Here is a 71358-nt window from a genome sequence, read left to right as displayed (position 1 = left end):
TGTGTCAGAAGGCTCAAATTCATCATGAATAGACACCCCCTGCAAATAGAATGGCATGTCAAGGCTGGACATAGCCACATTTTGGCTGGACGTGGGAGATTATCTTGCACTCAGATGTTCACTTCTGCAGCAGCATGGTCCATCTATGCTGAAAATGCTCATGCTCTGACATTGCATTGAATCTAGTTTCAAATTTAGGAGCACGCCATCAATGCAGGAATCCCAAGGCTTCTGGTAACTGACATTTATAGTGACTATTGACTTAGGGCCGCTTAAAATACTCTTTCAAAGGCACAGAGAATGTAGCTTCATTGGTGATCTGGAAAAAGGTTGTCAAAATAGTAAGGCTAAGTTATGCGTCATTTGTATGGCTTCTAGGAGAGCTTTGGAGAGTATTTCATACAGCTTGCCATGTTGTCTTTGAAACTGATATTTTGCAAGCTACAGAAGTTGGAATTATGGCACAAATTCCTCTGTCCCAACCCGGGAAGGCATGCTTATATAGCCTCCTTCTTCCTCTGTCCTTCATACCTCAGTGAGGTATGATAGAGAAGAACCAAATATACTTAAAGCAGTAAACAGAAGAAAATTCAAACCAGAGTTTTCTAAAATAACCCTTCGCTGGAAGCTTTCATGAATTTCATACATTTTATAAAATGCATCCTGCAGACCAGTTCTAGTTCTTAGAGATTAACAAGGTTCAGCCTAAATGAAATACAGTGCCTTTGAATATTTATGTTCTTTTATGTGTGTATGCATATAAAGGCACCTGGGCATCTAGATAGAGACTGGGATGATTGATTCATTAAAAGTATGTAATTACATAGATACATACTCCCACATCCCATGTCTATATATAGACATGTATTTATATTAAAGATGTACACATCTATATTTGAGATGAGTCTAAACTAAGCTCACAAAATGCCATTCAAAATCCTCAGCTCCAAATATATTTTGCATTTGGGACACATCTGTGATTTATCCTGTGGCCCTTCCTACGGGAAATTGATTGTAGGTCTTCATTTTGCCAACAAGTCCATGTGAGGAGACCCTGGAGAATCCCTTCAGAGACAGAGGGGCTCTGGGGGTAGAGAGTTTGCTTGTGTAGAAACAGTTGTGGAATTGGCACCCTAATGATCAAAACAGATTGAGGACTTACAAGACAGGACAGTGTGTAGAAGGGGAGGTGCAGGCAGATAGTCAGATGGAGTGAACTGCTTGAAGCTCTGGTGAAGCAAGGTCATCTGATGATTTGGCCCATGATATGTAAACAGCTCACTATGAAATGTTGTTATCTGAGGTAATTAATATTATTTAGTAAATAATCTATGATTGATTATATGATTACCTACAGCCATTCTGTGTCTTCCAAATACTTCCTTTGCACTCCAGCTTGTATTTTTCTCTGTTCAGCACCAAAGGAGGCACACAGCCATATAAAATTTGTACAGAGTAGAAGAGAAGCAGCATCATATTACGTATGCTATGTGATGAATCTAGTACAAATATTCTTATCCAAATATACACATACATATATAGATTTTTTTTCAATGAACAGTATAAATACTTTACCTGGGAGATTATTCCCATGTGCAAAATGAAACAGTTTTTCCTGGGTTTTAATCTTCTGCTTTGCTCGTGTTCATATTCTCGGTAAAAAGTGGGTCACTGTCATAGCAGGAGAAACCTTGTTTCCTCTCTTCACTCTCCCATGTTTGCTGAGTGCTATGTAAGCCCCACGGTAAGCATTTGATTCATATGCATTGTAGTTATTGGGCAGCAATATTTCTTTGAATTTGCACTCATCTTGGAAAACAGCCTAAAGAATGGGGGTGGGGGTGGGGAGAACAAAGCAGGTAAAATAAATATTTCACGAAGACTCAAGTCATTTTTCTTACTAGTGCTTTTACAGAAGAACGTGTTGCAGTGTGCAACAGGTGGTGCCGCAGTGACTGCATCCAACAATAAATCTCCTTCCTCAGTGCTAATTTGGTGTCAGATGAACTCAGATGCCACCTGTCCAGATAATGGACTGTGTACTTCCTGTGACAGATCAAGTTAATTCATCATAAATCATGGATTTCTTCATTTTATTTACACGCAATAATTTCTGTCAGTGTCATGCTCTTTCGCCCAAATGACATAGCTTTATTTCACACCTGCCCTCTGCAAGAGGTCCTGTAATTTAGAAAAGAATGATATGCTGGCTGTCAAAACCTTCAGTTCTCTTACAAACAGCAATGTCTAGGGAGAACTATTTGCTTGAATAAGGCATTTGAATAAAACCTCAGATTAGCACTAAATCTTTTCTTTTGTTAAATCATTAGTGATACTATATTTAACTGCTAGTAAGATATGCAGCAGGTTCTAAGCCGGGAAAACAGTTTCATTTTTCTTCATGTCACATAAAGTAAATCCAAGGAGAGGGAGTTATCTGGGGAGGAGGTGCAAGGACAAGCAGGAGACAAACGCAGAGCACTGAGGAAATTAGAAGAGAAAGCAGAATAATTCCCTGACATCAAATGTCTGGCACATGAGACACCACCAGTGCTGTTCTATTTGGACATATTTGTAATAATACCTTTCAAAGCTTGTAAGAGTTTAACTTAGGGCATTGCATTGTGCAAAGGAAAATGCACATCTCTTACAGCTTTTAAAAACGTCTTTGAAAATAAACAAGACTGGATTGAAACTGGGGGGAAAAAATCAAAGGGAGCTCTGAAGATAGACCTTGCATTTCTTTAGAAAGACCTAGTCAAGCAAAGCAGTTGGGCTTGTGGCACTTTTTAGGTGCTTGAAATCAGACATGATTGAAAGAATATTCCTAGAGTGGAACCTTAAAATGTCCCACTGTCATTATCTGTGTGAGAAGTAATCAGTCAGATTAGTAATGGCTATGAGTCCTTCACAACATTTGGTATTTTATTAAGAAACTGAAATGCTTTGTTGAAATTACAGTTGTTTCAAAGGAAATTACTTTGTTGTTTCTTGACAAAAGAGATGAATGCAATCAGTGCCATTCATTACTTTGAGATGCACTGCTTTTGCCTATTGCCCAGAGCCAGCCTCTTTCAAATGCGCTTCCTAACAAGCGCTTTTTCTGCTGAAATGTTGAGACTGGAGATGCCTTGCTCAGGCCTCAGAGATTAAATTGCATTTAGATGGCATAGCTAGCAATTTCTAGATGAGGGTGATGGTGATGGTGTTTCAGTATGACTTGCATACCTTTGTTAATAGCTGTTATTGTTTTCTCACCCTTTGGGACTGATCTCACAAAACTGGTCATTAAAATAACCCTAGGCACACATGTTGACTTTGTAGGGTAGACTTCCTATTTATACTTCATGGTTTGGTTGTTTTTGGTAGGGGGAGGCATGTGGTCATGATTTTACTAATGGTAGCTAGTATAGATAGCTCTAATTGTACCTTTCCTACTCACACCTGTACGCACACACATACGCATGCAATCACATACGCACACACACACTCATGGACATACACACATGCTTTACCTCCTAGGAGTTTTTGCAGAGCGCACCCGTTTGCTTTACATACAATGCAATGCGAAAAGGAATCAACAGTCATACTAGAACGTGTTTGCAGTGCTGAGCCCTTAGGAGAAGCCATCTAATTAATCCGTACTATTTGCAGAAAGCATTCATTTTCCTAGAGTGCTCCCTGTACAATCTTATTGGAAAGCTTTAAAATAACAGACCTCTAACAGCCACGCTGCTTGTTGCACTAAATAACACTGATGACACCAGGCTGGGCAGGCTCCTTGTAATTGAAAGGCTATTTTCTCTGCTTGTAATCAGAGATTTCCAGGAGGAAAAAAAAAAACCCAAAACCTTTGCAGCCTTTGTTTAAGCCTTGAAAAACTATTTGCACTTGTACTCACCGTTCCATATAACTTCCCCTTGTTGTTCATTGCAATGAAGAGAGCACTTTTCACACCAAACAGGCTAACAACACCTCTCTCTACAGTGGATATTTCAAAGAGACCTAAAAAAAAAGAAGTTCAACAGAAGTGTTATCACAGAATTTAGAGCTAATCAAAGGCAATTCAGATATAATTTATTTATTTTAAAACCCTAAAGAACTTGTCATATTTGCTTTATTAAAATTATCTTCCTAATCCAGCAAAATAGAGATACACAGAGAAGAACTTGTTTTTTCCTACATGCCATAGGATTTTAAAATAATTATGCTGGAATCATAGTCACATGCTGTATAATCCTTTTGCTCTATCAAACTCTTTTGATTTGTCAAACTCTTGGGCTTTCTAATAAGTAAATTATTTTTATCTAATATGCTATAATTACACAGTGTTTGTTATTGAGCTTTAGAGAAGTATGGCTTGCATTTTGAAGTCCCCCATGATATCTTAGCTGCAAAAGATTTTAGCAACTGCTCTCTACAGGAAATTCAAATCCATAGGACTAATGCTTTTCTTTAATCTTATGATAACAGAACAGCGCCCATAAGAACAAGCAAACCAGGAACAGCAAGCCTGTTCCATGACTGAGTGTCCCAAAAGTACTAGTCGGCTAGGATTCAAAAATCATGCTTTGGCAGTCTGAGCTCAGTGACAACCTCCCGAATTCAAAAGGCAAATGAGAAGGTGAGGCGTGAGCAAATGCAGCAGAGAGACAGTTTTCAACCTAGTTTGTCTTTTCTCATCTGTGCAGTAAAGCAGAGTAAAAATAAATTGTATCTAAATTTGTCTAAGCATTTGTGACATGTTTCAGCCTGGAGGGATCTAATGCTTATTGATCCCAGAGACTTTTAAAAGGCAACAGATGTAGCACAGATTAATAATATCAAGTATTAACATTTGCATTCTATGAAGGGTAATTACTAGAGTTCACAGCAATTAAGTGACATCTATTCTATTTCATTTCTGGATGCAACTCACTGTATTGGTTTTCATTGTGAACTCCGCTTATCCTTCCGTCTGGGAGGATTTGAAGGTGAAACCCGATGCCCACGTTGCAGTAAAGCCTCCGCTGCCTCTTGATTCCTAGCAAATAGTCACTCTCCCAGTTCACATCTGACTTCTCCCCTGACATCCCAGCAATGGACCTGGACAACAGAGATTGCCATCCTCTTTCCAGCAATGTGCCATTAGTTCTGCTTACAACTGGATGTGTTGAAGCAATCCCAGCTAGAAAACTCAGGAGAACGAAAGCAGGCAACGTCCGGTGAATGCTGGCTTCGCAGGACATAGTGATGAGAAGTCTTTGTGCAGTGGCCATCCGGTTCACCTCCTGGGCACGTGGTCAGAATTAATGGCCCTAAAAATACCGCCCTTCTTGTTTTTCTCCCTTCAGCATGGTGGCAGAGGCTTATTTTTGGAAAGCAAATAGAGATTGCTGACATGAAACTAAAGCCCGATAGCAGTTGGGTTGGACGCAGAGACAGGCCAGCAGGACTCAAACTGGTGGGGACCATGTTTTGTAGATCCTGCTCTCCGGTGGACAGCCTCAGTTATATTTGATTGACCCATCTTTATAGTGCAGAGGCTGTCCCTCCCCACATCATCACTCTGACATCAACAGCTTGCCAAAGGTAAGCCTGCCACGGCTGTAACACTAACCTGCTGTCCTCCCAGGCTGGCTGAGGTTTGATGAAGGCTGTCACCCAAGACCGGAGGCAGGAGTGGGGTTTCATTGGCTGTTGAAAGCAAAAGGAGTCAAATTGGTCGGGCAGTCGGAGGCCTCACAGGCGGCTTCCTTATTTAGAGAAGAAGGTGTAAAAACAGTTATGGACCTCATCAGCGAGCAATGAAAACTGTGCAGTCACTTCCTTGGTGGCACGATCACTGGGTGTACGTCAGGGCAGCTCAATATTTGGGGAGAATTGGCTTGAAGTGGCCATTGCTCTTTTTGTACGTACCCTGCAAATCCAAGGCACCTCTTACTCTAGCAGCCCATGCGCTAACAGCTTGTCTGTACCTCTAAAAGGAGTGCTCCTGGCTGGTTAACAGAGAGGTAAGCCATGTTAAAGGGAGAGGAAACCCTGGGGCTTGCTCCTACTGTTTTTATGCAAGCACGTTTCTGCTGCTTGCAGCGGCAATTCTGCTGAGCAGGGCTTGCAGGCTGGAGCATTGATCTTGCAGTTGCACGTAGCTGGGGACATTGATATGTTCTTAAGTGTTCATGTTTTTCACTGAGGTGACTTCCAGATGATCATATTTGTTTGGGGAGGGTGTGTGCCTCTTGCAGGGGTGCAATTGTATTTGTGTTTGCAAGACAAGGGCTTAGGTAATGTGTTAAAGAAGAGGAAAAAGGGAAATGGCCACACCTCCCTACAGTTTCACTGTCTCTTTTCCTCAAGCCCAAATACTCTCTTTTTTTGTAATAATGTATGAGCATCTTAATTTTCCTCTCCTTCCATTTGCTCAGACTGTCTTACTTGTTTCCCCTCATTTTGCACTGATGCTGTTTCAGCTTCTTTGGAGCTGGACAGATTAGCCTTTTATCTTAATTAGTTTCACGGGACTTATTAACACATTAGTGGGAGGAAAATGGCTGAGATTTATGCAAATATTTTTGCCAATATGTCTGTCAGCTTTTCGCAGCACAGAACTTGTGTCGTCTATGTCATTTGAGATGCCTGCACGTTAATAAGGAGTGTACCTGGAAGTGTAATTGAACTGAGCACACTTGGCATGACATGCAGTTTCACATTAACAGGGGTGTAATCTGAAGCCTTGGATACTGCAGACACTCAAGCAGGAACACCGTGAGTGAAGGGGACGCGATGGCAGCCCTGAGGCAGGTGAGCCATTACATTCAGTGACGTATGAAATACTGATTAGTCTCTTGAGAGAGGCTCAACTATAAAAAGATTGGGAACCACTGGACTAGACCCTGGCTTGTGCCAGGCGGTGTTTCAGAGCCTCTCTGCCTTTGTTGAAGCAGCACTCGGAAATATTCTGCCTTTTGCTCACAATGAAAATCTTCAGACCCTTTTCTCTCCTGCCTTCTACTTCATCTCATGATTTTTCAGCTATGCAAAGCGAATATATAATTTTTAGCAATGAATAATACTAGTATTTTGCATCCCCTCAGTATAGCTGCAGTCTTTATGAGAGGCCAGCGTTGGTGGGAAACAAAGCCCGGGGTCACTGTTATAGGGATGGAGCACTGATTTCCTAGGTTGTCTTATGCGACAGTCTGAAGATCTGCCTGTTCCCAATGCATGTGACTCCTAGAAACACTGCCTAAGCTCAGAGCCATCACTGTCTGTAAAATAAGCATTGTAATATTTTCTTTCCAATTGATTTTTTTCCCCTAGAGAATGTTTCAAGTGTAATTTGGCAGTTTGCCCATGATCAGTGTCCTAGGAGGGAAATCAGAATACAGCTGCCAATCATCGGTCAAAACAGCATTTGGTGGTTTTATGGGTTGAGAGAAGAGAGTGCAGAGCTGACTTGCCATCATTGGCTTTTGATCACATGTGCATCTTTGTGTCTCGTTTGTCAGGTTTCTCATAGCAAACCCAGGGCATAGGCTAAAAGATCTTCTCTAACTTGTGCTGGCACATCTGCCACTGCAGATCCCCAACAGGCTATTCTGATGGCCCAAGTCAAAGGAACACTGTGGGATGCACCCTGTTGCATCCTGGTACTCTCGATCCTAGAATGAATACTAGATGATAGTACAAAAAACTGGGATAAATTCTGCCAAGTCTATGGGACGCATTGCTTTGGTTTTTAGTCAGCCCAGCTGGAAAGTGACTGCTGAGACCTGTGGTGGGCCAGGGTAGCTAGACCAGGGGACAGCCTCCCACCTGCAGTTTCTTGCTGAGCAAGTAGAGCTGACAGCATACTGTATGGAAAGGGTGGCCAGATTGCTTGCTTGCAAAAATCAGGACTTCTCTTGCTTGATCTGGAAACCAAAACGAATAGCTAAAAATTACGATTTCACTGGGACATCTGGCCCTCATAAGACCAAGAGTCTTGGTATCTGGCCTAGGACCAAATGGTGTGCAGCTGGGAGATGAAGTGTATACTGTAGTCTTGTACTGCTCAGCAATTCTGCATTGGAGCTGAAATGAGTCTTGAATCATTCTGTAGTCTGATGCGGCCAGCAGGTTGCTGAGTTTCTGTGTATTAGCAAAGTGGTCTGAAGATGAACTGCCATGTAAATTCTGGAGCTTCTGATTCAATTAGGCAAGCCTTGTCTCCTCTAAAAGACGTCTCGTTCTGGTTAAACTTGTCCTCTTGGCCCATGAAGTAACTGTTTCCAGAAAACACACTGTAACCTTTTGATTTTCAGGTAGCATGTTGTCCTGGCTTCATGGGCCCAGTGAAATTTGGAAGGCATCAAGGGAGACACCAATAGCATTTGCAGTAAAATAAATCCTGTGAACTCCAAAATGTTAAAAACTTACTTCAGCAATCAACCTCTGCTTACTCAAAATCTTAAGACCCCGGATGACAGTGCTTACCGCCTAATTAAAGTAACAAGTTTTCATTGTCAGTATTTTAGTACAATATTAAAATAACCCCCCTTTGGAACACAGCAGTACGGATCCACTTTCAGATAGTCTAGGAAAAGCCACGCAGCTGAGCAGTAACATGATACGGATGCAGAGCAGGTCTTTCAAAAATGCATGATGACTTAGGCTCCTAAGTTGCATTTTCAAATCTCTTAAAAGTCTCTCCCTATTTTAAGGCCTGGAAAGAGCAATCCCTCACTCAAACACAGAAGGACAGACTAAAATTGTTCACCTTGCTTGTGTTGAAGACCCAGGCTGGTGGTGGAACAGAGGAGAAAGGAGATTTCCAGGTGACAAATCTGACTGTTGTGGCAGGGCAAGTATTGCAGCCTCTGGATAACTTGCATAAAACCCTGTTAGCCCAAGTATGACCATGGAGCACCATCAGACCACCGTTAGGCTAACAGGGTTTGTTGGCTGGCATGTAGAGATTTGTAACATAAATACTAGGACTATTATGAATGCAATCCGAATCCCGGTATGAAAGCAGCAAAAAAAAATAGTAGAGCAAGTGTTACAGGGATGAGCTGTATTGATATCCAAGGACCCAACTGATAGCCATAAAACTGGTAAACACTGAGGAGTGTGTTGCTGGCATCAAGACTAGATTGGATAGGGCCACAGCATAGATGATTAATCAGCAGAAGACCTGAGCTCTGGTAGCAGGAGGATGACAAAAAGGGTTATACCACACTGCATTTGTTATTTCTCTTCCTGTTACCAAACAGAGAGGCAGATTTGTAGCCATACAGATACCCAAAATGAATAAACAAGACAACAGACAGCAACCTTGCCTGAGACTCTTGGAGGCTGAAGCAAGCAGGCTTCTGAAGCAAAAGTATCACCTCATTACAACTGCTGACTCCTAAAGCATATAAAAGACCTGTTCAAACCCAGTTTGTCATCACCAGTTAAAAGGAACCCAAGATACGTAGTGAAGACTTATCAGGGGACCTACCTCATCCTTCATGTCACACACAGAGTGATCCTGGCTAGGCCACTTGGGCACATGCATCTTGGTACATGTGAGTACCTGGGTAAGAGAGCGGGTAAGTTAAACAACTTAGAAAATCATCTAAAATAATCATCTTCCCATTTCACCACAAGGGCTCTCACTAAGTTTTCACATGCTAATTTCCTACAGGCAGGCACAAATGACAGAACAGCTTCCTGCTATTTTTTGGAGGCAAGAGGGAAAAAGGATCCACTCCCAAAGGAAACTGTGGAGGATTTAGGACTAGATGGATGCTAGCTTGCTTGGAAAAAATCTTGGTTTACTGCTTATTCATGCTAAATGCATATTCTGAAGAGGGTATGTCAAACACAGATACAGTCAAACATACCCATCTTTCTGTCCTGAGGAGTTAGCACAGAAGCTAGTTCATAGGGACACAGAGTAACTTTGCTGTGCTTGCACACAGACAGGGTTATGGGCAAATCTTGCTCTTTATGACATGACCACAAATTCCTTCTTGCAGCAGAGCTGTTCTCGAGGTACCACGATGTAACAGAGCAGAACTTGCATCCTTTATCTTTACCTTTTTCTGCACAAGATCTGTCCTAGGCTTATGCTTGTTTAAAGCTTGGCATAGAAACCCAGAGGCAGGAAGCCCTCTGGGAAAGGAAATTGTGTTTCAACTTCTCTTCTATTCTAGGGGCTGGGAGAAGAAGGTAGCCCACATATAGCCTGCAGAAGCAGCTGGCATTGAGTTAGAAGGGGAACAGCCAAAGCTGTTGGTGATGGCACTGACTCCCCTGTGGACCTCTTGCCAGTGCAGGCTGAAGGAGACTTGGAGATCTTGAACTCTCTGGAAGTGCAGAAAAATCCTTCTGTAGTGCAGAGCTGTGAGCGAGAGACGCATTTTAGTGCAGCTGGCTTTCTGGTCCTTCTCCATTCGTGGGCGCAATAAAATCCCACCCTGAACAGTTCTGAGGTAGCCATGTCTGCCTCCCCATATCTTATAGAGGTTGAAATGACTGTCATAAGACAGAGTGGTGACTCCACGGTGAACCTGTGGGTTCCCAAGCTGGAGTTCGGCACACCAGCCCACACTGCCTCTCTCATCACCTCCTCAGCTGTTCCCACTCTGCAAGGACAGGCAGTCCGAGGGCAAAATGCTGAGCTGAAAAAAAGAAGTGACAGCCGCCAGCCCCCACAGGGATCTGTTTGGTGTTATTTGTTAGAAGAGTGGAATGATGTGGAACATGTCTAATTTGGTTTTAGTTTGTAACGTGTATGGTTTTCTCATTACAGCAGGAACAGAGACACTGCAGGAACAGGGATGCTAAATGTGCCATTTAGGTAACATTATTAATAGGAAAGCAAAAATAACTTGTTTTTGGTGGTGGTGGTGATGAGATTTTGTCCAGGAGCCCCACTGGCCAGATCTCTGGGTGATTCCTGACCATGGAAGCTATTCAGATGATATGCTGCAATATGCTCCCGTATAGAAGGTTAAAGGCAATTTCTGCCATTTGCCAGGTAACTGTGTCTTCCTTGTGTTGTGTAGCATTAACTCAGCTGAGGACTTTCTCTTGCATGTCAATTCTTCATCTGTTGGTCTGGACCCCTCCTCATATTTCAGAGGAGAATTCTGAATCCTGGGCCTTTTGTGCAGTCATCTGAATTCTTTCCTGGTTTTGTCAAGCTTTTTTTCCTGCAGGGTGGGCAACACTTGAAGGTTTAAAGCTTGTAATCCATCTTTGATAGCAGTTGTGATTTGTTGTTTAATTTCCATAGAAAGGATCCTATCTTTGACATCTCCTCCTGTCCTCTTCCCCCACCATCTTCCCATTCCCCTGCTGTGTTGGTGGGGGAAGAGAAGGTAGGAAGATGCTGGGTAGACAGATACTGCATCCCTGAGTCCTGACCACAGCTACTTGAGGGGTGGAACTGAAACTCCTCAGATCCCTGGTACTTAGGGAGTATGGTTTAGTCTTTAAATGGAATACAAGACTTGAACCAAAGCGTAACAGATGTTTCTAGCACACAACTGGATTGCCCGCTGGTCCCCAGGAGGTGAGGGAAAGCAACACTACTTCATGTTTTGGCTGCACTCACAGCATCTGAAGCCTTCAAAATCCTGTAAGGCAGACACACATGTAACCCTTGCTGTCACGTTGCTCTTCCACAGAGGAAGGCTGAATGAGTTACTGGAGAGTGAGAGGAAGGGGAAGGGGTCAATATGCAGGGCCTCCCACCACAAGAGGAGAGTAGAGTAGAGTCTGGTTCTAGGAAAAGAATCCTTAGGCCACTTGGGGTGGGAAACTGCTTTGCATTCAGACACCAGTGTGTGGGTCCATGTGCACTGAGGGTCTAAGCTTGCAGTACAGTCAGTGGGGATGTAGTTAATACAGTCAAGGAGCCCAGTAACTGACACAGCTCACCACCCAGTAGGTGTCTTCTTCAGGGTGAGCTGAAGCACTCTCGGGTCTCCACTACCGTCACTGACAAGGTCTGTGTTTCACAGGAGCTGAAACACATGGAGACACCTAAATGGAAGTCTTTTACTCCGGAGATGAATCCCTTCCCCGGCGCCCAGCAGCCTACCTGGGAATGGAGCAGCAAACAGACTGCAGGTAAAGGTGTGTGAGCTGGTGTTGGATCCAGCAGCATCTGCAGTGACTGCGTCTGCTTGGAAACCTCTTGCACCTCTCTCCCAATGGCACAGACATGTGTCTCAATCAAAGTCTGAAAAGCAATCTCAAGTCCATAATCTGAAGCCCTGCAGACTCTTCATACATACTCGCATCCGGCGGGTGTCTCAGTATCCTGGTGGCAGTATCCTGGATGTTTTCAGGGGTGGGGGGTGTTTCAAAGACCATGTTCCTTTGTTTTGTGCTAGAGCATTTGCACATTCCCAGCTACATAAGGGTGGGTGGAGTGTGGCTGCACAATATGTCCCTCATCCTCAGCCTGCTTGCATCCAGATCTGCACTTGGGAGAACTTTTTAAAGGGCATCAAAACTCCAGAGTAAGCTAAGTGACCCATGCAGGGTTTTGAAAACCCCTGACTTCTGTCATCAGCTGTATGTGCTTTTCATGTGATTAAGCCCCCTAGGGCTACCTAGCTAGCAGGAGTTCAGGGGCACAAGTCTCACCAGCCACCTCCCAAATGCTGGGTCATGATCTGAATACTTTGTGGAACCAGAGCAAGAAAAATAGATTCTCCAAATCCTTTATGATTCTGAAACTAAATTGCAGCAGCCGTGGGATTCCAGCTCCCTGTTGCTGCTGCTGTCATGCCCATGGCAGGTTTCTCAGACTCAGGCTTATCCTTCCCATTGCAGAAATATCTTGTTTCTTCCTTGGGCGTTTCATTTATTTGGTTTCAACATTGTTCTGCAATGTGCCCATCATGGTATTGCATGTATGAAAAGAGCAACCATGTAATCGCTCATAAAGGGAGGAAATTTAAACTCTCAATGATATTACTGAAGAACTCATCATGTCTTCTCCTGCCCTTCCCCATTAATCTTCTCTCTGATTCCTTAACTCCCCGAGTAACTAGTGAGTCAGAGTCACAGAAAGATTTACATTAGAAGGGACCTGGGGAGTTCATCAAGTTCAACCTCCTGCTCCAAGCAGTGCTAACTCCAAAGCAAGAGCAGGATGCTCAGTCAAATCCTTAACCTCATCAGGCAGCGGCAAGAACAGGGCTGCTCCACAAGGGAAGGCAAGCCAGCAGCTGAGGGTGACCGCAGTGTGGGCAGGGGCAGTGCCTTCACTCAGGGCACAATCCCAGGTCCTCACCAGCACCCAAACTGGGTGAGCAGAGCAGGGGTGCTCACAGGTGATACAACAGGTCCCATCGACAGTCCACTGCTCAGCACAGAAAGGCAAGATAGGTCCCAGTTCAAACCAGGAAATCCAAATAACAGCGCAGGAGCCCCCAGGAACTGGCCTGGGAACAGGAACACCTATGCTGTAGCTTAGGCCAGGACTGAAGGTGCAACTCTGAGCTTAAAGGGAGCTCCTGGAGCAATGGGCAGAGGGTGTAGTTTGGAGAGCATAGGTGGGGCTGTATGGAACAATTACAGCCTCCTGGTGCACTCAAGGCTCTGAAAAAGTATCCTCAAAGATAGGAGATTCCCTACCCTCTCTGGCTGCCTGTTCCAGTGCTGCATGACTCTTAAGGGTAAATACTTTTTCCTTATAGAACTTTGTCCTTAAAATTGTCCAAAAGATCGAATGCTCTGCCTTCAGTCCCTGGGAGCATAAATCAGACAGCTGTCAGCTTGAACTTTTTGATGGCTCCAAAATGTCATTTTAGCTTAAAGATGGAGCTGGTGTTTTCCTTTCATGTTGCTCTTTATGTGAACCTCTATAAATAGGCAAACAAGAGTGGGAGGGTAAGGGAATTTTATTTCTTTGTTATTTAGTATAAACAAGTTGATTCCCAGGACTCATTAAAAGGGACCTGAGGTTAAAGTGGATCTATAGGAGTAACAGTAGATTTTTCATTCCCTCTTTGAAAATGTGCATATAAAACTATATCCTGTTCTCATCACTAGAGGTCTAGTAAAGCTGCAGGCTGCATTCTCAGAAAGCTATCTAGATGGGTGGCTAAAGCTCAGTTATCCACCAGAAATTCATCCAAAGAGAAAGTTCATTAGCTAAATGAAGAAATTAGGCCATTTCAGAAGTGATCTACATTCTGGTCAGGTTTGCAGGCTAAAGCAAACAGGATGAGTTTTCATATATAAATGCAGTAATTCAGGTTTTGTTCCTATGGCTCCTTTTCTGAATAGGGGAAAGGTAATAGGGTAATTTTTAGCTTCCCAACAGCAGGACAAGTAATAGAGCAAAGGCGGCTCAAGCTATGCCATAGCTTATTGAGGAGCTCCAAATTTGTATAGACCTTGCAAGGGACCAGGAATGCAAGACAGGTGAGCTGTTTAAGACAATATAACTGATAAGACTTAGTGCTGCAAACGAAGATTAAGGGAAGAAGTCTGTCCAGGAAATGGAGAAAAAGGAAGAAGAATAGCAAAACCACATCATTTTGAGACAGAAAGGTGATGATGTGGTATTCAAAGATACCAAAAGAGACTGGAAGGAATTTTGCAGGCATGTGTGTGGAAATTTATCTTAGAAATGGTGAGAGGCACATCAGATCTGCAGGGGCATACAGGAAAAAAATAGAAACGGTTAAAGTGCAGAGCAAACACTAAAAAACATATGGAGAATAGGCAGCTAGTAAGTATTGTGGCTTACATCATCAAGGACCAAAGAAATGTGCAGGTGGCTGGGATCAATCACTACCCAACTTTTAGCAAGTTGCACTTTTGGGGTCTGTGGTTGTTTGCTCCTGTGGAACCTGGGACTGTTCACACACTCAAAATTAGGCACATGCGGCTGCAGATTGCTGAACTGGCCTGACTCACAGCAGTAAAGATAGGCACATGTAGAAGGTAGAAGTAGTTTTAAAATCAGAGCATTAAGGAGCAGAGGGTGCAAAGTAAGCAGTTAGTGAACCTCTTTTTGATATCAGTATTAGGGAAGAGTTGCAGGAGATGAGACGGCCTATATGTCAGTGGTATAACAGGATTAGTAAAGAAATTATAAAAAGAAACGTGGAACAAGCTAAAATATGGCGTTAAAAAAGTGGAACTGAACCATAATATGAGCTCTGTTCATTCTATGAGACCTGAAGAGTTCCTGCAGAGAGCTGTCAGAGTTGCACCCTGTTGGGATCTTCTGTGCTTGAAGAAGGGATATATTTATGACACACTTGCACTGTTCAAATTTTGTGAATTCTCCACAGAAGGATGACAGAATGACTTCCTTGATGATACCCAGGATCTTGTTCAAAAAGCATCTTTCCAAGACAAACAGAAGCATTTTTTCTTTGGTCAAAAATGCTACAAACAGCTTAGCAGTACCTTGATCTTTGGTAAGTTGCTGAGAGCACCTTCAGCCTCTCCTTGAACATCTTCAACATGCATCCTAGTGGCTCTCCACTGGGCTTCCTCCAATTTGTTGACCTCCCTCTTGTGCTGGGATGCCCTAAACTGGACATAGCACACCAGATGTGGCCTCACCAGTGCCAGTTACAGGGAAATAATCACTTCCCCCCACCCTTGACCTCCTGGCCATGTTCTTGCTAATGCAGCCCAATATGTGGTTGGCCTTCGTCACCACAACTACTGGTTTAGGTTCAGCTCACTCTCCACCTGGATCCTCAGCCTCTTCTAAAAGCCAAGCTGCTCCCTCACCAGTCGGTGCCCAGCCTGTACTGTCACCAGGAATAATGGCTTCCCAGGGCCAGGGCTTTGCATTTGTTAATGTCAGACTGCATGAGAGTCCTGTCAACCCATTTCTCCAGCTTTTCAGGGTCCAGCTGGATGCCAGCCCCACCCTCATTGTATCAGCTTTTCCTATAATTTGTTGTTGCCGACTGCAAACTTGCTGAGTCAGTGAAAATAAACTAATCTGGTGCTAGTGATGGATTCTTCCTCAAATGCCTACTACATTTATGCAGCATGTTGTTTCCACTCTCCAAATTATTATTCATTGTGATTTTGTACTATGTGGTCATCCCACATAGTACCCATAGTAAAAAACAATATTAAAAAAAGGGGTTGGGTTTCTGCCAGAAAAGACCTTGGTTTTTAACCTCATATTTTTAACACCCTCTTTTTAATCTGTGTACGATTCTAGATGTTTTGCTACTAATTCGTGACTGTACAATACAGTTAAACTGACTGAAGCTTCCCCCAAGGCACAACCCAAAGACAAGGTGAGATCAGTAAACCCAGTTTTAATCTGGTTCATTACAATGGTCATTGGGTAATATTTTTAAAGCCTGTAAGTCCCATTTTCAGAAAGGAACCCACATCTCTGTCAAAATATCCTCTGCTCTCAGTGCATTGAGGGGTCCTCAATACTAGTGCCATTTTTCACACTGGAGTCTGGGAGCCGTTGAAGAGCTGGCTGTGAGTAACGAGAACATCAGTGCCCTCTCTCCAAATATCATGCAGGTTTGCAAGTTTCTCTGGTTCAAGACTGCCTCCTTCCTTGCCTTGAAATGATAATTTCTGATACTTACTCTGATACAAGAGTAGCAAATCTGAGCACAAAATAAATGCTTTGTATTTAAGGCTGCAGCCACCTTGTTATTTCTTCGTCGGGAACTGCAGTGTAAGGTATTTGTTGTGATGGCTTTTAACATATGGAAGATCAAGATCAAATTCCTAAAATATTCTGAAAACCAGTTATAGCTTTAACAGTGACTGTGGTTAAATATAAAGCCTAAGTAATTTGTTCTATTAAAAAGTCCGAGTCTTATTTTTATCAAGTGATGTTATGAGGGCATGTTCTAAATCAGCCAAAAGCTCTTGTAGCTATAAGAGCTTCACTTCTGCAATTTTTAACAGCCCTATTAAGTTGATGTGGCTTCTTTGTGCATTTTGTTAGCACAGAATTCTTCTTCTGACACTGACCAGATCAGGCAGACTCTAGAAGATTAAACATTTGAAGAAGACATAGGCAAGGAAAATGCAAGAGCTGAATAATAACATTGAGTTTATTTTTCCCCTGCAAAGATGAGTCTCATTTGGACAGGGTCAGGTTGTGATGGGTGCATAGGACTAAGAAATAAAACCACACATTTCATGCATTCATATAACACTTCTCCTCTTGACATCCCTCTCCATACTGTCGTGCACTTCTCCATATGCATGGGCCCAGTTTAAGATTACGCTGCTAATGATGATATGCAACTATTCCAAGCATCCTTTAACCAGAATGTGTATTCCATGCAGGATTAAAGAATAGTTTGTCTGATGCACACTAGACAGGCGGTATGGAGCAGGGTCAAGGCAAGCATGTAGCAGAGCTCTGAAATTTCCTTTTTGATCAAGCAAGTAGTGAGCATATGTTCGCAGCTGGAATGTGTGCTCAACTTACTTTAGTGGAGTTTCAGCATTGACCTTTTGCTGCATTCCTTCAGCAGCAGTAAAATGGTTCTGCTTAAGTAAACTGACATATACCACGTGCAAACCCAGCTGTCTTCTCCAGCCCACCATTTCTCCTACTGTTACAAAAAGCCTGAAGGCATTTGTTGTAGTTTAATGTGTAATAACCTCTCATGAAAATAATGTTGTGAAAAATAATTGTGCTCACAGCACAATAAAATCCACCTTGAGAAACCAGTTTAAGAACTGGCCACAGGAGTGCATGTTAATGGGTCCTGGATCATTGTACTTTATTACTGTCTGGTTGACACAAATACAGGAGGTTAAAGCCTCTTACACCATCTCCTGCTGAATTCTGTTGCCACCTCCAGCTTGACCCATCCTTACCTCACTTTGCTTGCTTTGTGTTTGCCACCTTTGTTCTTGTTCTGCTTTGTTTTTCTAAGTGTCTGGTAGGTCTGGCCTGTGTATGACTCCACTGTAAAAATTAAGATGGTTTATGCAGCAAGTAGGTGACCCTGCAGGCAGTTATTACTGGGCAGAATGCTTCTTTACAGAGCTACTTGTGATAGCAAGCACTGCCATCGGTGCAAGCGGACCGCAGGGAAACAGCCAGATTGTGCCCTTACAGTGTGGCATTGCACTGCATGCAGATCAAGGCTTTCCCAGACAGTTTGTGATTCCAAGTACCCTTATCTATGAGATGCGTTAAACTTCAGACATGTGGGCTTGGCTTTCAGAAAGCGCTGCGTATCCCCCATCTGAAAGCCAACCTGCTTAAGCTGCCTGAATTTGGATACTCAAAAATGAAGACATCACTTGGTGTTTGGATAGCCAGGAGAGAGCTTTCCTTTATGTGCATGGCCTGAGCTTCCCAAAAGTCAGAACTGAATGCAACTTTCCCCATAAAAAAGCACAAAATACACGAATTACATGGATCCAGTGTGTATTGTATACAGCCTGCACTGCCACATTCTTGATGCCTTTTTCGTGAGGGGAAGCTGAAAACCTTGGTGAACAGGAAGGGCAGTCAGGAAAGATCCAAAGGCGCTTTTTTTTTTTTAATCCTCTCATAGGAATTAGGGTGCTGTCTCCACTGCCCTGCTCAAATAAATACCTCAGCCTTGATCGAGTTTTCTTCCCACTGCCATGACATCAGCTGGAAGATTATCACCTACTGCTGCTCGTTGCTGCTGCCTTTCACTCAGACGGAGGTGGGTCAGTTTATACAGAGCAACTGAGGAGCTCTTCTGACCCACCTCTTTTTGCCTTCAGAGGCTCAGGGGGCATTTTGGGGAGCATTTCACCCAATGGAGGTGGCAACCTTCAGCAGACAGGGAGTCAGCCAGGGTGACCAGCTGCAGGCAGTTACCCTCTCAGAGGGCAGAGCTGCAGCCGGAGAACAAGGAGGGTTCAGAGCTCCTTCAGTTTTCCAGCCTCCCTAGGTAAAGCCCCCCAAGCACGTGCTCAGCACCGTAGCACTTCGCTTGCCTCAGGCTGAATCCAGACCCTGTCAGGCAGCAGAGGAGCATTAGTCACCCGGGAATGACAGCAGCCAGCAGACTATGGAAGCACTGTCTACTGTAGTCGTCAGGGAATACTAAAGGTTGTCTGCAAAGGCCACTGGATTCAGGCCCTTCTCTCAGGTCTGGATTTGTAACCCCAAAACCTTTTTTGAGGTTAGGCACCAAAAAGGAAGGAAGATCAGCCTGCTTTTTTCTGCCATGGCAGACATGTCCTATATTTGTATATATTTGCCAGTACATAAGACTGTATCAATCTCTTTGAAGCAGAAAACTCAATTTACAGGCCCACTTTGGCCTGAAGATGTTCAAATCCAGCTCTCTCCTGAGAATGGCTTGACCAACAAGGGAAAAAGAGTGTGTTAAGAAGCCAGGCTTGGCTGGAATAAGGGATGAACGAGAAAGAAACCACCACTCAGCACATGTCCCAGAAGCCAGGGAACATGTGGATGGGGCATGTGTCCTCACTGCATGGCAGGTGTGTTACCAGTCTGTCTGAAAGCCTTGTGTGAAGCTTAGCCCATACACTCGAAAAGACATCTAACCTGGGTTGGAAACACTACTGAATGCTGAGGCTATTGTGGAAAGAAGTAGAGTTAGGAACAACACCCTTGACTGTGAACTCAGCCGTGAAGATGACTCCCTGTTGTCATAAAACTTTATTAAAGAGGTGCTTAAATATGAGCATAACTTTAAGTCTGGGTACTCTTTATACGTCTGCAGTTAGACAAATACTTGTTTTCTGAATGAGGGCCCTATGCAGTTCTGCAGAGTTGTAGTCATAAGTAAATGAGTTCTCCACCTTGACTTTGCATTTTGTATATACAGTGGGTCTGATTTATTTTAGCTGTGAGACAGACAAGCTGTAAGTTCTCCATCAGTACAAAAAGATGTCAGAGCTTTTGGGAGTTAGAGGATTCCAGAGTGCTGGGGATTGCCGAATCCAGCCCAAATCCAGCCAAGGCTGCTGCAGCTCCATACCCTCCAGTGCAGACAGTAGTGAGGCTGAGCATGTATTCCCAGTAGCCACACATGTACACAATACATACATGTCTATGTGAACCACAGATCAACAGAGGCAGACAACACAGCACTCAAGCAAACACAAACAGCACCAATGGCCTCATCCTGTTACCTGCTCTGACTGATCGGGATAAAAGTCATTCAGTGGAAATCATATGTACATGTATGCATGTATGTATACATACACATACACATACAAATATACAGAGATGCTATATGTATCCCTCCAGTAGCTGATGCATTTTTAGACACTCAGTCTATCCAGTAACTTCCCCCAATCTTCAATCTCCCCTGCTGCTGGCACTTGGACATACGAGCCCCTCAGTCCTGCAAACCCTGTTGCTGGTACTCGGACCTCCTATGGATCCCCCCATAACTGGACTGAGATGTTGAGTGTCTCCCGTATCTGGCCCCTGGATCCCTGGCCTCCCTGTCGCCTTATGCACAGATGTACACAAACAGGTCTCTCCACCAGCCTTCCCAGTAGCTGACCCCCGGATGCCACAGTCCCTCCAGTAGCCACCTTTCAGACTCCCTGGTTGCTTACGGCCACTCCAATATCTGGCTGGCAAGCCTTTTATCCTACCTGTGGGTAGCCCAGCGTGATATTCTCGAGCAACTATACACACTAACATGCATACCCACACAGTAGGCATGCTCTCCAGTCTCTCCAGTTGCTGACTTCTCAGTCTTACTGCCCCTTTTGACCCAGGAGCCCCTCACCAGTGGCTGGCACTCAGACCTCCATACACACACGTGCACACAGAATATAGAAGCCCTCACCCAGGAAAATAGTCAGGAACAGAGCTTAATAAGACAGGAGAGACTGCGGTGACCAGGTGCAAGGCATGGCCAGTCAAGTGCACTGACCAGCAACCTGTTTACATGCAACTGGCCCCTTTTGACCCCTTATCCCTCTGTTTTCCCACACTTACTCCTCCCTAGTCCACCTTGATCCCTCCCTCCCCACCTCTGGTCCTTCCCCTAAACATGCCATAATATGTCTGGTGCAATCCCAAAACGTTTTTTCCCCAGCATGCCCTACTGAGTCCCACAGCCTTGTAGGCAGTAACCCCCCTCAGTCTGTAAAGTGATGTGGGGAGACCCTTGCCAGATGACCTCCCCAGGCTGGTCTCACGCCCAGACAATGGGGCGGATTGTCCTCGTCCATAAATACCTACTTACTGTAAAATAAATATGGGGAGAAGAAAAACTAGAAAATGTTGTTGTCCACTTTCAGCAAATTATTTCCCACTGTAAGCAAAGTAAGGTATACTGTTGCCTAAAGTGCGGTGTACACAGATAATCAACACAACTGAAAGCCCCTTCCTTTAAACTATATATGAATACCCTTAATGAGCTCTGCACCTCCCTGCAAAGATTTTTTAAAAATTAACACGGTCCCTTTAATTGCAATATAGGCGTGAGATCATGCTATCATAGAAACGTTGGTTGGAAGGGACCTCTGGAAGTCATCTAGTCTAACCTCCCACTTGAAGTGGGATTCTTGCCAACTCTAGAAAAGATCAAGCCGTGGCTGACCTTCATGCCGTATTTCCAGTCGTAGAGAGATAGCCATCTAACTGAACATATGATGATTACTATAGGGCTAAGAATAATTCTCTGACTAGGGTGATCTTTTGAATACACTGGATGGTATATGATTCAATTTATTGCAAAGACGTTTTGCAATGGATTTTTCTCTTTCTTTCTGTCTGTCTGTCTGTCTATTTTTTTTTTAACTGCAAGTTAAATGTTCAGAGCTTTCCCTTTTTTTGTAAGGGACCAGATCTTGTGGAAAAAAAACCCAAACAAACACCAGAATAACATTATTGATGTGAATGAAACATGTAAGTGTCTATTAATTTGCTTCCTTTTTCATGAGATTTACAAGACCTACACTGACACGCTGCTAACAAGGGGGCTTTGGGAAGTATATGTTTGCATGGTGAGGAGCTGTATATATTATTACTGGAAAACCATCTGCCCATGGGTGGTTTAAGTATATTATGACACTTATCCAGCACTCTTGTACTGTATATCTCAATTTTGCGAGGGTGAGTTTCATAACCCGAAGTTTTCAAATTAGGTAGCTGAAAGGGGATATGTTGGCTAAAGATGCCATGAAGCACTGATGACACTGAGAAAGTGAGTTTTGTTCTTCTGATGCCCAGTCTGGATTTTGAGCCTTTAGATCTGGCTGCTAGACAATCTTTTGTTTAGAAGAGTTGCAAAGATTTGATGTCTTGTATATTTTGCACACATTCATCTTCTTATTTAACCATTACATACTGCTACATATATGCTGGAAAGTGAGATGTTGGGCCCACTGCAGCCAATAGCAAAACTCCCACAAAGTTCAGTAGGGCCAGTATTTAACATTACTTCGTTGTAAAAAGCCCTGAATAAAGGGATCAAATCTCCTTGGATTTGATCTGGAGATCTCCAGTGCTCTCAAGTCACGGGCTTTTCATTTTCATTAATTCCAGTAGCGTTTGAATTAGGACTTTGGTGTCCTGGAGTATGTAATGGACTCTGATCTCACAGAAATTTGTGTCCTGCAAATAGTGAATTAAATGTTAAAAACAACCAACCAACAAACACAAAAGCAACAAGCAAGCTTCCTTTCTGCTCAGGGTGCCTGCGGTGGGGTTGACATGAACCTAAGGCTGGAGAGAAAGTGATGGGAACAAGGACTGGCCTCTGCGTTTCACAGAGAGGAAGGTTACTCCCATCTCTGCATCACAGAACATCCCGTCCATTGTCCAGGTGATTTTTAATGCCCAGGTGATTTTAAATGATTTTAACTTTTCTATAGCCTACGTTCTCAGTCAGTAAAGTTTTCCTGATCAACTACATTTTATCTCTTTGTAATTTATCCTACCATTATCTGGCCCACAGTTTGTAGCTTCACAGGATCATAGAATCATAGAATCATTTAGGTTGGAAAAGACGTTTAAGATCATCAAGTCCAACCATAAATCTAACACTGCCAAGTCCCACTAAACCATGTCCCTAAGCACCATGTCTACATGTCTTTTAAATACCTCCAGGGATGGTCCCTCAACCACCCCCCTGGGCAGCCCGTTCCAATGCTTGACAACCTTTTCGGTGAAGGAATTTTTCCTAATATCCCACCTAAACCTCCCCTGGTGCAAATTGAGGCCATTTCCTCTCGTCCTATCACTTGTTACTTGAGAGAAGAGACAGACACCCACCTCACTACAACGTCCCTTCAGGTAGTTGTAGAGAGTGATAAGGTCTCTCTTCAGTGCTAACAACAAAAACTCTCCAAGTCTGCTGCCTGTCTTCTGTGCAACTGTTAACCATATGTCATTCAATCACTTGAGTCCTTCCATTTTCAAATCAACTTAGTAGAATAAATCGTTCGATGCAATGACAGGGGTTTTAAGAGGACTAGATAATTTGAAGCATAGGGAGTTTGACTTTGCTGCATGTTGGGTACTTCAGAGTGAGGCAGCTAATTCCCATTAAGGCTGCGATAACCAGAACGTAAAGCTTTGCCTTCTATATTGCCATGGTCATTCATGTGCTGCATGCCATAGGCTGGACATCCAGAGTTTTTACGCTACTCGTGTTGAGTGCTACATCTGTCACTCAGCTTTGCCTGTACATCGTCATTTCTGCTGGGACTCATGATAACTGCCAGCTACCAAGTGATTCAGGAACACGAGTAGGAAGTGTGTTATGGGGAAACTTTGCCTTCCTTGAGGACTCCAGAGTGTGTCCATTTTTAAAGGCAGAACTGAAGAAGCAGTGGCCCAATCTGCACAGCAAATTCCATCTACTGAAACAGCAGAAACTGGCACTAGTAAAAGCATCTGCACCAAGGAAAGCACAATATCCCTCATGGTTAGTCAGCACTTCCCTGAATTATTTTGAAGGTTTAGAAATCAAGTGGACCTCAGAAAGATGCCAACAACGTATTTTTATCGGCAGTTCATATTTCTTAACAGGAAGGCTCCATAAAGAGAGCTGAGAAGGACTAGCTATCAATGCAACAGTGGTGTGTACCATTTTGCATGTAGTAACATCAGCTTGCAAGACTTGCCCATAATTTATGGACTGCTTGAAAGAAAGAACCACTTCCATGGGCAGGGAGAATTGCCCAAAATGGCTAAAAACATATCCAAGATAACAACTGGTGGTCAGGCAGCGGTTTCCAAACAACTACTCAACAGAAGCACTCACATCCTCTTGTGTAGCTGGTCAAGCTTGAGGCCAAGCTCCTGTCACTGACCCACTGCAATTTCCACCTTCTATTGGTGAGCGAGGAAAGATTCATTTCTCAAAAAAGGAGGCTTGGCTGGCTTGCGCTGGTAGGATTTCCGCTGCGGAAATAGGCACGCAGAAGACTGATAACGTGGATGCTGCACACACGAGGAGCGGCGGAAGGAAGCAGGCCCCTGTTTGTGGAGTGATGCTATTTCTGCCGGGACTTAAAAGTGTTCTTTGGAACAAAGTTGAAACAGTCACTATAAATGACTTGCATGAGTGAGTACAGAGCATTTTGGAGGATTATAATTTATGCCGGGCAGGAGCTGTTATGGTTCAGTTTAAGGCACTTAAAATAAGACTTTTGGGAGACAACCAAACCAGCTTCAACTCTGGTAACTTCCCAGTTCAAGACACTCCTAAATTTATACGTACAGGGTCTGTTCCTGCATGGGGCCAAGGGCCTTGAACTCCTACGGAAACCACCAGGTCTCAAAGATGCTCTGACGGTATCTGGCACTGTTATGAATGAACCGATGCCCATTAGGAAAAAGCTGACAATGTCATGTAGTGCATGACTCTCTATACCTCTTATCCAAACCTGAATTAATTTAACTAAAGGATTTCTTCCCCAAGGTTTTGTCTGTCACAGAAAGTATGTCTTGAAGGAATGGAGAGTTTTTCTCCATGGTATACTCCTTCGTGCAGATTTAAAACCGATCAACATATTAAGCCAACTGGGGACAAACTGTGTCTGTCTGGACCCAGATGGTCATGCATGTGCTTCCCAAAGATGGAACAGAAGGAGGGAGAAATCAATCCGTTTCAGCTGAGCAATCAGAAAGGCAGACATGAAGCCCTGTCTTGCCATCTCCCAGGCAGCTTAAGAGTACTTTAAAACACAAAGGCATAGCTGCATCCTAATATGATTTTGTAAATTACACAGTGGAAATCTCTCCATTCTCAGAGAAATTTTTGTTCATTATAAGATTGATTTCTAAGTTTTCAGAAATATTGTTTCTCTAGTTCTTACATATTTTTCTGTGCTCAGTTTTATCCCTGTTAGTTAAGTTAAAATCCTCCTTGGAACATGCAGTACCAACCCGCCTCCTCTTTAATCTTTGTACCCTTTAAATATTTACAGATGGTTTTCATATTCCCCTCCAGTTGTCATTTAGCCAGTGTTACTCTGTATCTCTTCAAACTTAGCACCCTTGGAAGGGCACACAAGGCCAAATTCTGCTCTCAGTTACATCTGTGTAATTTTGGAGTAAGTGAACTTTAGTAGACTTTGAATTTACACCAGCAAAATGCAGAGCAAAAGGTGACTCATAAATAAAGGTGACTGCTAAATAAAAACTAGGAAGACAATCAAAACTAACATCACATCCTGCAGGCCCTGGACTGTGCAAGGTTGATGGCTTTTCTATCACGGTATCTTCTGCTGCATTCCCAGTGACTGGAGCAAAGATTTAGAAGATGTTGTGAACTGCAACAGCCATCTGAAACATGCCAGTATCTACCATGGCTATTCTGAGAGGTGCAGATATAGCACATCATTACATGCTAGTCCAGGCCAAGACCTTTTATGATTTAACACTGTTAGCTTTTGGGTTTTTTCTATGTTACGAAGAATATTTGATACTTGATACTTCATATTTATCTGTCTGTGTTCCAAACATGGCACAAGAACCTTGTTTTGTTCTGTCACTTTTTCTTTCCTATGGGTATTGATAATTATCCCCACTAGAAAAAATTTATCTGTCTTTTCTCAGCCCTGCATAGGCCTGGTTGAAAGCACTGCTCCATGTCAGTTCTGAAAGCAGAGAAACTGGTCAGTGAGACAAGAACTATGCATCATGTACTTAAGTCCATAGTGCATTTTCCAATGAAAAAAATATTTCATAGGGGAGAAAGTGCCCAAAGGAATCTTTGCTTGCTAAAGCTATCTCATCTTCCCCAAGCTGCACTCACCACCCCACTCTTTACACTATCTTCTATCAACTCTCCAGGTTTTTTTGTGGCCTGCTCAGTCCGTTCTGCTATACTCTACTAAGCACACAGTGAACGTTTCATGGTCTGCAAAATTACATTAGTTATTTCCCAGACATATCCCTTGGCCTTGTCTAAATCGTGTTGCTGTTCCAGCTGACTTCCTTGTACTGTCACTCTTCCTTCTGTCACAGCCACAGTGGAGATTGTTAATGTGGTCAATGATTTTCTGGTTGAAAGGCATTATTAAATTTAGTGAAAAGGAGCCGACCATTCACTGACAAGAAGTTTCTCTGGGCGTTTTACACTGCATTCTTCCACTTGGTTTATTTTCCTTATGCTTTGCCTCCTAATACCCTTAATTAGATAGGATTAGTGGGTGCCCTCCATTTCTCGTCCACTCAGCCAAGCTATTTCAGGTATGATGCCTGTTGCTGTATGAACTGCCATCACCTCTGCAGGTCATCCACTTTCCCAGCCTTCCCACGGGCCTAATGACAGATACTGCCTCCGAGGAGGCGGTAGAAGTTCTCTCCTCCTCCACAGACAGCAGCCACCTTCCTCATGCTTACTCAGTCGGACAGAGGCAACAGACTAAACATGTTTTTCCTTACCCAGGGTACACTGATATATCTGTCTGAGCTGATGAGTGGGTCACTCCTGCTGTATTCTTCCACTCCTGCTGTACACAGCATCCTCTACAATGATACTATTTGTAGGTCCTCCTAAGCAACGGACTTTGGACATGACACTTTGTCCATATAAGATGTCCTGGGACAGCTTCTACGACAAGGCAGAGCCTGCGAGACTTCACATCTTACATTGACTAGTTTCAATGGCTTTTCTCTTTTGGAGCCTTTATTATAAAGGGTGAAGATTGTTTTTCTCCCTTTGCAAGTTATTCTGACAGATGTGGGAATGAAAATAAAGAACCACGAACCACCTTTCTTTTCTCATAATCTGGCCTAATCTCCAAGAAATAATCTTAAAAAGAGCTTTGCAGGCTTCTTATGGCTTCCTCTATAGCCTAAAATCACCAGGACAGCCTGGATCATGTACAAAGAACACATTCGAAATGGGAATTAAGATGTAATTTATAAGCCTACTTCAGACACTGTGAGCCTGCCACCCATGCTTAGCTGGTACCCACCTATGGAAGTGCTTGGTACTGCAGCATGGGAATGAAAATTTTCCCAGGAATTTAAATGCTCTGCTTCTGAGTATTCATAAATTCATCTCCATTTCAAGAATAACAGGCACATTGGCAACTGGATATGTCTGAGCTCGTTCAGGTTATCAGTTAGGTTGTCTTCACTACACATGATCTCTGTGACTCAGTCTGGTAGATGTGCCGAGTCTGTGACATGCATCCTGGCAAACACTGCCATCGTATGAAGGTCCCCACTTAATATAAAAGCCTACCCATTTGAGCACTTGCTCAGCATGTTCAGCACCACAGTTCAGTTTGCTTTTCTGTCTGAGAGGATTCAAAGCCACATTTGCTATCAAGCTACAGGCTTTGCCGATCAAGGGGTATCACCCCATTCTGCCCGTCGGAGCTGTCTGGTGCCTGCTTTGCCAGCAAGCGCAAGGGGGAGCACAGCTTATGACAGATGATCCCGTCCACTGACCGTGCTACCTGTAACTGCTGGACTTCTTCGCCTTCTGGGTTTAGTCCAGCTTTCCAAAGTAATTTTGCTAACAAATAGCTTAAGCCATTAGCAGGATAGACTGTGCTCTCCTAAGGACTCCTTCACGTACAGAATACCATCCTGTTGCTGGAGGCAGTCCCTTCTTTCTCTCAAGTGTAACGAGTCTTACCAGGGTACTCAGTTCATCACTGTCTTGCTTCTGATGACTGTTGTGGCTGGTCTCTGAGTGCTGCTCCTTGTGATGCATGTTTGCATTGTTCCACTTGCTTCTAAATGTTGGGGTAAGATTACAACTTAGTGTTTGAATGCTATTATAGCATAAAGTCAAGCCCTTCAACTTAGCCAGAAATAAGGTTGTTTGTACTCATGCATAATAATATATTCTTCTAATTCTGTGGTCCCATGGGCCCACAATTCTGTGGTTGCTACTGACGTCTACCACATCCAGTATACAGTATGAAGTAATAAATTTATTTTTATGCAGCACTGATGGTCTGTCCCGATACCTCAATGAGGCAAAGATACAAGAAGAGGATAGGCATCTCTTCCCACTTCTGACCTGGTGTGAATACCAGGGAACAGCACCGTATTTTTGGATGTAGTACAGGCAAGAAATAAATGTGGCATGCAAGACTAATGCTTGAAACACTATACAAGCATAAATTAAACTTCCCCCTAATGAGAGGAAAACGAGGTAGAGATCAAAGAAATTGATCAACTTTTAAGCTCACAGAAATAACAGAACTGGCTTAGAACACGTAATCTTAGTCATAATTTCCTCCTTTAAATTATATCCCTTCTCCATAATCACCTACTGTGGCTTCACTCATCTCTCACACAGTGGGAAAAGTTGTAAAATAACATCTTTCAGCTGTGCTTCATTAACTTAGATTCTGCTATCCAGAGCGAACTATTGCAGAAGGGAAGACCTCAGATGCAATTCTTACCTCTCCGGGCAGTGACATCTACTAACAGTGAAATTTCTGGAATTGCAACAGGGTAAAAGCAGTCTGGTCAGGATGAGGTCTGTAAATCTGTTTCTCAACTATCTGCACTCTTCTCCTCCTGTTTGTCATCAGTCACCATGTAAGCAAACGGACACAGATCATATAGCTGAAGACAATAGGCTGAAGGTCAGTTAGCTATGTCCTTGACAAATTGAGACTCTCTACAATTCTTTTTTCTTGTAATAACCTCAGTTCAGATTCCGTAAAGGGCACCTGCAGTTTATACTGGTCACCATGAGCAGGTTAAAAAAGCTCAACAATGGCATTCGCTCCTCATTTCTCTTAGTGACAAGAACAATTTATTCAATACCAGCCACACGTATGATTTTACGCAACATTTTCAAGGCATTAAATACTGTCATCCTTCCAAGGAATGCTGCACTGCATATACAAATAGAAAACCTCATGCCTATTGAGTCATTTTCCTCTTAATCTCAAATAGCTTCTCATGACCCAAACAGGATTTCTCACGTGGCTTTACTCCATAAATTGCAGTCTGTGTGCTACTGTTCTCTACAGCTGCCAGGTACAGATCAAACAGAAAGTACAGTTTAGGTCATCCCATCTCTATATTCTGTTTTTCTGCAAAGACAGCTAAAGATCTGCTGTTAGCACTACTCCCTTGGGAACAGATGTGAAAAATGGGAATAGTAGATGTATCAAGAATCCTTTAGACAAAGATTCAGTTTGGCAGGCCAACTCAGCATTTACAAGGGCCAGGCCTCAGCACAATTTTAAGCAGAACTAATAGTTTCCCCGTACCATTCCTACCACTTTGATTTTCCAAAACCTCACCACTAGAGCCTGCTTGTTCTTTTTAGTATCAAAGACCAATTGGTTATTATGCTGAAAAGTTTCTATGTAATCCGCTGAGGACTGAAAACACACAGATTCAAAAAATGAAAGGGAAAAAATTATTTTCTTAGAAATTACTGGCAGTTTTACACAAGTGGTACTAAATTAAATGGTGTCTTCGTGTTCTGGCAAAACAACAGAATTCAGGCATAATTTTTATTAACCAAGAGTCTAAAAGCATAAGCAAGATGATTTGCTCACAAATTTTTGGTGTTCCACAGGCTTGTTGGTAGATGTACTGACTGAAGGAAAGGGGGGAAAAAAAAAAAAAAGTACCAAGTATGTAACACAGACCTTTTTCACAACACAGATAAGTCTTACAACTTACGAGGAGGAATACTTCTGCTGCCGCACCTTTCACAAACAGAATAGTGGTTAGAGCATTTGCTTTTCTGGGACCAGAGTTTGATTTCAGCTTAAGGCCAGCAATGTAAAATGAGCTCTAACAGGATTAATCCAGCTCCTTCTAGATGAATTTACATCCTTCTTTTCTAGAACACCAAATTAGGTCACAATACTTGCATGATTCTTCTTTAGAAGCTGCTGGCAGAGGAAAAGAAAGTATTTGACAGTTCAGCAATAGATGTTTGCTGGGTCACTTATGTGGCTTCTGTACAGCATGCAGGACTCGATAAAAATACTAAGCTAAGCATTCGTTAATTACATAGTGACTTTATGAACATCATGAACTGATTAATATTCCTTTGATTCTCTGTGAGAATTTTAAATTATGCAGTTTGCCCAGAACAGAGCTTTGCAATCTTCACATTTATCAAACTAAATGATAATTTTTTTTAAATCAGAATGAAAATAGAAAAGAATTTGTTTTCAGTTGGCTTCCAGGATCTCCAGTTTTCAAGTGCAGAATTTCAGCAATACACAGAAAGAGATTTCAGATTCAAAGCTAGCTCTGCCAGGATCCCCGTCCTTCCTACATAACAGGACTGTGGACTTCAGAAAGCGACCTGGGACCTTCACCACCCCAGCTGTTTCACTATCAGTCTGACTTCTTCTGGCAACCCTGAGAATCCCAGTTTCAGACAGGACTTTCCCTGCAGCCAGTCTCTGCATTGAAAGATTGCTTCCAGCTTCCTGGGTCCACAGCTGAGTTTAAAAAGCTTGCCTGTCCAAGATGGGGGAAAAGCAGTTCCCAACCTCCCCCCTGCACCCCATCATGGGGAGGCAGGGGGACGTGGGCTTTTTTTTTTTTTTTTTTGACTGGATTCAAGTTTGTCCCAAGAAACTTCATAGCTGCATCTTGAGCTGTCTCCCCGGCATTTCTGATTAGATTATTTAGTCATAAAACATTAATAATTAATAAGCAGCAAAATATACCTGTACAGAGTCCAGAACACTATAGTGTTCCTGTTAAGTTGTTCATGTGACAGACTTGCCAGTGTGAAATCTTGAAATAAAGCAAAAAGTTAACATACTAGAGGGGGGAAAAAAAGGAAGAAATATTAATTAAAAATTCTAATTATTGTCACAGGTATATCATTTTGATTTTTTTTTTTTTTTAAACACTTCCGTGATTTACAAAATACAGCAGGTAAAATGCTTGTTTCATGTCTTTCATTTTGTAACAGTAAAATGGGGCAGTAATACATTTTATTTTGTGGTCTCTGTGACGCTGGAAAGACAACTGTGACAAATTACGTCAAAGTTATTCTAAGGAGACACCTGACATTGTTCATATTTTTTTTAAACGTCACTGAGCAAATTCAGAAAATGTTTTTAAAACCCAACATCCTGAAGCCCACCCAGAAGATCCTATTCCTACCATAAGCTCTTATTCCTACTACTTAAGTATGAGAATCACCTATGTATTTCTGTAGATTAGATACAATAAGTTACACTGAAGGTCTTTCAGATAAAGGTGAGGAATTCAACATTAATACTGTGCTGAAACAAAGCAAGAGGCAAAAATCAACTGCTAACACCCAAGTACAGACAGCGCTTATCTTTTATTATGACGACATGATTCTTCAAATTGCAACAAATACCACTTTAGGGTCATCATCCCTCAGAAGAGAGACATTCCAGTCCAGAATCTCTGTAATCTCATCCTTTGTCAACAGGATACATCTTACTGCTGCACAAAATTCAGTGCTTAGAGGTCAGAGTCAATGTAGAGGACACTCTGAAGATTTGCGGAAGCATATTACTCAGTTGGTAAAACATTTCCTCAGAAATTGTCTGGAAAAAAAAAAATTAAAAAATACACCAGTAAGCTTTGGCTTTTTGCTATAGTTTGGAAGAATTAAGTCTCTCTCAACTTTGTTTCTCGATATTTAAGAGAATTGCTGTTTTTCAGAAGACCACGAAGATCATTTTCAAACTATGTGTTATAATTCTATTAATTCAATCAAAAGGAAAAGATTGACCTAAAAAATAGTTTGTGCATTTATGCGACGTATCTGTTTCCAGTAGATTTCTTGTTCCAGTAATTGATTATTTCTGCTAGCATAAGCAGGACAGTGCTGTTTGTTATCTACAGGACTCCTGCTCTCTGAATTCCAGGATTAGATTCAACTTCAGTACTTAGTTTATTCTTGGCTTCCTCCTTGCTCAGCAGTTTACTACTTTGTCAAGAAATAAATTTTATTTCTTTCCTAATATAACTCTGATTTTTATATTACTTCCAGTACCACTTTTTAGAACAAGTAAAACTTAGTGCTGGCCACCTTTGGAAAACTTCATGTTTCTGAAGATCAGCTAGAACTCCAAATTAAATCATTTCAGAATCTTAATTACAATTAACTTCAAATACCTGTAGTCATTAATGACTTTGTGGAAGCATGACTGAACTCAGTGCATTGCAACTTTCCAAGTTGTTAGACAATATGACTAATAAATGCCTAAAGTTATGTAATGCATGGTTAGTCCATCTCTTCAGATTAAATAATAGCAAAAAAGTATCTTTTTCAAAGGTGATGTATTCACTGTTTGTAAAGGTGAACTTCCCAGTTTGAAATTTTAGCATCCTCAGAAGATACTACAGGATATCAAAAAATATAAACCCCTCTTATTCCTGTTTTATAGGCAAGGAACAAAACCCACAGTGATTAATTTAAGCTCACACAAAAAGAGCAGGGCATAGCAAAGAAATCAAAACTAGATCTGCTGACATTTAACTTCTTGTTCCAACAGTCTCCTAGGTTGGATATGAACTTGGTTTAACCTACCTGTGGTACCAAGAATTGTACAGTCCGAGAAATTCCTCCATCCCACGAGGCCATTTCCATCATGAAACCTAAAAACCAGCATTCACACTATATGCATTACCTATGCAATCTTCCCCATCAATTACACTGTTATCAAGCAGTGAGGGAGTTTTCACATACAATTAGGATTTTAACTGCCTTAACTAGGGATGTCATTAATGGCATTTAAATCAGACTTGGCCAATCTCCTGACTGAAATCTGCTTTAACTGGAAAAATCTAATGAGGAGTTATGGAGAAAATCAATATACCCTTGAAGAGCAGAATAACCAATCCTATTGTACAGCACAGTGCTAGTCAGCAGAAGCGAGAGGTTTCTCCAAATATGCACGTTATGAGTTCTTTCAATGGCTTGCTTTCATTGAGAAATAGCTCTTTCCTTTAGCTCTGATGTGACCACATCCACGTGAATGAGTACAAGCCTGTTGCCGAAAGCACACCGACCATCTGGCAGCAACAGAAACTACCTGGACCTACTTATATGGAAAAAGCTCAGCACTCATTTATTGCTCAAGTTACGATACAGCATTTTTATGCTAGCATTTCCTTACAAATGAACTACAAGATCCACAGGAGCACACTCGTGGCAAATAAAGATACTCAGAAAAATACTTGCTTAATGAAAGTGGATACGTGGATGATATTCCATTGTGAATTACTAAAGGTCACAAGAGGAAGCGGTTCCTCAAGTAGGTAGTAGAAAGAACATTAACACTACTAATATTTTAAATACTCTAAATGACTGGTTCAAGTATTTAAGTGCAGCACACAAGAATGCAGTAAGTAATAACACCACTTGGAAAGACAGAAAACCAAGTTGAGTCATGAGGACTTTCCAGCAAAGAGATGAATTAGTGTATAAACTAGTCTTGGATAAATGCAGGGAGTCCTCATCGAGGCAATCAAAACATAAAAGACACTGGAAATTATACTGTAGAGAACCACCAGCTCTTGCCATCATCTTGCAATCAGAGATTGCTCAAAGCAGCAGTAAGGGCTTGTTCTTCTACTGTCTATGTTTAAGTTGTAAAGATACTTTTGACACATTTTTAATCTCTGTTCTAAGTGTCTGAGACTATTTCCTAGTATGACAGTTAATAATTTTAAAGAGAAAATATAAGTGTATGTTTTAACAAAAAGTAAATTATTGAAAAACACTTTTTTTTTTTTTTTAAATATACAGCCTCAGCTAAGGCTGGATGTCACCAAACGCAACACACAAAAAAAACAGCTGAAGCATTCACTAACATACCTTTGACGCACTTGAACACAAGCTCCGCCCTCTTCAAGCACCATGGAATGGTCATTTCCTAAAAATTAATAAATTAAAAGCCTCAATGCCCAATGGATCTAACCAACAAGAGTAGCAGGGCAGTTATTAAAAATAATACATTTTTGCCATAGAACCCCATTTTCCCAGGAGGTATTCAAGCAGCATTATAGGCCATGAAGAGGGATTCAGTTTTCCGGGGTATTCTAGGCAGGTGGTATATACCTTATAGGTGACCATAAAAGCACTGCCACTGCTTGTTGTTGTGACACTGGGCTCTCCTACCAATCTATACGTTTTTAAGCTGAGATGTTGAATAAAAATACTGTTGACAATCCTATTAATGTCATTGGAAATAGGGCTATTTAATTCTCCTGTGGAGCTTCAGAAAAATGTATAATATCCAATGGATAACTGTCAGATTTGTGCTTCAGCTAGCCAAAAACAGGCTCCTGACCACATCTTAACAGCAGTAACTGATGATTCCTACCTATTCTTGATGATTCTGGTTAAGGTTTATTGGCATACTCGCCGCCTTCAGTAAAAATCTTCTCTAATAGTGGAACTGGAAGAAGCCCTTCTCCCCTAAAGATGCATTTATGTTAAGAGTTAAAACAAACAAATTCATCTGATGGAGGACTTTCAGATATAAACAGACAGCAAATCCTTACCTATAGTTAAATACCAAGATGGGATATGAAAACCACAGGGGTTTAAGATATCTTAAGATATGGCTACAAGCACTGGTCTAAATAATTTAAGTAACAGTTTAAATGTTTTAGTACATTAAACATTCTTTGGCTGTACGCTACAAAGTGAGTTATATCAAGATGAATATTCCTAGTCAGAGACAGAATGACTGTCAATGTAAACACTTCTCAGAAAGAAAATAGTACCTATTTGTTCTGATGTACTCTTCAACATGAAAATGAGTACCTTCTAGTCTGAATACAGGAATATAGATGTGGAAACATATTTATCATTCTGTGTACCTTTTCAAATTTAAGCTTTACATATATCTATCAGTAAATCCAGCCTTTATTTTGCAATGCCAAACACTGTGCAATCTGTCATTATCAAAGAGCTTAATTTCAGGATTAAAAGAAGTTATTTGAGAAGCAACATTATGTAAGAATACCAACTGATAACACTGAAACAGTATACTGAACGTGGCTGCATTAAACAACTACTAAAAGCCAAAGTTCCTCCTTAGGTGGGAGTATCTCCTGCCATCCCCAAAATACATATGTTAAAACCAGCATAAGCTAGAAATATCTTTTCAGAAAACTTTCTTTCATTATGTAAATCACTGCATCAATAGATGCTGCTTTTAGGGCATACAACACATTAATCAGACAGAACAACGCTCGACAACTTTTTTTTTTTCTTCATTTCTAAGCTTTCTGGATGAAATACTTGGTCTTTGTTACAATTTACCTGCCTATGTGTGCTTTCTGTCACAAGTAATGTAGGCATTTATTGTTAGTTTTGATCACTGGTTTGGCTTAGGCAAAAAACAAGTGTCTAAAAAGAAAGGTCCTGTTGCTCTGAAGGCAACTCAGGAGTACCTTGTGTAATCAATAAAGGGAATTAAGCCTTAAAAGGACTGATCGAAACAGCAGGATATGACACTATTCCTTGGACTATTTCTGAGGAACATAGATGTTAAATCTTGTGGGCACTCAGAAAAATAACAGGTTGAATCCAGAATGTCACTCCATGCAAGCCACAAGAACTGAAAATGACACAGTAGTGATTCAATTCTAATCCATCTTTAAAAACGTAAGTTCTCATGCTTTTGCCATGTTATCAGGACTTCTCTATATGCAAACTAAGTAACAGTCGTGGAAATGATGAAGGATCGGTTAAGTACCAATTCAAAGTACAGTGAGGGGATAGGAAAAAAAAAAAAGCAAACACCCCATCTCCTATAGTGAGTTTCGGTTAATAGCATTCAAGAAAGTAAAAAACCACCTGGGACTTTTGTTTTTGTTCACTAGCAGAGACCACACCTCACTCCTTTTTAGGATGCAATGATTTGTTGTCAAATTAAGATTTCTTCTGCTTATTAAGAAAAAAGAGGGGACCAGCTTCACTGATTAGAAAGATATGCTGCAAACCTTTTTATTCAAACAAATTTGTGACACACTCACTACATGGGGCTGCTGCTTTTATAAAGCTAAGGGCTTACTCCTTTGCAGAACCATGTCATAACCAGGTAATGAAAACACTGAAGTCCATAAATGTCTTGTGGGACAAAGATTTCAAACCAAATTTCAATGGTTAATTTTAGTAAGTTAAGAATTAGCAAGATGTTTACTCAAAGTGTATCTATGCAAATCCTAAACACAGTATGAGCAGCTATACATTTAAAGGCAGGAAACTCAGACAAGAAATATTTGAGGTTAATACACCCATCAATAATCTCTCTATATACATAAACCATGTTAATGAATATTTGTTACACAGCTTATACTCCCTTCATTTCTACTTTTTTTCCAAAACATTTTTGTCTTAACTTATGGTAATAGAGACAGCTGCCCAAGATCCCTGAAGAGTCACATTTTTCTCAGTGTTGCTGTGTGGACAGCAGCAATGGCTCCTATGTTGAAACTACCAAGGAAGTGTGCCAGCTCTAGCACTTTTAGCAATGCCATGCTATTAGAGCCATTTCATTCCCCAGTTTATATATCAGTTCATATTAGATTCAGAACAGTGATCAGCCAGTAACGCCTCAGTTGTCCTGAATTTGAACTTGTCTGCTTTTGCCTTTCTCAAGTATCAAACCCAGTTTCTTGCCTTTGTTTAACTTAATGATCAGAACAGAGAAATCTGTTTTTGTTGTTCTCATCATAAGAAAAACTAAGGAAAACAGAATTCCTAATTTTTTTCTCCACAGAAAAAATAATCAAATGTAATGGCTTCATTGAGATCGATACACTCATTACTCCTCTGAGGTTATAAACACCACTCTTCTATCCATAAAAGAAGAAAACCTTTGGGAAAAGCACAAAGAAAACTCATGATGAGTACCTGTCACAGTGAAGCATGCAAACATCTCTGCAGCTGTGCTCCTGGTTAACCACTTTACAAAAATGTTTTTATGTAGGTGGTAAATGCAGATTCAAAACTGGGGCTGCTGAAGGCACCAAGTTCAGGTTAACTTTCAGAAATCTGTTATTATTCACTTTTCCCTCAACAACAAGTTACATATTTGTGTGTTTCAAATTAGGTCAGCCAGCTGCAAAGCACTGTAATAAGCAATGCTGCTAATGCAATTCACACAATGCAGTTTTGGCTAAACATACACTTATCATAAGGGTCACTTTCTGCTTACTCTGCAAAGACTTAAAACTTAATATAAAAGGCAAATTGTTTTACCAGGAACTTTTAAGAATCCAGTGCTAGACAAGAAGATAATTCTTCGGTTTCACACATCCAAGCAACAACACACTCTCAAAGCACGCTGAACACTTGGTCTTGTGCTTTATTTGTATTTTAAAATACAGATATGCAAATGAAAGCTAAAACTAACAAGGTTTAAAGAAAAAAAAAGAGAAAAAGAATATCATCAGATAGCAACTTCATTAAGAAAAAGGTCAATAAATTTATGAAACACAGTAACTGGGTCCCATGAGTAACCCAGGCTGCTGTCCTGCAAGATGATTACTTGCATTTGCACCCAAAAAAAGGTCTTGATATCAGAGATGAAAAATTTCAGAAATAATATCATCTGTTCCTAGAAGTCTACTTTTACGTATGGAAGTATATACTTTAAAAGCTTCATTACTGGACATTTTTAACTTTTGCATTGCTTGCACTTTCACAATAATAGACCCTGATCTTGCAAAAGGGGGCCACTTCTACACTGTTCCAATCAAATTCTGTCATAAAAAAACCAGTCACTGTTAAAGGTAATCCTCTTGCTATGAGTGAGGCACTTTCAAAGAAGGAAAGGCAGTACTGAAATTTACAAGTGAAAAATCGAAGGGTTATTTTAAAAAAACCCACAACAGACTATAATTATCCATGCAAGGGTATCAGTAATGGCAGCATTATCTTATCTTTCTCATTTCTTTAAGTTTATAGACTTTTCACCTCCTACGGAGATAAGGCATATGGCTGTACTGCCTGTCCATCGCTTCTCTCCCTGCCTCCCCACCCCCTTTTCTTCTCTGCTAGTATCTTGTGAGCCAGATGTGACAGAGGAAAGAGGTTGTCAATGGTATTAAATTACTATGCACTGTGAAGTTACAGTCTAGTAAGAGGCAAGCTCTATGTTAGTGTCCCACTGAAGAAGAGAACACAAAAGCTCAGCACAATAAGTAAGCACACTTGTATCTACAAAGAGCCTCAGCAATATGCTGCTTCTTGTCCAGCTGGTATTTGGGGGACTTAAAGAGGAAACAGGGACAGAAATTAAGGATGCAAATGATTAGGTAGTGAAGAAGGAGACAGTTCAGAGCAAAGGTGAAATTTGGTTGCTGCTGCATAGGGCTGAGGTGATAAAGAGTGGTGTTTAGGGATACAGAAATTTAAGCCAAGCTTTGTTAGTTCTGCTGCTCATAAAACTTAGCTTTAAGGTTTTCTAGTTAGCAACAGTTAAAACTGGGGATCTGGTATCACTATCGCATCAGCAACTCTGAAGGTATAGTTTCTAAGCAAGAGCTGTTGCCAGACAGCTTCCAGGCATGTAATCCCATCTTTCATTAACACTTGTACAACTGTGCAATGAGCTGGATCAAGGAAGTGAAGTGTCCAAAATGAGGCGTGGGAATAAAAAAAAAAAAGTGATTGAGCTGGCTGAAATGTTTTTTAACTGGTTCAGTTCCTTAATTTGGGTCACCATATAGATATGAGTGCCAGCACAATGATGTGGCAGGAGCATGTGACTGGGATGAACTGTCCCATTTGGCTTAAAGCAGCATGAAACATACCCTTTGCGAAAATCACTTTTGTTGCATCCTAGAAGATGAAAACAAACCAAATCTTCACATTTACTTACTTCTGACATATCGTGCACCAATAGGAGAGGAATACTAATGGTAGTAATGTCGTGTGTGCAGCAAACTTTAAGAATGTTTCTGAGTCCCATGATTGCAGGATCCCGAGCAGTTACATTACCGGATCTTACATTATCATCCACACAGAGGTGAAAAGCAACATGAATTTCAGAAAGATTTGAATGGCGTGTGATGTAGAATTCTCCTACAGAACAATATAAACCAAGAAGGCAAGATATCATGGTAGTGATCTGTACTGAAATACAATTGTTAGGCACTGTAAGGATAGGGTCAGTTAAGACAAAAGGCAAACACAAATATACAACAGAGATCAGAACACATACATAAGGAGATTAAAAAAAGTTAGAAACCAACTGATCTAAAAATCTCTTGCAATATCATTGTTTTACATTCATCCTACACTCACTCCCCTGCTTTGATGGGTTTCACTGGCACGACAGACACCTGGTGCAATAAGACATAACAGTGCCAGTACAGGCGGATATGATCTATATATAGCACGAAACAGAAAAACAAACACAGAGGAGGTGTAATACTCAAAATATATAATGTAAGCACTGAATTGCAGACAGATGTGGGAGGCGGAAATACCAAAAATGGATGGGTTAAAATAAAGGATGCAAAAAGTCTGTGGAAAAAGATAGCAGGTTATGTAACAACTGAGATATGTACTGGAAGACAAAGCTATCAATGATCATTAGAATTTAAAATAATTCATAGTAATGGGAAGATTAGTTACAGAGTTGTTTGCAAAAGTTATCAAGACATCTTGTTGGGGGTATTTTTAGACTTGGTATTCATTTATCAAAGGTAGAGAAAGAGTAAGGGGCAGTGAAATGCAGGTCTCTCCATCTTACCTTTCCGCTGGAGAACAAAAGTCTACACTAGAGTCAACAGAAAAGCAGGTATGCAATACCGCTACTATTTCAGTCGACAGATAAACATCTTTCTTCAAACCTGTTCTCACTGGTCATTGTTAAGATACTACCTTTGTACTGGGACAGCTGAAGAACCGGTATGTACTCCTTTCTGATGACTGTTAAGGAGGTAGTAATCCCCAGCAATGACCATCTAAGAGTAGTAATACACATGCCACTGCAGCAAGATTCACCCGGATCTATCTGTTAAGGACCCAAGCTGATTTATAATACACTTATACTAACAAGATCTAAGATAATTATGAAAGCAATTTTAAGAAGCCCTCTTATTCAACCATGGGTTGTATGGATTTAACTCCTCCCCCTCCAGCTGTGTATTCATCTTCAAATTCCACAGAAGCTTTCCTTACTAAAAATCACAATATATACAGAAGATACTTCCTCTTTGAGAGGAATGGAATTGTACATTCTCAAAGTTAAAAAATACACTCTAAAATGCTTTGCTGTATCACAACAGTGACATATATATATATAATTATTTTCAAAAACAAAATTAGTTGCTAGTATTTAAGTTTCACCTTTTCCCAAGATGCTCAGAGATCTTTTTTTCACCCTCAAATTCTGAAAAGAAATTTTCGGCATAGAGAAGTTAAGTGATTTGCCCCAAGTCACATGATGCAGTGGCAAAGCTGGGAATAGAAACCAGATGTCCTGACACCCAGTTCTCTGCCTTAGCCACAAGAACATCCTTCTCCTCTGATTGAGGTCAACTCGGGTTTAGTTTATAATTTATGTTCTGACTTTAGTGCTAAAAATGTGCACCTATAAAACACAATTTGCTTTAAGAAGAGGGGGAAAATGCAACAGAACTCACCCGGCAAAATATTTGACTGGTTTCGTTCAATATTCTTTAATTTATCTTCATTTCCACTACTTTTGTTTTCTGTATATAAATACATAGCACAAATGTTAAACATATCATCTATTAATTATGCTTTGGCATGAAAGTTTGATGTACTGAGATGATATCTGGCTTGAATTTTTACCATAAAGTTACTATAAAGTCTGCAAAAAGCAAGGGGATGGACAGGAAGTGTTTTTGCTGTCAATAGACACTGAACTGAATCCTATCTCAAATCATTAGCTTTCTTACTTAATCATCCTATGATACCTCTTCATTTGGACAAAAGAAAACACAAAGACATAATACTAAGCTTTCCAAATTGCCCCCACAACTACATAGTACCTTGTTATTGCTTTTTAAATAATGTAACTATTTAAAACAAATTTGTTCCTAGTACTACAAGAAAAATTTTAAAGAGATTTACATAAATCAGCAGTATAAAAACAGCTTTCAGTATTTTCCTCAAGACTACAGCAATACACAGGTTCCTAAGAAAACTTATTTCTCTATGTACTCTTACAAATCTATTCATGTTACTGACGTATTTAAATCACATAAGTAGTTGTCTGCAAGAAAAACAAAGTTTCATGATGTACAAGTACTGCCTTAACACCATGTGGTCAGAAAATTTCACAGCCATTTGTAAACATAACTGCAAAGTAAACCATTCACAAGGACTTGGTCAGCACTAAAAAGTATACACATTTAGTCAATTTATTATTCAGTTTTTAGCATTCGCTTTTAAGGAAGGGAAAAAGTCTGCAAGGACTTTTAAGGAAGGGAAAACTTCTGCAATTTTTAAAGCTTTACATTTAAATAGAAATGAAAAAGTAAAGTCAGATAAAGTCTGTGTTGCTACAGGCAGTTTAAACTGTAGAGGAAAGCACAATGGCCCTATACACTTCCCACGTTGTTAAAGTGTGATCAGGACCTAAGGACTTATACTTTTTTTTGTTGTTTTTTGTAAGGTATGTCTGTTATGGAAGCAAAGACATCATGTGAATTTGCTGTCTGTGAAGAGAGAATTTCATGCAGACTTCTCAGTTCGATAAACTCGAACATTCCGTTTTATAGATCAGGTAACTGAAGAAGAGTGAAATCAACTTGTCCGTAACCATAAACATTCAGCTGACCACTATTCTATTTCAAGGAAAGTAATTTTGGTTGTCACTGACCATGATGTCTTTTCGACTTACTGCTACGCTGTGCTCTGGCCTTAAGTACAACCTTCTGGACAATTTCAAGCTGTTCTTGAATTCCAGGAAAATGGAAATCTGTGCATTCTTGGCAAACAGTTGCAAAATCTAGGAAAAAAATAAGATTAAAATCCACGTCATAAGGCTGTGCTTAGTAACATTACATAATTCTGTTCTAATGTTCAAGCAAGGCCAGTTACAAAGGCAACCCCTGCCAAAACCAGACAAAGCTCTGCTGTACTCCTCTTCAAATTCTAAAAAATTTATGGCAGAGACAAAACATTTTTTGAAAGAAATTAATTGCTTGAGGGAAAAAAAAAAATTACAACCTTGAGTATTGTTGCTTTTCAAACAAAACTACCCTGACCAAAAAAACCCCAAAATAACAGCAATAATATATATGCATTAAATGTAATTGTGCTTTAAAAATGATGTCTTATTACTAACAGTTGTTCAATCTGTGATACTTTATTAAAACATACGTAACAGATACTTCCAACAGCAACAGCAGCATTCCAGTTTGTTTTGAAAAATGAGAGCTATTAATGACATTCATAAACAGTGTATCTGGAAAGCTGAAATTACAGTTCTTTCCTTTTAGTTCTCAAAACACAGATCTGAAAGTAAAGAAAAGTGTCATCAGCTGAAGAGAGCTGCAAGTTCCTTTTCCTGATAAGCAAGTATTATGTCAGACTTGGAAATATTATACTGATAATTAGGATCATAACATACTGCCTCTGTGACTGGTATTCTAAGTTCCTTATCCTAATGTCCAGCCGTCTCTCCAAGCAAGTCAACGGGAGCCAAAACAAGCTATTAGCAAGGAGTTAGACTATACTAAGCAATTGCTACTTACTTCCCATTTTGAGGTACCTGCTCTAATCCTCCTTAAAGTTCTTAATGTACTCTGATTGCCTATCTGGAGAGCACCATATACTCCTGTGAACAGGCTGCGACAGGAACAGGCAGGGTAGAGAGAAAAATCTTAATGTATTTTATCTTTTAACGTGAAGTCTCCATCATAAAATCTATTTTCAAAAGGCTTTATTAAATTCTGGTGTCCAAAACAAAGGGAGGAAGAAGCTCATATTCCAAAAGATTGTGTCTTCTGTGCGTATGAAGATAAAATAAGGTCACAAGACATTTTATTTGAAATAAACAAATGAAAAATCTCTTGTATTTAAATTAAAATTAACTTTAATGTTAGTTTATCGTTTGTCTGAGTGCGCTACACCTACTCAAAACCTGAGTCACAGTAGCCCTACAAAGTCCTAATATAAGAGACTTGAGCTAGGCAATGCATGAATATAAGGTATATAAAGAAACTATTCATCTAGCTTAGAAAAAAATAGTCTGAATGAAATTAGCATGTTGAAAGTTCACACATAAGTTCAACTTTCTGTTCAAGGCTGTATTCTAGAGATGTGTCCAAATCTGATTTCAAAGGTATATTTTGCTAGTTGCCATTTACACATTGTAAGAAATACAGAAAACATTGCAGTCATGGTTTTCAGTCTTGCAAATACCTCACATACATCCTGAATTTTGAGACAAGTGGAACCATTTTTGGATAACAGATTTACCAAAGATGCAACATCAAAATGTTTGCCAGACACAACAGAACTAACAAAATACCCTAAATCAAGCACATTCTTAAGCTTCCTCAGGATAGAGCTAAAGAAACGTCAACCAAGTAAGTTGCAGGACTTTGTACCTCCGTTTAGTGCTTGCCAAGTGATTGGTGTTGTTCAAAACAGCACAAAATGCTTGGATAAATAGCGCGCTCACATGAAGCTCATTTACTCCAACTACCTTTGAAAATCTCACAGAGGTTTGAGGGAGCTTCTAGCCCATCACAGAATAAAGGCTATTAAGTTTGTATTTTTCCCCAGCTTTAAAACACAAGCAGAAAATTGTTTCTGCACTTTTGTAACCCAGAAATTTAGACTCCACAGGCCACGACCTCTCTATTTAAACAATAGAATCAATGTATTATTTAAAGGTCTTCTATATAGCAATTTTATGAACCTTTGAACCCCCTAGCATATTTATTTCTTAAAGAGCCTTTTAGGAAGAAGAATTGGTTCTGGCTAGTGCTCTTGCAACAAACAGCTTTAACAGTTTAAGAGCAAAGTCTCCTCTCCAAGGTGTTTATTACTGCTCTTCTGCCAGAAGCTACCACTGTCACCACAGAGTAGATTTAAAGAAATGTGCTCAAACCTCAGTTGCCGCCTATAGTGGTTTGGGGTCTCAGTACAACCAGACGTTCACTGATGGTTTAAAGTCATATACCTAACTAGGTCAGAGGAGCTGAGACGTGAGACACATTCATCTCTGCAACATTTTTAAAAAGAATGGTGGTGCAGACAGCTGTGGAATATGTCCACAGTTAATTTCTCCAAAGTCCCTTTGGAACTCAAAGAAATAAAAACTTATTGTGGATTATATTTTACAGATTGTGATACAGTCCCTTATTTTCCCCTCTACTGTGGCTGAAAGATCTAATTGGTCCCTAGAAGATGCCATTTTGTGTTTAACAGTATTACTTAAATGTCCATCTTCTCTTTCACCTAAGATTTAGCATAAAAACAAATCTTCCTTATTTGTTATTAGTTTAAATATTTAAACAGTAAAAATAGTAACTGTAAATGAGTACAAGTATGAAATAATACTGTCAGAATTAAGCAACTTTGAAACCATAAACAGCACAAATGCAACTGCAATTTTTATTGGTACATTTCTCTTTCCTTCTTGCGACAAGCCTGACTCCACAGTTTTCAAAGAATATCAACCACCAAAGTCTATTTTTTTTATGGCATACTGAAATAATGACAAGTAATGGTGGCTCCAGTGAGAAAGACATTTCAAGTGTAAATACTTTGGTATTAAACTTCAAGAGGAAGGTGGGAAAGTCAATAATGTGGTTCAGAGAAAGCCTCGGTGACCAAAATTGGAACAGGAACATGTTTCATTTGTTAACCTTGATACAAAACACCTTCATCATAGTGTCCAGTTACTCAAAAGACATGCACTTAAAATGGCTACTAATTAAGCTTTCCAGGGGTAGGCAAGTAATATTCCTATTGTTCATTTTTAATGGAATTCATAGTGCTGCAGATATTTAAAGCACATGGTACTTTTACACATTTCCTTATCAATTTAGAATCTCAGCGTACTTTGTTTTCATCTTTGCAAATAGGTTCCAGTATGCTAATCTGACATTAGAGAGTTAGAAGCCCCTATTATAAGTCAGTCTAAGGCAGAGAAATCAACACTGAAGTGTTCACTCTAACACGTTCCTTACTGAAACACAAAACCTAGGAAAGAGATAACAGCATATCAGAGCACAACTCTACCCCATCCTTATCCATATCTCTTTTTGCATTTGTTACCCTTTTGCAATACCATGTCCAAAACATGAGGGTCTCCAGTAAATTTTAATTTTACAATGAATATTTTTTGTGAGAGAAGACAGCAAGTTTTTAAGTGACATTCGTTTTCACTGTCACAATATACCCCATTAGAGGGCTCACCTCTTTTGATGCCGCTATATGAACTGATACGGTTATCTACCAATAAAACCAGACCACAGAGAGAAGTTGAATAGAGAGACATTGCAGTTTGAAGTCTGTGAAGTTTTACTCCACTTCGATGATTGCGCTTATGTTTACAGAAATCCAGCATATCAGCTCTCAGTAATCTCAAGTTATGCATGGTCTTCAACTGAGCTCCTGTAAGGAATACAAATTATTTTAATACATACAGTAAAAGAGGAAACTCAGGATTGTTATTAAAATGCAAAGGATCAAAGTGCTACCCTAAGTTTTGTGAAAAAGATGTATAAGGGAAATACAATCAGTAATACTCAAAGAAAGTTCTTAACCATATATTCAGTTTTACATACATATCAGGAATTTACAAAGTAAGAGTAAAAATGCAATATTTTCACATACTGTCACAAAGCAAGGCTTATCTATACCTGAAATGAGCCTTGTTCCCTATTATAAGGCTATGGATGAAATACTAATGCAGTCAAAACAGACAGCGTAAGAAGTCTCTATTGCATAAAAAAAAAAAAGTAAAAATTTTAAGTATCTATTTTGCTGTTAATGGATTGTGGGAATTGAATTTAATATCCACATTTTCTTACCAAACATAAGAAAAGTTAAAATATATTTTTTAACCGCTATGTGTTTTGATGTTAGCGTGCTTTTCTACACTAGTCACCTTGCTAGACTGGATAAAAACTTGCTTCTAGAATGTTTTCCATCAAGTATATTTCAGGTAGCCAGATACTGTTTGATACAGTTTATACTGTACTGTGCTTCTCTTACACATGTAAAGAACAAATACAAAACAATTACAAACTGTATATATTATATACATTGACAGTTAAATACTGTAAATGATACATGGCTTAGATACATTATTTATTAGCATCTGTTATTATGTTTGGATTTGGTGTCAGTTTACTTTACTTACCCAAGTGAATAGTAAAACTTTCTTCTAACAGCCTTTGCTCTTCATAAATTCTTCCATTTCCTTCTACAGATTCTCTCAGTTGGCTGGGCTGAACCTTAATTTCATCACTAAAATAATGAGACACATACTGAAAAGTTTACCCTAATTTTTGTTCAAGACCAACAATATTTTGTGAAAGCTATCCAAAGTTTTCTCAGCTAGTCTGTGGAAACCAAGAGACTAAACCTATTTGAATGAACTCCACTCATCTGAGGTTTTACCTTTCTGGCATGGAATACTCCAGGTGCATACCAGCAGGAAGAGTAGACTCCACTGTTAGATTTACATTACCTAGCTCATTTGTAAAGCATTCTGAGATTGAGAAATAAAAATAAATCACAATACCTAGTTATAACATAATAAGAACATAGGAATAAAAGGAAAAAAAAATTCTTCTCAGCCTATTTATAATAGCCAAAACCTTATTTATGAAGTTACTAGACAAAACATTTCTTTTTTCCCCACACAAAATGGGAGGTTAAAAAAAAAAAAAAAACCAAACAAAACACGCAAATCAAATGCTCCACAGTGTTCAAACTAGCAGGAAATATTTCAGATACCAGTTTTAATTTTTTTCGTAAATTCAACTGTCTAGTATTAAGTGATATAATAAGTACTGTTTCTGCTACATGAAAGAACATGAACATCCCTCCAATTTGTTTCCGCATTAATGAAAAGTTTCTCTTTGTTTTCAAAGTGCCTAATCTTCAAAGGTGTTTTATAAACTTGCAAGCAATTCCACTAATTGCAAATGCCTAGTAATGAGGTAGAACTGAGATACACTGTTAATAAATATACACACATATATAAGCAATTAGATGCATAAATATATATATGTGTATCTCTCTCTCTCATGTCTATATATCTGTGTAACACACACACACACTTTTATCTCTCTCTAAGCTTCTAGTTGCCCTATAGACTAGACTTGCTGTGCATTATTTTCAAATGCATAGGGACCTATAGTTTTCAGTACTCAACACAAGCAGAGATGACACTTTCTGCTAGCGTATGTGAGTGCAATGATTAAAATATTCACACTTCATATTGAGTGCAATGATTAAAATATTCACACAAAATATAACACTTCGCATCTGTTATAAGCATCCAAGATTATGAAGCCAAAACATCCTCACCCTCTCTCAGAGGTCCTTGCCTCTGGACCTCTAGCAGTCCATTTCTTCTAGCTTTCAGCTGTAAGCAACTTCACTTTGGTCTTATTTTACAGCAGTAGAAGGCCAGAACATGGGAAGAGGTTCACAGTGATAAGTATGAATAGCCTTTGTAATTTCACTATCTTTAAAGCCTCATGGAAATAATCAACAAAGACAACATGAAAATTCTGTGGAAAAATATTTTAGGATAGGGCCTAGAGCTTGAGCTCTACCACTGTCACTACTGCAGTGATGTTTTACCTGGTCACTAGGTTAGAAAAAGGCCAGCATGCTTGTGACCTACGCAGTCCTAGGACATTCTGGGACTAACCTGAGAACTGCAAAAGACTTCCAAAACATAAATTCACAAACAACAAAATCCTGAGGAAAGTAGTGAGAACTCTAAACATACAGCATCATCCTCCAATATATTTCCCCTCCTCTCTCTCTTCCCTCATGCTCCATGCACTCGGCTTCCTTATCCCAAAAGGAAACACTCAAGAGAAAGTGATGAAGTATTTCACGCATTATAATCCATGCCTGTCTCCTCTTATCACTGGCATCCACTTTGTTCAAAGGCGTTGTGTTTCCCATAAATTCCTTACTGCATCCACCTAAATATACTCAATCAGTCTCTTCTACTAATGTGAGGCACAGGAAAGCACCAGGTTTTACGCCTATTTTCCTATTAGTAGCAAAGGTGGTGGTTACCAATGATAAAGAATAAGGATGTCTCCAAGTTACAAATTCTGATTTTCCTGCTATTCCCTCAATCAGAAAGCTTTTCATTCAACACTCACCACAAGTGTTCACACTAAAAAATTCAATTTTTTTAGCTGTCCAGTGATGTATACATAAAACAAAAAAAAAATAAAAAGAGGCTTATTAATTCAAAATGTGTGATACTGTTACCATTTATTAAGCTACAGTTATTCTGCAGAACATCCTTAAATGGTAATAGAAAGCCTTGTGAAATAGTGTTAAAGATAGACATTGTAAATAAAGGCAAAATAGGAGGAAACCCCATTCAGCTCAAGTTGCAGTTTAGTGCATTACAACACTTTCTGGTACAGAAAGGTTGTAACATTACACAATGAAGAAACTCCTAAAAATATAAATATTTAATTATGATGGTTTATTTGCCTTTGATTTGCTTTGATTGTCCTATTTAAATAGCTAATCTGAAATAAAGATTATATAAAAGCAAGTCCTTTGAACTATTACAGCTGGAAGTAAGCATCACAGAGGAATTAAATACCTGATTGAGCTGTTGTTGGGATTCTTTAGGTCCTGATGAAGCTTTATCACCCATTCCTGATATTCCTGCTTCTGGATAGCAGTAGACTGTTTTAATTCATTGGTCCATTTGTTCTCCAAATCCTAACAAGACGACAGTGATAATTTGAGTGTTTTGGGTTTTCTTTTTAAGACAATTATTTGCACAACGTATTCTAGTTCACTGAACTTAGTTTACCTGCTGAGATTCAAAATGCTGAGCTGCTAATGAATTTACATCTTGGTCTGTTAGCGATTTCCCTAGCTCCTGCATCACCTTATCCATTTCAGCTCCTTGCCTGAAAGGGAAGCAAACGTAGATTTACAACAAGCAACACTTTCAAAAAAACTGGCAGAAGAACACCCCTTGTTGTTGATACAAGTACAATGATCAGTTCTATCAGTCAGCTGGCTAATGCTCATCACAAGCAGAGATACAACTGAACACATAGCCAAAAGATACATCATGCAGTACTTCATCCATCTGCTCATTTTGGAATTGGAATTCACACATTTAAAGTCTGCCCTCACAGATATTCAGAAGAAGGTAAGACAGTATCTCCAGATACTCTAATACAGCACTTCACTATGCTTATCATTAAAGAGTTTTTGAAATGGACCTACTCAGTCCCTTGCTTTCCTCCCGCCCCAACCACAGTTGATGCAGACAGATAAACATCAGGAAGTAGGCTAAACACACCCATTTTTAGTAGTCAGATGAGCTTCCAGCTCAAACTACATTCAACAAGGGGACCTGGAGTTAAAGGGCTGCCCTGCTATCATCAGTTCATCCAATGCCTCATCTCTCCTTAGTCTTCTTAATCCTTGGCTTCATTTAGTCTTTCACATTCAGCCCTTTCTTCAACAAGGAATCGATTTACCCTAGCACAGATTTAGCAACGAATATCCACAAAACAAATTTGAGTTGAGGGTCAGGGATTCCAAGTCAGCTCCTGTGTAAACAGAACACCACCTACACTCATCTGGGATAGTCTCAGCTGCCACTGACATATGGAGTTTCTTGATTATGACAAATAGATATGATAAATTCCACTGGAGTCAATACACAGCTATATCACACTAGAGCTCTACAACACTACTGCTCTTAGGATTAAGTGCTCTTATCTTCTAGACGCACACTTGAGAACAGTCAATAAGCAGCAAAAAGTTTTGCTAACACATTATTGGCAACATTTATCCCCAAATTAGATATGTAAAATTCATTCTAGAAGAAACTATATAAACAGGTATGCATTGTATAACGTGAGCTTAAACAAACACAAGAGGAATATTGCCACTTAGAATGCTAAAACAGACCTGCTTAGAATATTCTGGCATCTCACAAGCTTCCCTAGTATTTAGTATGTATACTATATCTATATTTGTGTGCATTCATTTTCCTTAACCTATTTAGTCTTGAAAAGAAAAAGAAAACTCTGTATTGTACGTGTTCCCTCTTGTGGACAAAGCAGCCACCTGCAGCTATTCAAGCTTATTCAGAAGCTCGGGATTCCACATAGACTTTCCTAAATTTCAAATTCAACAGTTTCTGATTTAAAGTTGGTTCAAGTCTTTTCTCATCTTTTCACCCCATGGAACTTCCAATTTCTCATTTAAATTACATCATAACAAAGGCAAAACATGGTACGTACATATACTTTATTTTCTAGATATCCTAAGCACTTTACATTGCTATACCACTTACAAAGTGGATAGAACAATGGAAATCAAATCTTATATTACTTTGATGGCCTTAGCTTTTAGTATTTTCAGTGACTGAGGAGAATATAAGATAGCTGACCCTAACAATATAGGCCAAGTATTAGATAATTTTAGAGGCAAACATAAAACTAAAATAGGGCTTATGTGGACAAATACAAGTTGACGCACATTGTCCTATGAGTTGTATACACCAAGTGGCATGCACCCCTATTTAATAAGATGGGGGGGGAGGTGGGGGAAAAAAAAAAAAAAGGAATACCTTTCCCGTAGTTTTTTCAATTCCACATCTCTCTCACTTATTAGTTCTGAGATACTAACAAAATAATTGTGTTCCAGGTTTAACAGCATTTCAGAAGCTGGAGAATGTATCAGATCATGATAAACATCTGCAAAATCTTCATCCCAGCTGGTTTCTTCAGGTTTTGCATATTCTAACGTTGTCTAAAAATTATAAGAGATTTTAAAGCATGTGGTACCTTTTAGGACATATAAGGATCCTTCACAATGGTGGGACAAAACCAACTGGGCATGCACACTGTTCCACAACCTTCAACATACATGAATTATTCTTCCTAATTTGAGCTTTCAGTATTCTGCTTTAGCTTTAACATTTTCCGCCTTCCCATATTCTTTCTCTTTCAAAGCAACTAACAGTAGAAACATTAAGGTTTTGACTACAGTGAGGAATTACCAATTTTCAGCCATCACCAACTTGCAAATATCGTTGTAGATATTATTGTTCTTTCCAATTGATGAATTTTAGATAGGGCCCAAAACACCAACTGTGCAAACAAAAATGTTTTGCTAGAAAGGATGACTAACCTTGGATGTCACCAGCATTTGATCAACAACACTGACTTAAGAAAAGCGATTTTTATTGAACAAATGGCCCAGAGATGCCAGTTTTGCAAGCTCCTTTATATTGAAACACTCCTTACATTTGCAATCATTCCCACCAGATTCAGCTGACAAATTGAGATTCTATCATTGAAGTGTAGGTTAGAAACGTCAAGAAATCATCTAACACTAACCCTTGCACTCAGGCTAACCTATTCATAGAAACTGCTAGCACAGAAGACTGCAAACTCTTTCAATGTTTTATCACATTCCCATGCTCACCCAATACAGATTTTTCCTTTTTAAAGGTTAAGCTAAATTAATTTTGTTGATGTTCATTAAGGCAGATGGTTTGCTTCCAATTCTCTTCATAACAGACGTATGTTTTGGAATTTTTCACAACATTCTTCTATATTCCATGTAAGCAAATTCAATTCCTATAAACTTCTCCTCAAATGCTGCAGTTTGTCATGCTTTTTTTTCTCTTCGCTAGGACTCCTCCAGTTCTTTTGCATTCCTCTATTTTGAAGATCACATGCAAAACTGAACACAATTACTCCAGCTAAAGCCTCATCATCACTAAATAATGTAAAATAGTCACATCAACTCATAAAATGAGCTGAAAAGTCTCTCCCAACTATACACTTTCTCTTTGGAGTCTTCATTGCTATTATTGAGATTTAGGATAGGAATACCACTTTACTATCTCTCGCTTTGATTCTAATGCACTACAACCCTTATGCCTATTTTTGTTTGACTATCACTAGCTATTTACCTCTCAATTTTGTATCATTCGACTCTACTAAACTCAGGAAAAACCCGACTGAGAACTTGTAGGATGAAGACCTAATGATCACTTTCATGCACACACACTCTCACAAAGCAAGTCCTGAATATTAACTTTTCAGCCTTAATCTTACCTCTTTATAAGCTTTAGCCCAAGTATCTGCCAGCTGGTTTATGTCTACTTTTCCTGATTTCACTGCTTCCAGAGCCATTTCAGCTTCTCTATCATAATCTTTTATAGTTTCCTCTTCTATGAACTTACTAAGAGATTGCTTCAGGTCTATTATAACAAGAAGAGAATGGTCCATCAACAAAACATGTCAGTGGAAGTATCAGTAATCATCTAGGAAACATACAAATAAAGTTTTTCTGAAAACCTTTTACTTGGGTACCTTACTTCTTAGTAACGACAGTAATTTTCTTTAATGTTTTGCTGTTTTAAAAACAAAGTTTTCAAGATTGTTCTATTAAATAGCCTTCTTCTGGTTTCTTAAAGCAAGTTGTAAGACACTTGTGGACATGGATATATGATACTAATTTAAGAAATTAACTCTTACCATTTTCTATAAAGCATGGCAGATTGTGCAGAAGCATTAGACGTCCATGCAAATGACTAATATTCTCTTGCACAGGGAATTTGAGAGGCACGGTAAGCACTAAATGTTGATTTCCAGCATTGAATTTGTATACATAGTCTCTCTCCCTAGTGCAGGTCTTTCCTTTATTAGGCTTCATCTTCTTGAGTTGATTTCCTCTATTAGAAATTAAAATAACATGAGTTACATTCTTGTAAAATCATAAGTAAAAAATGCTAACTAAAACCATGGCTTTGTTAATAATTAACAGCTTCTGGCAAGAAAACTTAAACACCCAAATTTTTCATAGATACTCATCTCAATTTTGACTTCCAAATACATAGGTTGGAAGTGAAGCATAAATATCAGTTTCCAAAACACTGAATGCTTCTAAACTGTAATTGAGAGTATCAATATATGAATTTGGATAATTACTCTCACAAATTACAGCATAAGCATCCTGACTTAAAGGCAGAACCAGGACAGAAGGAATGCTCATAAATAGCAAACTTTAACTGAGACACTGTAACTGCTGCCATGCAAGTCTCAAAATCTGAAATCCTTTACAGTGTATTAGGATTTTATTTCCTCCTTTCTGCAGGCGGTAGACTGGGGCAGAGGGGAAGCAGAAGCTTGCAATCATTTTTAGAAAAAGCTTATTTTGTCATTTTGTAACCTGCTGTAGCATAGATTGTCATTATTTCAAAATAATACCATTAAAAATAAACCAAAAGAAAAGCAAGAGAACTGTCTACAGGATGAAAATACAGGATGGGAGCACATACCTGTGTCAGTAATCTTTCCCTCCACGAGGGCTCCTCCACTCATTTATATTCCTCTTTTTTGAACATTACCTGCAAAGCTGAACAACTTTATTCCACCTGAAATCTCCCCAGTGAAACCTCCCCAGTGCTAAAAACCACGGTCCAAGAAGAAGAAAAGCAGAAAACGAAAGAAAAAAAGTGTATTTTCCACAGCAAAATTCACGGGACCAGTTTATAGGGGTTTGGGGTTTTTTTTGTGAACAAATCTACATGTTGGAATGGATTAAACAAATTGATTACAAATCGCTTCACGATAACAACAAAAACCTCAGGGCCACCAAAGCTAAAACGACGCAGTCTCCTGGTCTGTCACGGAGAGGGATTTAAACGGTACCACTTCGAAATACAGAACTGACGAACGTCTTTCTGCTACTCCCCGACAAAACAAGGTTTAGTGGGGAGGCAAAGGGCGGGACGAGGCGACGGCCGCTGCCTCTGACCCCAGTGCAGCTGAGCAGCCCGTCTGCCCCAGCAGAGAGGGCCAAACCTCCTTTCCAAAACCGGCGCTTGTGCCCTCAGCTCCACCACAGGCTCTGGGGTACCAGACCGGTGGCCCACGCCAAGAGAGGCAACATCAGCTCCCGTTACTGAAAAAGCAGAAGCAAAGCTGGCGGCGGGAGGGAAAGGCCTGCAGGATCCCATCCACCTTTACCCCCCCCGGGAAGGCTCCAAAACCCCAGGGTAAACACATCCCCTCGGCTCGGATGGGGCAGCGCCCACAGAGGCTGGAGCCGCTTCCCCCGCCGTGAAGGGCAGGAGCGGTATCCTCCTCCCTCGTCTCTCACCTGGGTCCCGGGCGGGCAGGTGAGGGGCGCGGCGGCGGCGGCGCCGGGGGTGGTGGTGGGGGGTTCGGCCACTGAGGAAAGCGGCAACGCCGGGCGGTTCCCGCCTCCCCGTTCCAACCTTCGCGTCCAGAGCCGCAGATTCGGCGAATCCGCGCTTTGTGGCGAATGTGCCGGGCCGGCGCCTGGCGGGGAAGGGGGCGGGGCAGTAGTGTCGTCACCGGCGCGTGTGCCCCGCCCCCGCGGCCGTCGGCCGCCGCGCGCCGCCCGGAGCGGGGATGGCGCGGCCGGTGAGGAGGTGCGTGCGGCGGCGCGCGGGAGTCCGCGCGCCGTGCGGAGCGGGTTGGGGAGCGCGGGGTGCGAGCCGCCGGCGCCGCCGGCCGCCCGGCCCCGAGGCGCGCGGGCGCTGGGGGCTCGCGCCCAGCGGCGCTGGGGTGACGTTTCCTAGAAAGCCTCAGGCGCGCGCGCCGCCGGCGGCCGTTGCCCGCTGAGGGAGCGGGCGGGCCCCCTCCGCCCCTCACCTCCGCGGCCGCGGTTCGGGCGGCCCCGTCAGAGCCCTGCGCCTCCAGACCGAGCTTCTCCGTGGCCTGTTGTAGCGCGGGGCTTAAGGACGGGCCTGCGTTGTTTCCCTTCCAGCTGGAAGGAAGCGCGGGGCTTCTCCCTGAGGCGGGCGGCGGGGGCGACTGTGTCCCGCGAAGAGCAGCCCTGGCGGGTGGCGTCCCTCGGGTGGATCCCTGGCTTGAAAGTGCCGCCTGTGCCCCCTCTGGGTAGGATAACACCTGCATCGGCGACAGTGTCACATAGGAAACGGCCTAGAAGGTGCACGGGAAACACGTTTCAAGTGCCTAAAAGTGACCCAGGAGATAAATAATTTCCGTTGCACAGTAGCAGCTCTGAGACGGTGTGTACATAAGGAGAATGCAATGCTCCCGCAACGAGAACAACAAAAAGCACTACTATTTTAAGATTATAAAAAATCTAGAAGCTATTCCTAATAACCATATTGTATACAGTTGCACTGGTTATAATACGTTTGAACATGTGTTGCTTTTTTCTTGTAAAACATGATTTACCCAAAAATCAAATGTTAGCAAGTCAAGATGCTCAATCTGAAAGGATTAATAGTGTATGTTTTTTGCCACAGGAACAAGAAAATTGTTGATTATTCTCAGTTTGGGGATTTGGAAGATGATGGTAAGTGGCGTATTCTTCTACGTAACAAAAATGCCAAACACTAATGTTACCACCCAAAATATCATCAGAGTGTTTTTAATGAATTAGTTCATTGAGAAGGCTGTTAACTGTTTTCACTGGAAGTAATCTGGGCACGCTGTTAAATATCCTAGTTCAACAGGAATATGATGGCTGTAAGCCAGAATATAACAACAGTATGTCAGGAAACCAGTGAATACACTGTGTCTTGTTGCAGGAAAATCTTATTTCTCTCCCTGCCTCAGTTTTCAGTGGTAATTGATTGCTCCACGTCCTTCTGATTATCAGTTCACAGGACTGTAAATCAGAATATAAAGGAGGTGTGAATCATCTGTACGTATATCCAACGTTTCTCCTGCAGCTCTGTATCTTGATGGGTTTGGGGTAAGGACATAGCAAATGGAACTCAAATTTGAGTTCCATTGATAAGAAAAATAGATTGCAGGCTAATTGTTTTCACAACAGTCGTCCTTTACTTCTAAGCCCTGATGGGTGTTATGCATTTTTCTTACAGAATTTGGTTGCTTTCATGTTTTTTTGTGGGTTTTTTCCATGCTGTTTGCAGGATCCAGGGACAGTTTGAATTGGTGGGAAGGGGAGGGCAAAAGTAAATAATATTGAAGGTCTCTTGTGAATCATGTGGATTAATGGAGATTCTTAGTTTTAGGAGTTTAAATGTGGTGCATGACTTTTCTTAGTTTATAAGTGACCACTTGTAATATTAAAGAAAAGTGTAAATTCTCAGAAACATTAGTGATCTTATCTAAGGTTCTCCATCATTTAGAGAATACTGAAGATTATTATTTTTTTCCTTATTTTGCACTGTGACCTGCAGTGCCTTCAGTTGGAAGAAAGGCAGTTTTCATGCCTTCTGATTTTCTTTGAAAATTGGAAAAATGCATTGTATTTGGTAAGAAGCAATATTAAAATGGTAGAAAAAGGGGAGCAGCCGACATTTTTAACAATTCCCAAAACACCAAGAACTCTAAAACTGTTTAATGACAGTGATTACTTTTATAATTGATTGCTGTTCAGCATATCAAAAGGTGAACTTTTAGTTATTGAAAATCTGGTAACACATTGGACATTGAAGCTTTATTGCCATATTGGAAATAAAAATAGAAATAATTACCTCTTGAATAAAAGTATATGCAAAAGAGATCTTGTTAAATTTTCATTTAAAATACATTTAAGAATAGTATAGTTATAATTGTGTTCTTTAAAAATAGAATTCCTTTCAAAAAGGTTATCTTTGCTATATTTTCAGTGTGTGATGAAATTACGTTGAATGACTTCTTTTGGCCATAGGAAAGGATATAGGAAAACTCATTAAAGCTTGTTGCTGTTTCCCAAACAGATGAAGACTTTGCATGTATAGCTGCCCCTTCAAGCAAAAAATCCAGAACACAGCTCAAGGAACCAAAGAAGGAGAAAAAAGAGAAGCAAAAAAAGCCACACAAAGAATTGACTCCGTCACAAAAGCAGACACCTAGTAAAAGGTAAGAAATGTTGAAATGTGGTCAATTCTGTGTAAAGCTGGATTTCAGTAATAGGATTTGTTTTTTCTTTTTTTTTGCCCTAGAGTTTTAAGCAGCTGAGAATAAACAGCTAACATATTAGTATAATAAAGATTTTCAGCTTTACTGGTATAGTTGCAAATCAGGAATAATGTGATTATGCATAGAGTCAGGAAACCTTGCCTGAGTTCAGTAGTGAGCTATGTCTATTTTGTTACAGCTCTAAAAAAACTCCAGCAAGTGGCCTGCATAGGTGCAGAAACAGGTTTGCGTGTCTGATCTTCTCTTGATATCTTGACAGTGCAAAATAACTGTAAGAATTCTGAGTTACTTATGGACTCTTAAAACTGAGAAACATAAAGACAACTCTGACTACTTAAAAAAGAACATATTAAAGCTTGATAGAAAATACAAAGTCAATGTCAACGAAAAAAGAAATCTGATTATTTTGGTAGTAAAGTTGTGTATAAATATTACATTTCAGTGTGGTATTTCAAGCAAATGTAATCACTTTTTTCTGTGATAATACCAGTTCATATATATACACAATGTTTTGCAATCATAATACTTTTAAGTGTAGTGTGCTTTAAATATTAGTGTGTACTTTGTCTAAATCGTTTCAGGAAGTAATATGCATAATATAATATGCTATAAGTATGTATTGAAATATTAATCTCTTTACAAGTATTTGAATTTTTAAAAGTTCAGCGAGTCAGAAATAGATCTATAACACTCATGTCATTGTTTTATTATTTAGCACGTTTGGGTTTTTTTTTCCAGAATATCCTTGGATGACAAACTTTATCAAAGAGATTTGGAAGTTGCCTTAGCCTTATCCGTCAAAGAAAAATCTGCAAATATCCTTGAGGTGCAAAATTCAGAAGAACAAGGTTATTTTATAGTTCAATGCAACACTCTTTATTTATATGTAGTGAATTCGAACATGACTTAATTTATTTTACAGTGAAATAGGTTGAAAGTCATGTTTTATTTCAAGACGTCATGATAAGGGAATAAGAATTTCTAGGTAGTGCCTGTCTTCTTATGTTCTTGTTTTTTTCTGTGAGAAAAGTAACTCTTCTATAAGATCTTCCAAACATATAGTGTGATTAGAGACAGATAAAAATGTTAGCTATTTTCATTTCTTAATATCTTGACTTTTTATAATGTGGTTTTTGAATACTAATATTTTATATTATTGTTTGTTTGTTTGTTTTCTGGATCCTAAAACAGGTAAGAATATTGAATCAGAAAATGTACACAGGAGACCCCTTTTTTCCAACTGCAGTGTAGACAGTGAACTTTTAGGTAAGTTGTTCTCATACTCTGTCTTCTCAGAAATAGCATTTCAAGATATGTTTAAGTAGCTTATCTCTTCTTTGTTTCCATTGGTTTCTGTTTTTCACTTACGTGGAAAAAAAGAGTCTTAAATAAAGACTGAAGGATGAAGGATGCATTAATTTTTTCGTTAGAAATTTGGTCTCAGTCTTAAAATGGGAAAACCTCTGGATTGCTGAATGAGATTGTTACAGGTCGCTGAAAGTTAGTTGGAAAAAACAACAGACGTGATGTTTTTAGATGCTGAGTTTATTTACTTCTTCAAGAAGCTACACTTAGCCTCAACTCCTTAATGGGTCCATAATGCCTGAGCATCAAATAAATGTGGCCAAAACGTTTGCTGTGCCAGTGGAAACTTTTTCATTTTTCCAGTTTTATTTTTGGTCTTCTGTCCTTTCGTTAGTTTGATTACAGATAAATATTGATAACTTTCACAACCAGAAAGTACAGTTTGGTGAGTTAAAAGAGTAAAATGAGAATCACATGAAAACAAGCGCCGATGATATGCTTCTGTATAGTATACTTCAAGATCACAAAAATGAATTCTAGGAACTCAAATACCTGCTTCTTTTTGAGAAGGAGAATAGATTTACTGTGAATTTTAATTAATTAGACCACCTTCTGTTTTCTAGGTCTCAATCAGGTTATGGATGATGACATACCTAGGGGTGATGGTAGGCAAAGGACAGCAGCATCTAAAGTTCCAGCACATCAGAAGAAGTTACTGACCGTTGACAGTGATGACGGAGAGCATGCTACTGACTCTGAGCCAGAGTCTGTACCCAGTAAGTTCTTCTCTATAAAAACCCCTTCCTTAGATGTGCTTTGAATGTGATGCCTTACACTTAGAATGAATCATAGAATTCTTTTAGTTTATATTTTCAGTGAAATGAATACTGCTTCTACTCTATCTTCCCTCCCCCCCCTTACGGAAGCATTATCTTTTAATACCAGTGGCATCTCAGTTGCACTTTGACGCTAAATCTAAACATTGGAGCTTATTCATACGCATTCCCCAAACTGGCAAAAATTATACTGCTTCTCTGCATTTGCTGCAGTATGACAGAACAGATTTCTTCTACCCTCTTTGTCCAGGAAAGTTTCGTCATTTTTCCAGTTGTTTTCTGGTGTTTGCATCAAAACAATGACTCTGGAATAGTGTCAGGTGTTAGTGCTTTCAGTATTGGCTTTGTTTAGGCTTATTTTAAAAAATAAGTAGCCTCCCTTCTTTCCTTCCTCCAATTCTCAACTCTTAGAAAACCATGCTGCATCCAACTGGAGGTCAGTCTAGCCTCATACTCTGCTTCTGGTAGCAGTCCAGTATTGAATGCCTGCAGAGTATGATAGACGTCTCTCTCTCATTCCCCAATGGTTAACGTGTCTGTATCCATTCTTTTATTCCTTACTGCAATGTTTGTTGGAAAATATTTCTAGAATTATCAGTGAAATAAAATATGAGGGGAATAATCCAGATATTCCTGTTGATAGAGAACTATTTTTACAATTTGCTAATGTCTGGGTTTTTTTAGTAATCTGTAAAATCTTTCTTAGAGCTGAAATTAGACATAGTGTTTTTCTACTTTAAATAGTCATGACTAAGAATACGTAAAAATCAGAAGACCTGCCATGTAATTTTAACTTTTTCATCTTGCACACATGGAATATTGGTAATTCAGCTGTCAAAATCATTAGTGTATGCAGTTTATACCAGGGCATTCCATTATTAAAGTACAGAGCAAGAATTCTGTAAATACAGAATGTTTTATGGAGGCTGTTTCTTTCTCAGTTCAGCATATAAATATGTGCAAATTTGTTTTACTGTATTCTTAAGATATCCTGGGTTTTTATGTCCAGAATGTGATTAGAAGGCCCTGGAGTAATAGTAAATTGTATTTCCTGTGAAGAGATGACATCCCTTTTCTTTGCTGTAGGTGACGAGTCAGAAGAAGATTCAGATTATAGTGAAGGTGATGATGAAGACTTTGCTATGGAAAAGAAGAAAGCCAAAGGAAATAAAACGAAAACCAGACAAAAGATGCCAGCTGAAAGAGAGAAGAAAACTCCCAAATCCAAGATTAATACTACAGGTAGGTTTGTACTATGAATTTGAAATAAACTTCTTTATAATAAAAGTCCTGTTTATTTTCACTGAAGGCATAGATAAATTTGGCTGGCAGACTAACTGTGCAGGGTTATGATGAAAATGACTATATGCAGAGTAAAGGGAGGAGAGTAGAAAAAAATTCTGAAAGAAAAAACGCTTTATAGTAAACTAACACTCCTTACAATAAAAGCAGACAAAGGTGAATAGACAGAGTTCATTTCTTTTTATATATCTAGCTTTTAAGAAAAGGTTAAATAACAGTGAGTGATCTGAGGATTTTTCTTAAAAAAATTATAATCCCAGAGCCTCCTCTTGCAGTTGCATGTATGAATTTTGAATTCAAGGATAGCTAAACAATGCTAGTTCTATTAACCACTTGGTGAAAAACATTCAGTGTGCACGCCCTTCAGAGTTAATTGTTCACTGTGTCGCTAACACAATTTACTTTAAATAGCTTAAGAAAATTCTTATCACGGTGTTAATCTTGCGTCTGAATTGGTAATGTGTTTTAATTTCAGGCCTGAGTTTACAACGTGTAATTTAGTTTAAAATTAGTTTTAGTTATGACAAGGAATGGTTTGCTTTGTGTAGCTGACAGAAGAATCTTCCCTCTTAGAAATTCGATATCTGGCAGGTCTTCAAGAAGAAATTGTTACACTGCTTATTTTCAAACCAGGATTGAAATTCCAGAGTATAACAGGACTGACTGTATAAATACATACTGTTAAAGATGTGACAACCTTGTCACATACTCATTATTTTACTCAATGCAGAGAGCTCATGCTGTACAATGATCTATCATCTTGTGCAGTGTGATGATTTCTCTGCTAAAGAGTATCCTTCTAAGGTTGCTTTTATTTTCCAACTAAGTATCACCTGTAGTTTCTCCTTCACGGATAACGGAACACAAATCTGAGCCAATACAAAAGAAGATGTCTAGTTCTTCAGAACCAGTTGGGAGGCCTCTACATACATCAAGTCCTGTAACAGACAAGAAGCCTAAATGGATACCACCAGGTACCTGTAAGATTATAACTATAAACAGATACATTAGTTGACTTAAGTTTTTAGGAATCTCTCCTAAAAGCAAACAAACAAATACACAGCATTTCAGGAAAATGACTGCCCTCTTATAATGAAAGGTATTCTTTTGACCTTAGATTAAAAAAAAAAAAAAAAAGCTATCTCCCTGCTTCCTTCCCTCTTACAGTGTTATCCTTAACTCCTTTATGTGGGGAGGATAATAAAATATTTTCTGGAGTATGGATCAAATCTTAATCAAGAGATTGTCTTGTGGCCATTTCTCTCTTATTAAGAGCTTTCTTTATTTCTGGTACGTGCTGCATTATTATCTATTCTAAAGAAATAATATTAGAAAAATGTTGGAGTGTTTTAACTGCTTTAGTAAAGCAAATGCTTAGAAGCTTTATTTTCTTAAAGCATTTGAGCGTGCTGCTGCTGACTCCTGCTTCTTACTTTGATTTTCCTTCGTATTTACCCTTCTTTTCTGTACACGTTTCTTTCTGTTTGGCTCTTTTCTCTCAAGCCTTCTTTTCCCACTTGGAATTGTGTTTAGTTGTGCGATTCTCTGTGGAGCACCTGAAAATGCACAGTACACTGGGAACAGTTTTTATGTGCTTGTCCAGTGTTGCTCCAGTGTGGTGCTGGTTAATTAAAACTGTGCACCATACCTGCTGCATTGGCTCCCAAATAGATTGATTCCCGGTGAGTATGCTGATTTTCATGTGCTTCTGTGGTATGTTGTTCAGACCTTTTTGCATTATCTTTAGAATAATTTTTTTGGTCTGCTGTGAAAGCTATAAAAAGAACAGTTTTTTGTCTTACACCTCTTACACCTTCTTTTTGTTTTAAAATTATTTTCAGCTGCATCAGGAAGCAGTAATAACTCTATGAAATGTGTTTCGGTTAAGTCACCTACTCATTGCCTTAGACTCGGCCTCTCCAGACTAGCAAGAGTAAAACCACTGCATCCCAGTGCTACCAGCAGTTAAGTGGTCAGTGACAAGGTGCCACGTGAAGGAAAAGACTTTGGAAAGTGTTTTGCTTATAAATAGAGGGTGGGCAGCAAAAGCTTCGTGGCCTCATCCATTTTGGAGGACTCTTGTTTATGTACGTGTCTAATACTATAATGAGTTTTTATTCTGCAAAATGCTAGGCATCCTTAAGTGCTACTGAATAATAATATTATTTAATCAAGGTGACATCTGGGTCACCAGCTCTTTGACGTATTACACTCAGAGATGTGGGTTTGTGATAATTTTAGTTCTCTGATATCTAAACTCTTGGCATTAAAATAGCCTAGACAGCACTATGTCAGTTACAGAATTTGATATCTCAAATAGATTCTTAACACAAGTGAAAGTCACAGTTTAAAAAATATTTCTTGGAAGAGTTAAGTTACCACTTTCCACCCCCTTCTTGGAAAGTTTGTCACCACTCTCTCCAAATCTGTTAATCTTTGCATATCTTACATGTGGATTTTAATGATTTTTTAATGTATTATAGATATAAATGTTTTTTAGAATGTGTTGTATTTTTTAAAAAACTACAATAAAATACTTTATATAATGTAATTAAATCATATTAATTGACTTTATTAATTTTGAAAATAACTTCTAAATTTTGGCTACAGTCCAGCAAATATTTTTGCATGTGCATACTCTTATTGGAAGTCAGCAGCATTAGTCAGGTTCAGATGGTGAGGATTTTGCTTTGAGCTCCTTGGTCTTTGTTGAAGACCATGGTACCATGCATAGTTAGTGGATTTTGTAAAGCGTTGAAGTGATAGTTGCCAAGTAATGAGACTGAGCTGTCAAACTTACTAGTCCGCAATGTAAATAATTTCCTATCTAAGCATATTGACTGTATCAGATGAGACAGCAGATGCATTTCTCCCTGTATTACTTACAGGATCTGGCCATAACTTAGTGAATTACATTAACAAAGGAATATATAGCCCTATTCAGAGTAATTACACAGGCAAAAGCATGGTGCTGCCTAAAGTAAAACTATGGTATGACAAATTACTTTTTAACTGTATAGTACTTACATTATTAAAACAAGATACTAATAGATGCATATTTATTAAAAATAATATGCATATTGCCTTATGGAAGGAATAAGAAGAAATCTGTGGATGAAAATCTGTTTCTCAGAAACAAGGAAACGTGGGCATTGTGACATACAATCCCACACCATCCGCATTTTGGATTCCTGGCATGGAATCACACAGCCCTGAGTGAAGCATGCTCCAGTGAGCTGGGCTAAGTGAGTTCAGGAGGGGAGGCACATGCCTGCTGTCTCTAGTGCTTGTCTGACTCCATCACGAGTTGTCTCAGCTTGCTGAAATGGCACATCAAAAAAACAGAAGTTTGCAGCAGGTTGCCATCAGATGAGCTTGAAACTGCTCCCAAACAAGGGTGAAGCAGGAGCACCCACTGGAGGAAAGGTAGGTATCCAAGAATAACACTTGTGACAACTAGTATGTAATACGGATGTTATGTTATTTCTCTCCTTGATTCCCTTTCTTGGTGCGTAGCCCCTTTCTGAGGTGTACAGTGGATAAGCGGCTGCAGCAAAATGGGAAGCACAGAGAGCCTTGGGCTTACAGAATTTTCAGTTCGTCACCTGTCCTTGAGGCCCTCCTTAAGTTTGTATGGTTTCCAGTTCATGAGGATTTTCCAGTATTTCTCTACCTTTTTTTTTCTGAGTGAAAATTTCACATAGGCAATTAGAAAAAAAAGTCTTTGAAAGGGAAGTAGTAAATGTTCTTGATTGTATGTTTCAAAGCTACTCTGTACCTGACCTGCAGAAAATGGGTCTTACTGGTAGGTGGAGATTATTTTTATAAAAGATGACTTTTGTGTCCTAGGTTATTAAAGGATGTGGTCAAAAGCAGCCAAATTGATTTAGGAGCTGTAATTGTTACGGTAATTTTTTTTTCTCTGTTAGTAACAGAGAGGTTGTCTCTGTTATTCCAGCTGCTTTCAACCTTGGAAAATTAATTTTTTGTTGAAAATAACATTTACAGTTCCCTCATTGCTCTAAATTTTAAACAACGCTACATAGAATTGTCTGTGTGTCATTTCTCCAGTGGTTGCACAATGGTATGACGTGAAATGCGTTTTGATTTCAATTTGTAAAGCAATCAGAAAGTGTGTCGGTTTGCGTGTCAGAGTTTACAGTTTTCACATACTTGCTGTTTTAGAACTGCATCTGTATTAGTACAGTAAGAACAAGATCGTTAAAAGACGAGATCGCTGTTTGTAGATGTACGCTTTGCTGCCAACTCGTCAGAGTCACGACTCTGAGTAGGTAACCCTGTCCGATCTAGAGATCACCTCTTGTTTCAGAACAGCAGAGGGTTTTTCCAGCATCGATTGCAACTCCGGATATGCCGTATTCCTAGTGATGGAATCAACTGCCAGGCAGCTGAAAGTTGCGTTTGCGCAGCTGTGTGAGCGGTTCGTTTGCTATGCCCACGGGGACACAGGTTGGTTATACGGAGCAGGGCTCCATCACAAAAACACGCTGCAGAATTCCACCAGCCTGAAGACTCCATGCTCCAGGACTGATACATAGGCTTGGTCTGAGACAAGCTTAAAAAAGACAGTTAAAAATGGCTAAAATTTGGGGATGCAGCAGCGTGAAATTGCTTCAAATATTCATAAAGCAGATTCATGTACCTCCAGACATTCAGTGTCGTCAGTGCATCTCTCACTTCCTACTCTCTTTGAGAGTACTGATAATGCCACAAAAAGAGAGGAGGAAATCGCCAGACAAACAAGATCAGCAGGAACCTACAAAGCAAAAGTTAAGAACTGCGGATTGGTGGGATAAATCTGTGCGTTTGGGGACACCTACGGTGCCTCTTCACTCCCTGTGCCGCAGAGACTCTGTTTCAGACAGTGGTGATTGACTGGGCGTTTCACAGAAGACATGTCTCTGCACTAAGATCTGTGAATTAACATCGATGCTTTGCCACAGCAACTCTTAGAACTGCTGGTTTAGCAGTATATTTTAATGCATTAAGGTTTAGACTTTAGATTTGATATTCCTAATAATAAAAGCAGAGCATTATTTAAAGGAGAATATTCAAATAGGATATAAAGCAAGAGCAGGACTCGGCCTTCCTGATTTGGTTGGACACAGGGTTTCAGAAGACGCTGAACAGACCTGCGGCAGACGTGCATTTGGAACCTCCAGCATCAGAATGAATAGAATAGAACAGAACTGAACAGAACATTTCAGTTGTAAGGGACCTACAACGATCATCTGGTCCAACTGCCTGAGCACTTAAGGGCTGACCAAAAGTTGAAGCGTATTATTAAGGGCATTGTCCAAATGCCTCTTAAGCACTGACAGGCATGAGGCATCGACCACCTCTCTAGGAAGCCTGTTCCAGTGTCTGACCACCCTCTCAGTAAAGAAGTGCTTCCTAATGTCCAGTCTGAACCTCCCCTGGCGCAGCTTTGAGCCATTCCCACACGTCCTGTCACTGAATACCAGGGAGAAGAGATCAGCACCTCCCTCTCCACTTCCCCTCCTCAGGAAGCTGTAGAGAGCAATCAGGTCGCCCCTCAGCCTCAGCCCCTTCACCGGCTTTGTTGCCCTCCTCTAGACGCATTCAAGGGCCTTCACATCCTTCTTAAAAGGTGAGGCCCAGAACTGCACACAGTACTCCAGGTGAGGCCGCACCAATGCTGAATACAATGAAACTGTTCACCCTGCTATCGACCAGCACCCCCAGGTCCCCTCTGCAGGGCTGCTCTCCAGCCATTGCTCTCCCAGTTTATACTTGTGCCAGGTGTTACTCCATCCCAGGTGCAGATTCTGGCATTTGTTCTTGTTAAGTTCCATGCCATTGATGATTGCCCAATGCTCCAATCTATCTAGATCCCTCTGCAAGGCCTCTTGTCGCATTCAAGAGAATGAAAACCAAGCTCTTGGATCCAGCTTCCTCATTTATGTTCACCGACTCTTAACCACACTCAAGAGCTCCGTTGCATAGTCTACATTTGTAGTCCATTGAAAAATCGCATTTATTTTCTGTGGGAGTTTTGTTCACCTATGAGATTTGAAAGTGTGCTAAGGAAATGAGCACTGTATTATGAAGCCTGGAGTTTGCACTGATTTTGAATTCCTCTGTGGTGTTCAGAGAACAGCTGAGATAACATGGTCACAGATGACTATTTCTATGCTGTTGAAATATCACAGTGGGATAAAGGAGTTAGAGATTTTGATCTGGAAGAATAAGTAGTCTTCTTCAAAATAGAGTTTTGTCAGTGTTATGAATATGATTTTTTTTCTTCATCCTGGTTTTCAAGTCTATATACCAATGTAGATAATGACATAAAACAACAAACATAACATTAAGAAAAATAAATGAAGTCATTGTATGCAATTATAACTGAGGGAGTTAGGGATAGATAAATAATTGGTTGTAGTGACTGATAAGCTGTAATTTAGTGGAATAGATTATATAATGTGTGAGTAATCTTTGTGATAAAAGCTGGTGTTTAGTGTTCAGGTGCTTATTAGAAAATATTTTTATACTTACTTGTAAGTTCTTGAAAATAATTTGTTTAGGCTTTGTTTCTATGCTCAGACTCAGCCCAGCACTGAATTTCAACAAAAGATATCTAAGAACTTGTAAGAGAAACTACCTGTAAAATTGCCTTTCCTGGGGATTAGACAAAGTAAGTGTGGAAGAGTTTCTGAGCAGTTCATATCCCCAGCCTGGAGGCAGGATCCGTTAATCCGGTCCTGACAGAGGCCTGTCTAAATCTTCTCTGAGAGTGGTGGAGGGTCCCCAGCTTCCTTGGGTGAAGTTCTGTTCCAGAACTTGCGTCTGGCAGAGCACACTGTTAGAAAGCTTTTCAGTGGTGGTAATGAGATGAGATCTTTGAGTTTTTTCATTTAGCCTGTAGGCTTGTTACACTCTCCTACGTCTCCAGGTATAAACTGATCTCTTCAGACTTGGTGGAGCTGGAGTCTAGTCAAAGTCTAATGCTGACATGTTGTCACATTGTTTGAATCTCTCTATGCAGTGTAATTCTTCCTCAAAATGTTGTTAACCAACTCATGGATATTGTCTTAATACAGTTTTATCAGTCTGGGTTTTTCCTTTGTGTTTCTCTGTCTTGTCCTCCTGTTTCGGGTAACACGTCTGGGAAGCAACGTGAGAATATCAAAATTTTGCAGCTGAGAAATTAATGCAACTTAACTGACTAGCAATTCTTACTGAGCAATCTTCTTTAGCATTATCTTATAGAATATGGTATGTGCAGAGGATGATACGTGTCAAATGGCTATGAAATATGAAAAACCACTAGCTACCACTAAATACTTAGCCAAATATATGTGCTGCTACCAGCATCCTTAATCCATGCCTTTGCAAAGCATTCCATTAATGGTTTCACTGATTTTTTGCTTGCAGATACGTTATTTGTTTGCTCTTGATATATTATCAATCATGTTACCATCATAAGACGAAAATCACTATTTCAACTTTCAATATTTCTGAAAAAAAACTGAACTTACTTTTGATTCAAAAACTCTCAGCTTGTGAATAATTCATTGTATGATTCAAAAGGTCTGAAACCCAGCCCTCATTTCCCTGGTCTGTATTGGTTATTCTCAGATATTCTGTTAATGTGAAATTCTGTATCTTTTGAGTAGCTAAATAATAAAGGTGTAACTTAATGCTTACTCAGAGCCACGGGATTTAATAAGGGAAATGAACCTTTTCCCATTATTTTTGTAATAATAACAAGAATGCCCAAATGCCATTTCCTGAGATCAATTGTATGAGGAATTCCATGCAACTCTGTGGGCTGCTCTTCCCTAAACTGCTCTTTAATTTTTGACAGAGAGGTAAGGTGTCATTTACAAGATGCACTATCTCTAAGCAGATAAATGTCATCTGTCTTTCATGTTTGATCCCTTTTGTTGTCTCAACTTTTACCCAGCAGACTAGTAACATATCAGTGCAAACCACAAACGTGAAAAACCAATGTTACCACTTCCTGTGATCCTCTGTGCAGAAACTTGCTCTTTGCATTTTAAAACAGTTTGTCCTGCTACTTCGAAGAATTATTGGTCTGTCTCCACTCATGCGTGGCATCGTTCTCTTGAGAGGAAGCCAAAAAGCTGTGAAAAAAACAGATCTTATTTGAATTAAGGCTGATTCTGCTGTGCTGAATCTTTCACTCCTCACACACCCAATATTCACAATGCTTGTGTACATTTTAAACAAAGACTTTGAGCATATGTTGTTCCCATACGTTTGGGATATTGAAAATCTGAAATTTCATTTTCTTAACTTTTTTCCCCCAATGTTTGTTTTTAATTGCTTTTGAATATAATTTCTAAAAAGTTAAAGGTTAGTTTTCCCTAGCCTTAACTCAATAAGAGCACGAAAGGACTTAAAGCTTGACTAATTGTCGTTGTGTGTAAAAGAGAGGATCTACATGTTCCGTACTGTATTTACGCTTCTCTCTATCTAATGCTCAGGCATCTCAATTTCTCTCACCAAATTTTTTTTCATAATTACAGTCCTTGTGGCCAAGGCAATCATATTTATGCTGTCATTAAAAATTCTGACTCTGAAGAACAAAGAAATCATCTGAAATATGAGACAACAGAACTGATTGATCAAACATGGAAGACAGACGATATTTACCTGCTTGGAGACAGACCATCTTGTAAAGTAGAGCCAAAGATGACAGATTATCTTTCTGTTTCCCTCCTTGAACAGATGAGAGATCTTACTCAATTATCTCACTTTTTTTTACTTCCACTAAATCTGTGTAAATCTTCCTTTAATTCTGTTAGTTTTGCAGGATTCATTAAACTGAAGGTTTCGGAAGAGTTTTAATCAGGTAGTTCCTTTAGAAATACCTTGTGAACCCATCTCAGCAGAAATGTTAGAAGATAGGTGCGCTTTTCTTGGAATGCAAACAGAAGCTTGCAACTGTGTCAGAAATCAACGTTAGAGGGCAGTACATTAAGTTATTATTCCAGTACAGTAGAGCCATGTGATTAACATTTGTATTTGCAAAATGTACGCATATCAAAGAGTTGGATGACGTATCTGAGCACCAGAGGATGTAAATAGAAATAATACACTACAACGAAATTAGGAAAAAAAGATAAAAACAGACAGTGGGACTATTAGGTGGTAGTTGCCAGTGTAGTTAGCTGTTCCTCAGGTCTGCTGTAGAATGTATGTAGTATTTTGGCAGAAGGCAAAATAAGAATGAAGACATTCAGGTATCTGTACTGTACTTGCATCAGCAGTGACTGGTGCTTCTCAGTTATCAACAGCCTAGCATTTGATTATCCAGTGACAGTGAGTCTTAGAAAAGTGAGATTTGACTCTAATTCCTGTAGAAAACAAATATGTACTGATTTGAGGATGATCTTATAAATCTTTTCCATATTTGATGTCTATTATTCTTTGAACACAAATGTTTTATAAAAAATGCAATTATCACTTAATAAATAAAATATTACATTACAGTACACTACTAGTGCCCTAATGTATCTTGCAGCTTTAAAAGCCTCATATGTTTTGCTGAACAGGAAAAAAATAACCAGAAGGTATTCTAACTATCTATTTTCCAACTATCTTTTTTTAATCCAAAATATCTAGAATAGAAAAACAAATAGAAATTTAATAAGCATTAATCATCTTACCTTTTGTCAAAGTATATCAATAACATAGTTTAATACATTTTCACAGATGAAGTAAGTAATAATGTTAGTAGGTATTTCCTGCATTATTTCATTCAGTTATAAGCTTTAATGTATAGTTCTTTTCCAGATGTTTGCTACAATTTTTCTCAAGCCTTTTTACCTACCCCTACCTGGGTAAAAATCATATTGATGTAATTTGTGAGTGCGATCCAGCTGATTCAGTTTCTCTGTCACCATTTCATAGGAAAAAGTTACCTACAAGTCAGAAAACCTAAGAATAGCCAGATTTGTCAGCTTGCCCAGCATAGCTAAGTCAGGAAAAGGAATGCATTCAGCACAACCAAAGGTAAGAGAACTGCATAGACCTCAGAAGTTGGAGGCATAGATTTAACTTAGCAATAATTCAGAATGTCATAGTGCTTCCCTGTATTGAAATTAGGCAGCAATTGGCAGCTATTGTCCAGGTCCAGATGGTATGTAATCACTCAAGTCCTCCTTCATTCTCTGTGCTCCTCTCACAAAGGCCAGTTGCAATTATGAACTTGTACTTGAAGCAGTGCAGGGAAATCTGTCTTCCTGTGCCTTAAGACAAACTTCCCTCTAAGGAGTCGGAGGGGACCAAAGGCCCTACAGTGGTAGGGTAGACCATGTCTTAGCTTGGCTTGCTCCTTTCCCCTTACACATTTGATATTGCTGTCTCAAGAAGGCGCTTCTCTCCTGATTTTGCCTGTGTAGGAAGTTCAGAAGAACATAGCAGGTGGCTCCCACCCTCCTTCGCAGC

General features: G+C 39.8%; 3 protein-coding genes across 8 annotated transcripts; 1 reads left to right on the top strand and 2 right to left on the bottom strand.

Moving 5' to 3' along the window:
• Positions 1–1645: 1645 nt before the first annotated feature.
• FGF6 (fibroblast growth factor 6) lies at positions 1646–5258 on the bottom strand. Its single transcript, XM_050915042.1, has 3 exons — positions 4919–5258; positions 3902–4005; positions 1646–1822 (listed from the first exon to the last, which is right to left on the bottom strand). Exons 1-3 carry the CDS (start codon positions 5256–5258, stop codon positions 1646–1648), a joined length of 621 nt encoding a protein of 206 aa, XP_050770999.1.
• Positions 5259–31660: 26402 nt separating this feature from the next.
• On the bottom strand, positions 31661–54740 carry C1H12orf4 (chromosome 1 C12orf4 homolog). 4 transcript variants are annotated; one of them, XM_050911725.1, is made up of 15 exons: positions 54690–54716; positions 53866–53942; positions 53063–53259; positions 52640–52785; positions 51142–51323; positions 49360–49459; positions 49144–49265; positions 46693–46799; positions 45744–45941; positions 42190–42318; positions 40985–41053; positions 39214–39416; positions 34191–34248; positions 32901–32968; positions 31661–31911 (listed from the first exon to the last, which is right to left on the bottom strand). In XM_050911725.1, the coding sequence occupies exons 3-15, from the start codon at positions 53238–53240 to the stop codon at positions 31819–31821; spliced, it is 1653 nt and encodes a 550-aa protein (XP_050767682.1). In that variant the 5' UTR covers positions 53241–53259; positions 53866–53942; positions 54690–54716; the 3' UTR covers positions 31661–31818. The 4 variants fall into 4 exon arrangements, with proteins under 4 accessions (XP_050767682.1, XP_050767709.1, XP_050767689.1 ...); XM_050911752.1 differs by having other exon boundaries at positions 42211–42318; XM_050911732.1 differs by having other exon boundaries at positions 53866–53934; positions 54690–54710.
• A 217-nt stretch (positions 54741–54957) lies between these two features.
• Positions 54958–63455, top strand: RAD51AP1 (RAD51 associated protein 1). 3 transcript variants are annotated; one of them, XM_050903694.1, is made up of 10 exons: positions 54958–54984; positions 55831–55880; positions 57256–57397; positions 57636–57680; positions 58196–58305; positions 58649–58723; positions 59386–59538; positions 60685–60840; positions 61728–61874; positions 62742–63455. In XM_050903694.1, the coding sequence occupies exons 1-10, from the start codon at positions 54965–54967 to the stop codon at positions 62867–62869; spliced, it is 1026 nt and encodes a 341-aa protein (XP_050759651.1). In that variant the 5' UTR covers positions 54958–54964; the 3' UTR covers positions 62870–63455. The 3 variants fall into 3 exon arrangements, with proteins under 3 accessions (XP_050759651.1, XP_050759660.1, XP_050759669.1); XM_050903703.1 differs by lacking the exon at positions 57636–57680; XM_050903712.1 differs by lacking the exons at positions 57636–57680; positions 58649–58723 and having other exon boundaries at positions 61740–61874.
• Positions 63456–71358: the final 7903 nt, after the last annotated feature.

The sequence above is a fragment of the Gymnogyps californianus genome, chromosome 1 (genome assembly GCF_018139145.2).
Source record: "Gymnogyps californianus isolate 813 chromosome 1, ASM1813914v2, whole genome shotgun sequence".
Taxonomy (NCBI): domain Eukaryota; kingdom Metazoa; phylum Chordata; class Aves; order Accipitriformes; family Cathartidae; genus Gymnogyps; species Gymnogyps californianus.
This window is presented reverse-complemented; position numbering and strand designations above follow the sequence as displayed.

What these genes read in the sequence shown, in the direction of transcription:
- RAD51AP1 (XM_050903694.1), top strand. Translation starts at nt 54,965, where the DNA reads ATGGCGCGGCCGGTGAGGAG. An exon ending in TGGGGATTTGGAAGATGATG is followed by an intron (nt 55,881 to 57,255) that starts GTAAGTGGCGTA and finishes TTTCCCAAACAG; the next exon opens with ATGAAGACTTTGCATGTATA. An exon ending in AAGCAGACACCTAGTAAAAG is followed by an intron (nt 57,398 to 57,635) that starts GTAAGAAATGTT and finishes ATTTTGTTACAG; the next exon opens with CTCTAAAAAAACTCCAGCAA.
- FGF6 (XM_050915042.1), bottom strand. Translation starts at nt 5,258, where the DNA reads ATGGCCACTGCACAAAGACTTCTCATCACTATGTCCTGCGAAGCCAGC. An exon ending in TCACAATGAAAACCAATACA is followed by an intron (nt 4,006 to 4,918) that starts GTGAGTTGCATC and finishes CTTTTTTTTTAG; the next exon opens with GTCTCTTTGAAATATCCACT. An exon ending in AGGGGAAGTTATATGGAACG is followed by an intron (nt 1,823 to 3,901) that starts GTGAGTACAAGT and finishes CCCATTCTTTAG; the next exon opens with GCTGTTTTCCAAGATGAGTG.
- C1H12orf4 (XM_050911742.1), bottom strand. Translation starts at nt 53,240, where the DNA reads ATGAAGCCTAATAAAGGAAAGACCTGCACTAGGGAGAGAGACTATGTA. An exon ending in ATATAGCGGCATCAAAAGAG is followed by an intron (nt 42,319 to 45,743) that starts GTGAGCCCTCTA and finishes TTTTTTTCCTAG; the next exon opens with ATTTTGCAACTGTTTGCCAA. An exon ending in TGGTGCACGATATGTCAGAA is followed by an intron (nt 34,249 to 39,213) that starts GTAAGTAAATGT and finishes ATTAATTTTTAG; the next exon opens with GAAATGACCATTCCATGGTG.